This window comes from Chenopodium quinoa, unplaced genomic scaffold, assembly GCF_001683475.1.
Source record: "Chenopodium quinoa cultivar QQ74 unplaced genomic scaffold, ASM168347v1, whole genome shotgun sequence".
NCBI lineage: Eukaryota > Viridiplantae > Streptophyta > Magnoliopsida > Caryophyllales > Amaranthaceae > Chenopodium > Chenopodium quinoa.
The window spans coordinates 3984073-4056161 of NW_018745523.1; the positions used below are offsets into that span (position 1 = coordinate 3984073).

At 36.2% G+C, this 72089-nt stretch overlaps 1 protein-coding gene and 1 long non-coding RNA gene across 2 annotated transcripts; one reads left to right on the forward strand and one right to left on the reverse strand.

Annotated features, from left to right (window-relative positions):
- Positions 1–4700: 4700 nt before the first annotated feature.
- On the reverse strand, positions 4701–21459 carry LOC110715562. Its single transcript, XM_021894148.1, has 6 exons — positions 21200–21459; positions 21012–21098; positions 19556–19729; positions 7110–7163; positions 5444–5590; positions 4701–5246 (listed from the first exon to the last, which is right to left on the reverse strand). Exons 1-6 carry the CDS (start codon positions 21365–21367, stop codon positions 4860–4862), a joined length of 1017 nt encoding a protein of 338 aa, XP_021749840.1. The 5' UTR covers positions 21368–21459; the 3' UTR covers positions 4701–4859.
- Positions 21460–27344: 5885 nt separating this feature from the next.
- Positions 27345–31348, forward strand: LOC110715528. Its single transcript, XR_002510315.1, has 3 exons — positions 27345–27796; positions 29088–29185; positions 30899–31348. It is a non-coding gene; the product is annotated as an uncharacterized LOC110715528 (long non-coding RNA).
- The last annotated feature ends 40741 nt before the right edge of the window (positions 31349–72089 follow it).

Genomic DNA, 72089 nt, shown 5'->3' on the forward strand with positions numbered 1-72089 from the left:
ATTTGAGAAAGGTTTAGTACGCAACTGTGTTTATATAACCTCATGAAAGGTTCAAGGCCAAGTCCACCCTATATGACTGTATAACAGAATTGTAAGTACTGGGTATCAATTCAAGTCCACAAGACATTGATACTTGCAAAACCGAGTATCCTTTGCCTAAATTTCTTTACTTTGCTCTTTTGAATCATGTGGGGGGAATGTTTGATTTATTCACTTATTCCCATAGTACAACTCCAAGTCTAGGTTCATTGATTTTGCTTCAAAAGATCAAAATTCAAATTTGCTTGATTGATACCATGATTATGGCAATTAGTTGACTTTGAACGTCATATATTTCCTCCTCTCTAGCCGTTTAATACATAGATGGAAGACTAATTAGTATACATGCATAATTAGAGGTTTTTGATTGATTTCTTATGCATGGTTGCTGTGAAATATTAATTCCCTTCTTTTGACTTGAGCTTAGTGAAACTTCTATATAAATGAAGCTCCTCCACTTCTTTTTGGACACAAAAGATTACATACTACTCCACAATAAATTGAAGCATCCTCCACTTCACAAGGGATATACACAATTAAAAAGATATACTTCTCTTCTTTACTCCAAAAATGTTACACAAAATAATTCCTTGTTTTGGGCATTGATCATTGTGTTCTCAATCTAGCTCTTTGAAGTACACCGGAGAGTTAGAGTCGTGTAACCCTAGAGGTCGATTGCTATGAGTCCATGTGTATGAGTATGGGGCAAATTCGACTTTAGGGCAGTGATGCTATGTCACGCCACGACATTAAATTAGATAAGTTTTATCTATTATTAATTGCTATTAGTCATATTTCCTACCAAATAGTAATTGGATAGCTCACCAAAAGTACTGAATAAATGACCCTACGTTTTCAATATATTTATAAAAATGCCATCAGATTAACAAAAATTCGTTAATCTGGCAGATTAACTTGTATCTTCCCATATTCAACTCACCGTATAACTGGTTGTACCTTAAAATGAATTTTTTTTTTTTAATCTCCACCACTTATGTACTAACAAGGTATAATAACATAAATAAAGGGATATCTTTGGTTGTGCCACGCCACTAATAAGTTATTTGCCACAAAATACGAGTAATTAACAAATTGAATTAGTACAAATCTACTCTAATTACCTGTATCTTGTGATCCTTGAGGAGAGGATGATCAAGAGCTGGCTGTTTCCGTATATCAACACAATCTACCACATCCCCATCTTCGCCTTGTTTAACACAACAAAAACATCCAATACAAGTTATATATACAAATCATATATATGTGACGAGCAACAATTAACTTATACATTTAGCGTATCATACAATATAAGGTTGATTGGATGTAAGGATGCATGATGTGCTATTCTCTTAAAATAAAGTTTTCGTTCCGATAAGTTAAAATGAATACCAAGTCTAACAAAATATTATTACATGTGCTATTCTCTTAAGGGCCGTTGGTTGAGGGTATTCATCAAAGAAAATGAGAATCAACTGCCCTGATTCCCTTTAATATGTTGTTGTTTGTTGGGCCTTTTTTCCTATTCCCTTTACCCTCTTCATTCCCCCAAATCCTTCAAAGTTGATTCCCCACCCCCTAGGTATTTCCATTCCCATTCCTTAGTCACCACTACACCACCATATCACCACCCTCCTACCTACCCAAATCAACGGAAAGCCGCACCACTGCACCATGCCCAGCCACGTCACCACTCACCGCCTCTCCCCCACCCCTCGTTGGCCATCCTCACTCTCGAAACCCACCATCGGAAAACCTAAAAAAAAACCCTTCCCCATAGTGTAAAAAGGTCGATCGGCCCTACCCCTCAATCGAAACCATCGAGGTGGGGGAGGGTCGACGGATTTTACAGGGACTGAGACTAGATTCTAGGGGTTTTCTAGGCCAGGCCAAGAGAGGTTTTTTCGGGGGACGGATGAGCCGCGCTGGACAATGAGGGGCGGGTGAGGGCTGGCGAAGGGCAGTGAATGGTGGGTGAATAAAGTGCGGTGAATGGTTTAGTAGCTAGTTATAGTTTGAGTTTAAATTAAATTAGTAAATTACTGTATATATTAATTTTTTTTTGGTGTTCAGAGAGCCACGAGGGTGGGTGATGATAATCGAACCCAAAATCTCTTGGAATCGAGAGAGGAGCTCTAACAACTTGATCTATCTCTCACTCTCTATATGTATTATTACTTATATTTATAGTAATTACTAGATGAAACCCATGCGATGTGCACACACACACACACACACACATATATATACATATATATATTAAATTTGTTATATATTAAGATGAAATTTCTGATATCAAAAGATAATATTTTATATTTAATTAATTTGAACCGAGAGATCTCATTCGCCAATATTTCTTACGTGTCATTTAAATTATTTAATACTAAAATAAATTAATAATTTGTTATTTAATTGCCTACTACTAAAATTTATAATCCTACATGGCGCATTAAGAAAATTAGATCCTATGTGGCTCTCTAAAAGCTCAGGAAAAAAAATCTCCTTTATATATTAATTCTATAAGAAAATAATAATCTATTATTTAATTGGCTACAACTAAAATTTATAATCCTACACGGCGCGCTGAAAAAATTAAATCTTATGTAGCTTTTTAAAAACTCGAAAATATATATATATATATAAATATATATATATATATATATATATATATATATATATATATATATATATATATATATATATATATATATATATATATATATATATATATATATATATATATATATATATATATATATATATATATACACTATACATATACATATATATAAAGCTAAACTTTTAGCCAGGTCACGACGTTGCGACACTTGGCGTTCCAACTTTTCGCCAACTGTCGCGCCACATTGGAGCGATTTAAATAGACTTCATAAGATATATATAAAAAAAAAAGAATTTTAGGATAAAATTTTAAGTTTAGAATTTTATTTTCAATAATAGACCAATATTTCAGAGATACAAATTGAATTATAATTTTATTCAAAAATATTATTAGATTATAATTCTAAATAATTATCATATAAATTTAATTTTTTATGTCATAATATTTTTTTTTTGGAGTGAAGGAATTAGTTTAAAGTGTAAAACATCTATTAATATATACTAATCGGTTAAAATAATATACTTCATAACTAATAGAATTTTATTACTACATAGACTTGTCAATTAGGGTTGAGTCATGAGTCATCCCGGATCGGGTCATCACTTTAGGTTACGAGTCAAGAAATGTTCAACCCTTGCCCAAAGTTTTGGGTTCGGGTCAACCCAACGAGCTTTGAACAATTATTTTATTTAATTTATTATTTGTTTATTTATTTTAATGTATTAAATCGAACATTTCCACCAATATTAGTATTAGTCATTACATAGAACATGAATAATTGTTAAGTGCTAATTTTGTATCAAAAGCTAATTTATCTTTAAATTTAATAAACTAATTTTGTATCAATGGTATATTTTAAAATTTGACATGTAGATTAAAAATTCATGTTTAAATTCAATAAACAACCCGGGCATCGCACGGGCACAAAACTAGTATATATATATAAGTTTACTGAAATTATATCTTCAAAAGTTCAATGGGATGGAATTATGGGACTGATGCAATATTTTGCAGGAAATTTTGTTTTTTACCACCTCATAAAAACACGAAAATCTGTTTTACCACCTCCCAAAAAAAAAAGTATTACTTTACCACCTCATAAAAAACACGAATATAGGTTTTACCACTACTTAACGGTTTCCATCCAAAAATTTCGTTAAGTGTGGCCCACAGTAACACGTGTCGGCATTTTATTTGTTAAAAAAAAAGAGAAATTAAAAAACAAAAAAACCTAAAACTACTCCAGCCACCACCACAGCGCCACCCCCGCGCCACCGCCGCCGCCTTCCCCCCCAACTCACCACATCACTCCCCGAAATCACCACCCGCGTCGCACCACCATTCCCAACCCACCTGAACCCTCCCCGTCCCTTTCTCGCAATCGAAACACCCCCAAAAACCACCAAACCCAAAACCCTGCTTTCCTAATACGGTCACGATTTCGGCCACAAATGGCCGAAATCGGCTGGTTTTGGGGCTGAGTGGCCTTAACCGGCCGATTTCGGCCATTTGTGGCCGGAATGGTGGCTGTTTTGGGGGGATTCGTGGTCATTGAAGGTTGTGGGTCGGTGGTTTTTAGGTCGATTTCGGTTGCGGGAGAGGGAAGGGGGCGTTCAGGTGGGTTGGGAGAGGGAGGGGGTGGAGCCGCGCCGCCGGTGGTAGGTTCGAGGGGGTAGTCGTGGGTTGGGTGGTGGCGCTGTGGTGGTGGTGGGTAGTTTTAGGTTTTTTTTTTATTTTTAAAATTTTTTTTCTTTTTTCTTTTTATTTTTTATTTTTTTTCTTTTTTTGGCCAATAATAACACGACATGTGGCTTTATGGGCCCATTTAACGGATTCCTAAACGGAATTAGTTAAGTGGTGGTAAAACCTATTTTCGTGTTCTTTATGAGGTGGTAAAGTAATACTTTTTTTTTGGGAGGTGGTAAAAGAGATTTTCGTGTTTTTGTGAGGTGGTAAAAAACAAAATTGCCTATTTTGCATGACATACAAGTTACTAGGTACAATACTGATGGACCTAGCTAGCAAAATACCAAACCTATCAATATTGAAGTTAAACAGCTTCTTTATTCACTGACATTTTGATTGTATACACTTTTCAACAAACCAAAAATTTTACTACAAACTAACCAAATTCATGATAAATGATGAGTAAATTACACAATCAAGCTTCAAAAAAAGAGAAGGTAAGATCAAACATTCAAACTTAAGGACATTTGGGATTTTTACCAGGGCCACCAAACAGAAAACACAATCCTTGGTCAGGGTCTAACTCTGGTAAAAGTTGCGCATTGTAACAAAAAGGGTTAGTTCCTCCTCCAAATAAATTCGATCTTTCTGGAATTTGAAGTGTGAATGATTCATCCACATATTGAAGTGAACACACGTAGCTCGCTTTGTTAACCCTTAGATCGGGAAATAATCCGTTCCCCATATTCGTGTCAGTGTGCGGACCAATTCCGATTGAATCGTAGACAGATCCACCCCATTCTAAACTCGTAGCGCCTTCTGGTAAGCCGGGGAAGAGGGATGCTGGCCAGTATCCTATTGAAGTGTCCATGACACTTAGCCACCAATTTCCCGTCTTTCGATCCTGTAATAATTGATTTAAAAGCATATTAGCATAAAAGTGAAAAAAGAAATAAAATGAGCGAACTATAAGCAGTCCTAAGACTGCATAAAATACGTTAAAAGTAGAAAGAATAAGCTTTAAATTAAAAATAAACCAAATTTAACTGTACTGTACATTAAAAAAAATGCACTACGTAATAAACAACATGATTATTATACCTGAAAAATGGCTATTTTTAACTCATACAAGTCACCACCTATGGTCGAAACTTGTGTTATGTAGGCTCCAAGTGAAAATTTGTTGTTGACTTGCACAAATCCGTTACAATCCAAGTCCCAGCAACGTGTAGTCAAGGAATCATCTGTCTGTTTGATTTTTAAAAATTGTGAAGTTTCGTACTTGTACAAAAGAGCTACTAATAAAAACCATAGGCTAATAACTTCATCTTAACAAAATTATAGTGAATGATAGATACTATATTTATGATAATATTTGTCGCAGATTATGATAGAGTTAATGTACTTTCTCCGTGTTTTTAAGTGTTACACTTTTTATTTCCGGACGTGTTTTTTTAAGTGTTACACTTCCTTTTTTTTGGCAAAAAGCTACATTAAAATATTAAATCTCTCTCCTCTCATGATCCCCACCCAAACCCACTACTACTTTTTTATTATATATTTCCTCTCACATTCATTACTTTTCAATAAACTATTAACCTCACTATGTTTCTTTACAATTTTTTAATACTCCAACTAACCCACTTACCTCTTATTATATATTAAATTGTCTAAAACTATGTGCCGGTCAAAGTGTAACACTTAAAAAAACACGGAGGGAGTATATTTTTTATCCTTATCGTACTAGGTTTCCTAACGGGATTAGGTCTAGTATTATAACACTTTATATTCTGATCAATGGTACACACTCTAAATTGAGGAGTTTTCCCAATATCTAACATGGTATTAGAGCTTTGCATATTTATGATAAGATTTGTCGTAGATTATGATAGATTTAATGTATATTTTGTATCCTTATCATACTAGGTTTCCTAACGTGATTAGGTCTAGTATTGTAACACTATATATTCTGATCAATGGTACACACTCCAACTTGAGGAGTTTTCCCAGTATCTATTAATGAAAAATAAACTATCTAATTAATAAACTCCAAATTTTGTGAGAAGTGACCTAATAAAAAAAAATATTGTAAGAAAATACTCCCTCCGTTTTTATATAATTGCTACACTTTCCTTTTCCTGCTTTTTTCAAATACTTGCTCCATTTCCTTTTTTAAAAAGTCTTTACAATATTTAATTCATTCCTCACACTTAGTGGATCCAACATAATACCCTATCTCCTCCTATTCTTCCACTACTTTTGCTTTTTTCAATTTTTTTATTTTCTTAACTACCCCACTACCTTCATATTTTATTAATTTCTCCTAAAACTCCGCACATGGAGAAATGGAGTAAATATTTAAAAATGGAGGGAGTAATTAATAACAGGTAAATGTAGAAAAAACACTATTTCTGCCCGGATTTGTATTGTTGATCTAATATTCTGGCGTTGACTGATTTCAAAACAATTCGGTAGGGAGCAGGGTTGAAGCTGGTATTTTTTTTATTTATTATTGTTTACTTTTTTTTAGACTAATAACGATTTTACAGGTATCATGTAACCTGATTTAACAGGTTGTTAACCTCTATTGACTGATTAGAGAATTCTAGAACCTAGAAAACACACCCTTAAGTTGATATTATTGCAAAATAATAAAAAAAATTAGGATTATATAAACTAAATTGATCAAAGTTGATTGGGACTATTAAAACCAATGTTGTTACTATATTTAATACAAGAAAGTATAATGGTAAATAAATTTTCGTACCGTAAAGTAAATGAAAAACCTTGTTCTATGGTCACCATAGTGCTTTGGAAAGACCTGCAAAAGAATTCATAATGGATATCATAAAATCATATGCTAATTAATTAAATGAATAACACTGTTTCAACTCTTCCAAGCTTGCCAATATCATAAAATTATGGACTATCTCCAACTTACAGTCCAACCAGCCTGTAGGAAAACTCCTGGACTCAATAGAACAACCAATCTAGAATCACTTGAATCAGTTTGCCTGGCTACATAAGGATCCCATACGCTTATTGTCGCGCTACCTCCATAAAACCGTGTTCCGGTGGCAGGGATTGCTTGTACAACAGCAAACTATACATAATTTCACATTTGGAATTGTAGTAAATAATACGAAGTGTATATATATATATATATATATATATATATATATATATATATATTGTTTCGGGTGAAAACAATGGGACCTTGCCGAAGGTCCGCTGAAATGGAGAAGACTGGATTCGGTCCAAGTTATGTTGGGCCGAAGGTTTCCTGCACAGTAAACACACGTAAACTAGCCTCGGGGGTGTTGCCGAGGAAGGCCCCTCCGATGCTAAAGTCAGTACAATGTGTAAGAAGAAGATACTATGCAAGAGAGCTTGTAGCTTGAGGCTTTTGTGGAATATCTCAGAATGTATGAATCTATCAATGAATCAGAATATGAATATCTGAATCCCTCTGTGAATGTATCAATATGATGGCTTTTATACCTCATCTTACATGGAGAGGTTGGGCCTTAGCCCAATTGGCTTGCTTTGTGGGCTGACCTTTGACTTTAGCACAATTTGGAGAGTTGAACCTTGACTTTGGGCTTTTAATTGGATCATTTAGTTGTTTCGGCCCAATTGGACTAAATTGGACCCAAACAACTTGCCCCCCAGACCCGATTTGGAAGGATGACGGGTCGGGTTTGATTTAATTCAGAAAAGGAGGGAAGTAAATGATTTAATTAATCCGAAAATTTGAATTTAAACCGTAATTAATGAGATAACAACGGTTAATGATTGTGGAAGTTGGACGGATAATGGGCAGTTTAATCACAAGATCATGTGTTTAATGGTTACTTAGTGGAGTATTTAAGAGAAATTAAAACGCAAACTCCTCGTATCCCGTACCTGGAGATATAAACAGAGGCGCGTCATTTCTCCTCACTTATTCATCAACACAAACCCAGAATTCTCGAGAGAGAAACCAAGAACCCGCATCAAAACTTCGCAAATTCCCCGAGCATTAAGCTTAGAAACTGAGACTTGCCACTACGAACTCGTAAATCGGCAACTTTCGCTTCAGATTAAGGTAAATTCCTCTGATTTCAGTTTATTTTTCTTCGAATTCGAACTCCTTCCCCTTTTCTTTCGACTTTTCTCTTCGAAATAATCAATGGCAAGAGGAGTTAGAGGTAGAGCCCGTGCTCCAAGAAGAGCAAGGCCGATTCCCGATCCTAGGAACAGGATTGGAACCTGGAATGGTCAAAGGCCGGAGTCTGACCCTGCTGAAGGGATTAGGGCGACTCCCCTTTCCTCGGCTCCTCCTCAGAGAACGGAGGAGCCGAGCGCTTCTGGACGGGATGATGAAGTTCCCGCTGTCCTTTGGGATATCCTCCCCGGGTTTTCAGAATGGGAGAATGCCGAAGTTGCTTCGGCCATGATAAAGAACCGCCCCTACTCATGGTGGGTGGAGAATGCCGATCAATATCGATTTGCCGAGCAAATTGAGTTGCATTACGGCATTTTTGAAGCTGATGGGTATTGGTGCCGAATGCCCTCGGCATCCGATAGAATCCATCGTCCACCCCCGGGGTATGTGGGGGTGTACACAAGACAGCTTCAGTACGGGCTGAGGTTCCCCTTGGACGTATTCGTCCGAGACTTGCTGATCCATTACAACATCTCTCTATGTCAGTTAACCCCCACCAGCATCCGAAGGGTGATGACATACTTATGGGTCTGCAAGTTCTTCAAGTACGTGCCGAACCTGCACTGCTTCAAAAAGCTCCATCGGCTAGTGCCAAATATTCAAAGTGGGCACGGAAGCCATGGTTCTGGGTGGTACCGGATTGAGTCTCGGCCCCAATACCTAACCATGTGGCCAAACGACTCTTCAGACAAGGACTGGAGAGGTCAATGGATTTGGGTTAGGGCACCCACAGATCCGGGCCACCCTTGCGTCTTCAGCGCTCCCCGGTACCTTGCTGAGCCTGATCCCGAAATGGGAAGTCTAGGTCCCCCCGTAGATAACGGGGCGGATCCGAACCTGGATCAGCAACATATCTTCGGCAAGCTGCCGAACCGGGGGGGCAGTGGCCGAATGCAGCATATCCCGGAGACTTGGCTCCCCGATACGCATTACGTTTTCCAAGAGAACATGCTAGCAGCTGTTGGCCTCAGCCGAAAGTTTAAGGATGGTAAGCATCTTCGGCTGGGGCCGAGGCTTTTTAATTATCTCTTTTTCTTCTCTCGCTTCGCTTTTTTATGCTGTGCCAATCTATCTGAGCTAACCTTTCCCCTTTCCTTTTTTCAGAGCGGGACGAGACCAACGTTGGCATTAACTACGCTCGTCTTGGTGTCAACCGAGAACGAGTTGTAACTGAACGGGCCCCGTCTATCACTGAGCCGAGGCATAGGGAAGTTCATCTAGACTCTTCCCACTTCCAAATTGAGGTTGTCGCTCTGTATCAGAGGCAGAAGCCTTGGTGGAAGAAGAGAGACCCTTGGTTTCAGCTGCTGGACGAAGAAGCTGAAGCTGCCCGCACAGCCGAAGAGGTTGCACGGGTACTCGAAGCTTGCGAAGGAGGAGAAGGGTCCTCCAGAGCTGCTGAAGCCGAAGCTGCAGCTAAAGCAGCTGAAGAAGACGAGGCTTTGCTGAAGACCTCGGTGAGCTTTCAGACTTAACTTTTTCTTTTTTTCTTTTCTTCTTTTTTTTTTTTTACTCACATTCTTCCTCCCCCCTGTCTGTTACAGTCTGAAGAGAGTAACAGACACAGAGAAGGCAAAGCTCCTGTTCGTCCCGAAGACCAAATACAAGAGTCTTCAGACTCAGATATGGACGAGCAGCCCCTTCTGAAAAGGCGCCGAAGGATGGCCATCATCGGCCCTCATGACTTTCAGCGGAGGCCGATGACCATCGGCGTCGCAATAAGGGAACCCGAGGAAGGCAACGGATCGCCGAGGGTTCCCCAGCCACCACCCCAATCACCTCAAAAGACCCCTCCGCCACCTCCTGAGATGGAGGTGGATCAGAGAACTCCCGAACCTAAGGGAGGGGTCCAAGAAGAAATCAAGAAGAGTGCTGCTGAGCACGAAAATAAGGATGTCGTGATGTCCAGTGCTGAGGGCTTCACGGCAGACATCGCCAGAGAGGTTGAGGCTTTCGTCCTCACCCCTGAAGAAGAGGAGGTCATAGTAATTGACTCCTCTAAGAAGGATGATGCTGAGACAACCAAAGCTAATCAAGCTCCATCGTCATCCTTCCCTTCTTTCCAGACTCTGCATTCTGGAGAAATGGGTTTCTCGGCCCCCCGAATTCCAATCCCAGACCACATCTGGGACCTCATATGGGGTCAGAACCGAGAAGGAGCTGCAGCCTACTTCGGCGATTTTGCTGGCATGTCCGAAGTAGACAGAGCAAGGATCTGGTCGCTGAAGGCTACTGCTGGGATGGGCGAATCCAGCAGATCAGTTCCTGACCCAGCCAGGTCTAACCAACTCCTGATGATGCAGGTAATTTTCCTTGTCTTCATTTCCTCTGAAATTCAGCTCTTTATATTTTTTTTTTATTTATTTATTTATTTTTTGTCTTCCTGTTTTCAGTTCGTGCACAATCAGACTCTCACTGTAGAGCTGATAGATACCCTACAAGATAGGGTAGACGCTGCTGTGCACGACAAGAAGGTGGCTGAAGAGGAATTAAAGCTTGCTAAGCTGAAGCAAGCAGCAGCTGAAGAGAAGCAGCAGAAGGGTGAGGAGTATGAGAAAAGAGCTGCTGAAGCCCTCAAAACCTTCTGCGACGCTATGGAGAAGGAATTTTTTCCCCCACTGATGGAAGGGGAAAAATTCCTCCAGGAGCATATGGGAGTGGACGTCTCCAAATTCAAGGCTGCTGTTGAGAGCCGAATTCAGGAAGGAGCTGCTGCACAAGCTGAAGTGCAGCAACGTCTAGAGGCTCTTGAAGCCAGCCGAATGGCTGCTGAAGAGCTGCTCCTGGCCAAAGATGTCCAACTCTCAGAGGCTGCTGCTGCTGCTGAAGCCCAAAGAGCTAAATTCCAAGAGGCTGAGGATCAACTGATGATCCAGAAAGTTGAGGTGACCCAAGCTCAGACAAAGGCTTTCCAAATTCAGCAAGAGCTGAATGAGCTGAAAGGTTCCTCCTCCAAGCTCGCTGATGAGCTTAAGAAATCCAAGGAAGACTTGGAGGAGACCCAGAAGAAGCTGGCTGATGCTGAGGCTTTACTCAAAGTCCGTGTCTATACCCAAGAGGAATATGAGATGGGTTTCAGAAACGGGTTCCGAGTATGCCGAAGAGTCTGCCTTCATGCTGAGCCGAAGCTGGACTGGTCTAAATGTGCTGAGTGGGTCCAGAATCCCGAAGACCCTCATATGAAGTATGCAACTCCAGCTGAAGCTGAAATCCTTAAGGCTGAGGAAGCCGAAGAGGAAGCTGAGAGAATGGAGTTGGAAGCTGAACAGAGGGAAAGGGAGGCTCGGCAGAGTGCAAAGCCCGCTTCTTCTGCTGCTGGGGCTGAGGCCACCATGGGGCTCAACGCTGATCAGTCTGATCCTCAGGCTGAAGCATAGGAACTCGGGCAGTCGTCTTCAGAATCTTGCGGTTCATCATGTGCTTAACTTTAGACTTGCCGCTTTCTGAATTTTTTGCCTTGTTTTTTGCTTCAGCTTGCCTTGTCGTACAGCAGTTTTATTTTTTTTGCTTATGTACGTATTTCGGCAGCTGTTATTTTCCGCTTGTGGGCGGCTGCCGATACTGAATTATTGAACTTGTAGCTCAATTTTTGAGCATGAAATATTAATCTGATGCTCTTTTCTTCAGTTGTTTTATTTTTGAATGCTTTACTGTTTCTGTTTCTTCAATTCTGCCGAACATACTTGCACTGATAGTGCTTCTTGCCCCCCCAGAAATTGAAGTATGACTTCAGCTGAATAAGCAATTTCTTCACTTCTTCAAAATGGGTATCCGAAACACAGGGCCAACTGAAGGCAATGCTTCTGGGATACAAGTCTTACTGAAGATTGACTTCATCTGAAAGTTGGATATCCGAAACACAGGGCCAACTGAAGGCAATGCTTTGGATATTAGCTTTCTGGGATACAAGGCTCAGTTAAGGCAATATCCCAGAATTGTCCATGGACTAATGTCTTTGGAGAACCAGCGTTCTTTAAAAAGACGAGTTTTGTCAGCAATCAAAAACCCAGTTACCCGAAGGCGAAGGTTTCAGACGAGGCTGATTTAAAAATTTTCAACTGTTGCAGTTATCCTTGATTTTCTGTCTATCTTTGAAAAATGGATACCCGAAACACAGGGCCAACTTAAGGCAATGTTTCGGATAATGGCTCTCTGGGATACAAGGCTCAGTTAAGGCAATATCCCAGAATTGTCCATGGACTCATGTCTTTGGAGAACAAGTCTTACTGAAGTTTGACTTCAGCTGAAAGACCAGTGTTCTTTAAAAAGACGAGTTTTGTCAGCAATCTGAAACCCAGTTACCCGAAGGCGAAGGTTTCAGACGAGGCTGAATAAAAAACCCTTAAAGAGTAGATATGACAAAGAAAATTTTGAAAGGATAAAAAGTTGTAAATATTTATATAAATGGCGGCTCCAAGGCCTTTCATTAGTTCAAAATGTACTTACAAAGATTGTTCTGCCCCGAAGGGTTTACACATGGTATTTTTTCAGTACATCAGCGTTCCAGTGATTTTTCAACTCAGTTACATCCAACTGCCGAAGTCGGTATGTCCCTGGCTGAAGCTCATCATAAGATTCATAAGGTCCTTCCCATGTAGCTGAGAGTTTCCCATGGATTCGGCCTTTCTGAACTGCAGCAGCATTCCGAAGGACAAGGTCTCCAATTTTGAGAGGCCTTGCATGGACCCTTCGGTTATAAAATTTGTTGATTCTCTGCTTATAGGCGGCCATTCTATCTCGGGCTGAGTCTCTTACTTCGTCGAGGAAATCAAGAGATTCCCTCATCAGTCGCTCATTCTCAGCCGAGAAGTGGTGCACTCGAAGGCTCTCAGAGCCAATTTCCACTGGAAGGACGGCTTCGGCACCATACACCAGTTCAAAAGGTGAGTGGCCCGTTGCCTCTTTTTCAGTTGTCCGAAGGGACCAAAGGGTTCCAGGGAGCTCCTCTAGCCATTTGGACTTTTGATCTTCCACCCTCTTCTTGAGGGCATTTAAGATCTATTTATTTGCAGCCTCGGCTTGTCCGTTACTTTGCGGGTGGCATACCGCTGAATATGCCAGTCTGATGCCGAACTGATCTGTATACCGCTTCAGCGGTAAGTTATCAAATTGCCTCCCATGATCGAAGACAAATACTCTCGGGATGCCAAAGCGAGTGATGATATTCTGCCAGATAAATTTTCTGACAGTTTGCTCTGTAATGTTCGAGGCTGCTTCGGCCTCGATCCATTTACTGAAATAGTCGACACCAACTATCAGCCATTTTTTCTGGTACACAGCCTCTGGAAATGGTCCCAGTATATCCCGTCCCTATTGGGAAAACGGGAGTGGATTAAGGATCGGCTGAAGATCCCTTGCTGGCTGATGGATAACTGGAGCGTATTTTTGACATTTTTCGCATTTCCGAACCAGCTCCTTAGCATCTGCGATCATGGTGGGCCAATAATATCCAGCCCTCAATGCCTTGTGGGCTAAGGTTCTTCCCCCAATGTGGTTCCCACAGATGCCGAGGTGAATCTCCCGTAGGATATAATCTGCATCTGTTGGTCCCACGCATTTCAGCAATGGTGCTGAGAAGGACTTTTTCAGAAGTTCCCCCCTGAAGACAATGAACCTAGAACTGGTTCTCTTCATCTTGGAGGCCAAAGCTTTATCCTCAGGAGTTTCTCCCTGAAGCTTGAAAGCTAGGATGGGGTCCATCCAACTAGGCTCCGAGTCAGCGCAGCACACTTCAGGTGCTTCGTCGACACTTCTTTCTCGACGCACTTCTACATATACAGATCTGTTCAGCTCGGTAAAAGATGAACTAGCAAGTTTGGAGAGTGCATCGGCTTGAGTATTCTGACCCCTTGGGATCAGCTGAACCTCAAAAGTTTTCAGCTCTGCAATAACTGATTTGATCTTGGCAAGATAAGCTATCATGGAGGGCTCTTTGGCCTCGTAGCTGCCACTGATCTGATATGCAACTAGCTGAGAGTCTGTTTTTAAGCAGACATGATCGGCTTCCAAGGAGATGCACAATTGTAGGCCGGCGATTGCTGCCTCATACTCGGCTTCATTGTTCGAGGCCTTAAAAGAAAACTTTAGTGCATACTCAAAGGATTTGCCTTCGGGAGAAGTTATCACTACTCCTGCCCCCGAACCGTTTTCGGTGGAAGACCCATCCGTAAACACGGTCCAGACTTTCTTTTCACTGTCTAGCGCTTCTTGGTATGAGCATTCGGCCAAGAAATCCGCTAGAGCCTGAGCCTTAATGGCAGCCCTCGGACGTTAGCTGATGCTGAATTCGGTGAGCTCAAAAGCCCACTTGGCTAGCCTACCAGATTTTTCAACCTTGCCGAGAACTTTTTCCAACGGCTGATCAGTTAAGACCACTATCTGATGGCAATCAAAATAGGGCCTCAGCTTCCGAGCAGCTACTACTACCGCGAAAGCGACTTTCTCGAGTAGAGGATAGCGGGTCTCGGCATCCGTCAGTGTATGACTGACAAAATAGATCGGTTGCTGACTCTTACTCTCTTCCCTCAGCAATACTGCGCTGATGGTGGCCGGGCTAACGGCCACATATAGGTATAAAGTTTCTCCTTCAGCTGGGCTAGCCAGCGTTGGGAGTCGAGCCAGATGCTCCCGAAGCTGTTTAAAGGCGTCTTTTTGCTCTTCCTCCCAAACGAGCTCTTTTGTTTTCGGGAGTTTTAGGGCTTTGAAGAAAGGTAACCCCTTATCCGAAGCTCTGGAAATGAACCTCAAGAGGGCTGCCATTCTTCCGGTGAGCCGCTGAACATCCCGCTTCGTTTTCGGCTCAGGAAGGTCGAGCGCCGCTTTGACCTTAGAGGGATTGGCATCAATCCCCCTTTTGCTGACCATGAACCCCAGGAATTTCCCTGACTTCACGCCGAAGACACACTTCTTCGGATTCAGCTTCATCTGATTCTTTCTCAAGGTGGCGAAAGTTTCAGCCAGGTCCTTTACATGGTCCTCTAGTTTTTTGCTTTTGACGATCGAATCGTCAACATAGACTTCCATGTTTCGGCCCTTTTGATCGGCGAAAACTTGATCCACCAGCCTTTGATAAGTTTCCCCCGCATTTTTCAATCCGAAGGGCATCATTTTGTAATTGTACACCCCAGCGTTCGTGACGAATGCTGTCTTGGCTCGATCGTCGGGGTGCATAAAGATCTGATGATACCCCGAGAATGCGTCCATGAAGCTAAGCAAGGCGTGGCCACTTGTCGAATCGACTAGGTGATCGATTCTCGGCAAGGGATAGAAATCCTTTGGACAAGCCTTATTTAGGTCCGTGAAGTCAACGCACATCCTCCAGGTACCATTGGGCTTCTGAACCATCACCACATTTGCCAGCCATTCTGGATATTGGCAAGGTTCAATGAACCCTGCCTCCAACAATTTTTTGACCTCGGCTGCGATGTCTCGGTTCTTATTGGCGGAGTAATTCCGCTTCTTTTGCTTAACTGGTCGACACGTCGAGTCAACATTAAGCTTATGGGAGATGAGGTCTGAACTTATCCCGGGCATATCAGCTGCCGAGAAAGCAAACACATCTCTGTTGTCCCGAAGGAGCTGAATAAGTTCACAACGGGTGTTCGGATCAAGGTCCATCCCGATTGTTACACATTTCTCACCGTCTCCTTCGGCCAACTCAACTGTTTCAGTCTGTTGGTCCATGTCCATTGCCGATGGACTGGACTCTTCAGAATCTGGCCTGCTGCCAATGTCAGCAGGTGTCCCAGTCTTTTTGTTCTTCGGCTGGCTCTCTGAGTCTTGCGGCTCAGCTGAAGAGCTAGCCTTTTCCCTTTCGGGCCCTTTTTCTCTGGGCACAGATCCTTGGACCGAAGCACTTAGGCCTTTTGGCTTTTTTGTGCTTGGCTCTCTTTCTTTTTCTTTCTCCTCCTCATCCCTGTCGTCATCTGGGCGACTACTGGATGGCTTGAGGTAATTGCACCTTCGGGCGTCCTTTTGGTTGCCCTGTATCCTTTCGGGGAAGCCGGCGTCTGAGACGTAAATCATCAGCTGATGATAAGTTGAGACGACCCCTTGGATCTCGTGAATTATGGGTCTCCCCAAAATCACGTTGTACACTGAAGGAGCGTCGATGACCAAAAATTCAATCATGACGTTCCGGGCTGCCTCATCGCAACCGATGGTGACAGGAAGTGTCACCTTCCCATCTGGATAAGTTGAAGCCCCATTGAACCCGGATACCGGGTAGGGTACCGGCGTAAGGTGCTTGGGCTTCAGCTTAATTTGATTGTAGGCCTTTCGGAACAGAATGTTTGCTCCACTGCCACCGTCAACAAGGACCTTACTGACGTCGTGGTTGGCCACCGTGGCGATGATCACCAACGGATCCTCGTGAGGGAACGTAATCCCCCGGCAGTCGGCGGCTGTGAACGTCATGTTCGGCACCGGCGGCTGGGGAGATTGAATGTCAGCGTTGTTCACCTGGTGAGTCAAAGCTCTAAGGTGGCGCTTGTGCTCCCTCCGAGAGTATATTCCTCCCTAGATAACATTGATCGGAGGGAATTTCCCCTCCGGCTTTTTACTGTTTTTCCGGGGGAAATCAAGGTCCTGCCGAGGGTCCTTTGCTGACCTCTCGGATTCTTTTTTCTCGCGGTGATCCGCGATGTATTTTTTCAAGTATCCCTTCCGGACCATGTCCTCTATCTGGTCCTTCAGCTGGATACACTCCTCAGTGTTGTGGCCCGAAGACTCGTGGAACTCACACCACTGATTTTTATTTTTTCGCTGATACCACTCTGGGAGTGGTCTCGGCTTTCGGTAACTCTGCTTCTCCTTCGTCACACTGTAAATTTTGGCGCGTGGAAGAGAGAGCGGAGTGTAGGACTCGTATCTGCCTGTGTATGAGGCAAATCTTTCCTTCTTTGGGTCGTTGGCCAAAGATTGCTCCGGGGCCTTTGACTTTCCCTTTGCCTTATGGCCTTGGCCTTCAGACAAGGGTATTTGCCTCTGTTTCCCTCCCCCGGATTGAGGTTGGGTTTTCGCTTTGTTCCATTCTTCGGCTCGGATGAACTTATCCGAAGCACTAAGAGCTTCCTCCAAAGTCTGCGGGGTATGCATGACCATGAAGTCTAGGAACTTTCCTGGCTGAAGGCCATTCTGCATTGCGAAAACGGCTAGCCCCTGGTCCAGCTGGGAGACGCTTGATGACTCGTTACTGAAACGGGTCAGGTAGTCTCGGAGGCTTTCGGTTTCCCCCTGTTGCAGACTCATGAGCTCTACGGTAGTCTTCTCTCGGCGGTTTGCCGTGGAAAACTTGCTCCTGAACTTGGAGGACAGATCATCCCACCCTGTTATGGAGCCTTGCCTTACTCCCTTGGAGATCCACGCTTGCGCGACCCCCTTGAGAGTGGTTGGGAAATATTTGCACCAAGTCGCCTCGGATCTGGGGCAAAGATGCATATGAGTCTCATACGAGGCCACGTGGTCCTTCGGATCCGTGGTCCCGTCATATGTGATGTGCGAAGGGATTTTAACCGTGGGTACGCGCTCTTCCAGTATCCATTGCTCGAATGGTGAACTAGCGGGTAGCATAACGGCCTTGCCCTTGTTCCTAGCCGAAGGGACCGCGCTCCGCCCTCTTAGAGAGGTAGGAGTGGTTTTCGTCCCTGGCTGGGAAGTCTGGGCCTCGGCTGCAGGGAACGAGAGGCGACTACGCACGCTCGGTTCCTGCCGCCGAGTCGGTCAAGGACGCTTCTGCGAACAGTCTCAGGTTCTCGGTGAGTAGATTCTGGCCGAGAAGCTGAGCTGCTGCTCTTATGCGCTTCTGGTCTTGAGGATGAGGATCCTTTTAAAAATTGAGGGTTCTTTTTCCTCTGTTTTTCATTTTTCCAAGAATCCTCCTCCCACTCTTCCAGTTCCCGGAAGGAAGGAAGCTTCCCACCATCATGGTCTAACTTCCTCCGCTGATGCCGGGTATGCGGAGGAGTTCGATCACGAGGTGGTGGCATATTTTGTGCCCTCATCGCCTCCATGAGTACTGCCAGCGCTCTTGCCACCTCTTCCGAGCTGGGCCCCGTCAAAGGGGTCCTCGGCCGAGTGTGGGAATGAGGGCGCGCAGCCGATGGTTGGCTTTGGGACACTGAATATGTCCTATGATCGGACTGACCCCTGCTAGACCGAGAGTGGCCCGGCTTATATTGAGAGTCTTGAATTACGGGAGATAGGGAATCCTCCTTGTATGATCCTCCCTCCGAGCCGGCACCCTTGGGAGAGTTCTGATCCGGCGAGGGCGATGGTGTAGGGGTTTTAGGCTTTTCGCCCGCTCCTTGACGGAGGCTTTTGCTCTTGCGGTTCTTAGCCATTGCTGCTAAGATAATTGCAAGATGATCTTGGTTAGGAATTTGGCTTAAAGATTTTTGAAAGTCGTCCCCACAGACGGCGCCAAATTGTTTCGGGTGAAAACAATGGGACCTTGCCGAAGGTCCGCTGAAATGGAGAAGACTGGATTCGGTCCAAGTTATGTTGGGCCGAAGGTTTCCTGCACAGTAAACACACGTAAACTAGCCTCGGGGGTGTTGCCGAGGAAGGCCCCTCCGATGCTAAAGTCAGTACAATGTGTAAGAAGAAGATACTATGCAAGAGAGCTTGTAGCTTGAGGCTTTTGTGGAATATCTCAGAATGTATGAATCTATCAATGAATCAGAATATGAATATCTGAATCCCTCTGTGAATGTATCAATATGATGGCTTTTATACCTCATCTTACATGGAGAGGTTGGGCCTTAGCCCAATTGGCTTGCTTTGTGGGCTGACCTTTGACTTTAGCACAATTTGGAGAGTTGAACCTTGACTTTGGGCTTTTAATTGGATCATTTAGTTGTTTAGGCCCAATTGGACTAAATTGGACCCAAACATATATATATATATATATATATATATATATATATATATAGACAATATAGTTAGCAATAATGTTCTTAAACCACATAATATGTAATTGTCCATTAAATCTTTCCTAGTAAACTTGCCTCATTGTGTGGTCCTTTGATTGTATCGTTTGTAGGAGGCTGGTCTTGAAGCTGCCTTCTTCGAATGGGAACGGTGTCTTCTGAGCAGAAACCGTTCTTGTGCCAAAGTTGATGGATGAAGGCCGTTGTAGGGTTGCTTTGGTTCATCATTTTGAGAGATGAGCTAGGGTCCATCTTGATTATTTCACAAGTTACAAATGTGATTTTCAATTAATTAATAACCGAAATCAAATTTGAAGACTTAATTATGCTCAAATGACTTTAACAAATTGGTCCAATTCAATTGACTTATAGACTCATAAAACTGATACAAGATCTCTAATTCTCTATGCACTAAAAAATAAACCGGCCTGTGATAGCTTAGCACTAAAGAAGCATGTCCAACATGTTGCTGAGGGAATCGTGCTACGAGCTAAGCTAAGCCGGCTTGAGCTAAAATTCTTTTGGAATAGCATAACAAGGCTACGACATGACTTGTGACATGATATATACTACCTCCGTTATATATTGTTTGCAATGATTGGACATTTTTCCTCTCCACTTCATGTCAAATCGTTGCAAATAATATATAACGGAGGTAGTATATATCATGTTAAAACTTAGTATGCAGACAAGCACGACACAACACATACAGTGGCATGTGGGCTTGAGTTGTGCCTAGGGTGCCTCTTTTAAATCTTCTTCATGGGAATCATGGCACCTAACCAGTGCAATTTGGTCAAGCTTACAAGCCTAGGGCGGGTTCAACCCATGGTACATTTGGATGATCTAGAACCATCTATATGTTTTTTTTTTTTTAAATCATTATATGTGCTTTGTTAACAATTTGTCAATTCTCCAAACTAATTATAACCGGGATGTACCTTAAAATGGAACAGAGATTTTTTTTTTTTTTCTCCACAACTCATGTACTAACAAGGTACGTCACATAAATAAAGAGATACCTTTGGTTGTGCCACGCCACTAATAAGTTATTTGTCACAAAGGCCCCGTTTGGTTTAATGTAAAACATTTTTAATGGAAAATTAGTTTTCATGAAAAAATATTTTCAAAGAAAAACACAATTGCATATTGGTTTTCCTTTGTTTGGTTGCATACAAGAAAAGTCCAAGAAAATAAAAAATAAAAGTGGAAATGTAAGGATGAATGAGAGGAGAGTAAAAAAAGGAGGTAAGGAGAAGAGAGGAAAATGTGGCTTCCCTTGTTTTGGGAAGGAAAATGTTTTCCATCATTAAGAATGAAATTTCCACCTTTGGAAAATTGTTTTCCACCCCTTAACAAACCAAACAAAGGAAAATGGGAAAAATGGAAAATTCATTTTCCATGAAAACCTTTTACATCAAACCAAACAGGACCAAAATACGAGTAATTAACAAATTGAATTAGTACAACTCTACTCTAATTAATTATTTAAGCACTTTTAATTGATATAGTTTGGTAAGATTTTTCACAAAACCTGTATCTTATGATCCTTGAGGAGAGGATGATTAAGAGCTGGCTGTTTCCGTATATCAACACAATCTACCACATCCCCATCTTCGCCCTGTTTAACACAACAAAAACATCCAATACAAGTTATATATACAAATCATATATATGTGACGAACAATAATTAACTTATATATTTAGCGTATCATACAATACCTTAATGGTTTTGACAGTTCCCTTGGGAGGAGCTGACTCGTAGTTACTCGTGTCCTGTTCGAGGATTCTTCCTCTAACGACATGGGATAGATTTAGAACTAGTACACTCACTAGCAGAAGTAGCACAAACCGGTATAGTCCATGGAAACCGAGGTGCTCGGAAGTCATAAGAGGAACGTTACCAAATGTACGTATATATATTTGGTTAACACAAAAAAAATGATGTAGATTATATTGAGCAACCTTGTCAAAATATGCTGTTTTTATAGCAGGGAGATCTTGCTCATAATGTGTTAAGACTAAAAAAAAATGGCATGAATTATTCAAGGTAAGAGTTGACTTTTTTGTTTGACATTTGATTGAAGCTTAAAGAGATGGACATGATCATTAAAAAAATGACCATGATAAAGACCAAATTATACTTTATTACTCCGTATTAGTTGATTGGAAAATATAATGATGATTAATGATAGGAAAAAGAATTTAATTGGCCGGTTAAGTAGATAATGCTAAAGAAGGTTCAAACACTTCAAAGTCTTTGACATCTACGTTAAACAAAAACAAATATTGAAATATTACAAGTATTATTTTGACGGGAAGATCCAACAAATATATTGAATAATGTAAAGATTTGATCTTTATATTCTGTTCTTAAGAACCTCTCACAAATGATGAGTCAAATTCTCTGTATTGATTTTTGTGTATTGCGGCTTCAACCTTTACAACCTAGTCTGCCAGTATATATATCAGGGTACACCCCAAAACCCTATACACCTAACCAAAACAAAAAAACAACAGCTAAGGAAAAAAACAAAAAGAAATTTACAGCTATACAGAAAGGACAAACAGCTATACAGGACAATTATACACATAAGATTACAGAGGAAATACATCAGATAATTAGCATGTGTTAATACGCTAATTTCCACACCCCCCCCCCTCAAGTTAGACTTGGGGAGGTTCCAACGAGCCCTAACTTGAAGGATAGGAAACTGTGCTGACTTTGTCCTATAGGTTTTGTCATGAGATCGGCTAACTGTGATCCTGATTTCACATAGGCAGTGAATATGAATCCATCATCAATGTGCTCCCTGACGTAATGGCAATCCAGCCTCAGATGCTTAGTCAAATCGTGAAAAACTGGATTGTTTGCGATGTAGTGTGCTGCCTTATTATCACACATTAAAGGTATTGGTTTGGGAATAGCTACTCTCATGTCCTGAAGTATTCCATCCAACCAAACCAGTTCACTAGTTGTGTGTGACATGCTCTTGTATTCTGATTCTGCAGAAGACTTTGAGACTGTCTTCTGTTTCTTGGTTTTCCAAGATATGAAACTATTCCCCAAGAGTATACAATATCCCGTTAGAGATCGACCACTGTAACCGCAAGTGCCCCAGTCTGCATTGCAGAACCCTATAAGCTTCAAATCATTGTCTGAGGGATAAAACAGCCCCCAATCACTTGTTCCCTGTAAATATGAAATCACATGAAGTGCTGCAAGCAGGTGAGGCTTCCTGGGAGTTTGCATAAATTGGCTAAGCTGCTGCACTGAATATGAGATGTCTGGTCTAGATAATCTCAAGTACAACAGTCTTCCAATGAGTCTCCTATACTGCTCTGGATCTGGGAGTATTTCCCCCATGTCAACTGACAACTTCAGCCCCTTTTGCATAGGGAACTTGTTGTATTTGCTTCCCTTCTGTCCTGAATCTTCCACCAGATCGTGGATATATTTTCTCTGGTTGAGGATTATTCCTTCCTCATTCCTTGATACTTCTAACCCAAAAAAGTATCTCATTTCCCCTAGGTCCTTGATAGTGAAAGCTTTATCAAGGTTTCTCTTCAATTCTTCAATATACTCTTCTTCATCTCCAGTCACTAATAAATCATCAACATACACTAGTACCATTGTCGTCTTCCCATCTTTCACTCTGGTGAATAATGAGTGATCTCTCTTTGGCTGTTCCAAACCAAATTCCTTAAGAAATCTTGTCAATTCTTGATTCCATTGTCTCGATTCCTGTTTTAACCCATATAAACTCCTTCTCAACTTGCATACTTTCCCTTCTTCTGCTCTCCCATACCCTTGTGGTACCTCCATGTATATCTCTTCCTCAAGAAACCCATGTAGGAACGCATTATTAATGTCAAGTTGATGCAATTTCCATCGCTTTGCAGATGCCAATGCAATTAAGCTTCTCACAGTAGTAAACTTTGCCACATGGGAAAAAGTGTCCATATAATCCTTCCCTTTAATTTGTTTGTCTCCTCTTTCTACAACTCTAGCCTTCAATCCCTCAATAGTTCCATCCTTTTTGAATTTTGTTTTATATACCCACTTGCAATCTAAAGCTTTCTTTCCTTCCGGTAACTCTGTCAACTCCCATGTTCCATTCTTCTCCAATGCTTCTAATTCTTCATTCATGGCGTTTACCCATCCAGCTTCTTTGCTCGCTTCATAGTAATTATGCGGTTCTTTCACCTTAAATACATTGTTCAAGGATCCTATGTACTCCTTAGAATAAGAGCTCAGATAACTAAGATCCTTTGCCACAAAACTTTCTGTCTCACTCATGTTGATGCTGCTGTGCTTTCCTGGTAAGCTGTACACATAGTCCTTGAATTTTCTGGGAACTACAAATTCCCTGGTACTTCTCTTATTCTGTTCTTCTACATTATTTCTTTGTATCTCTTCAACTCTTCCAACTTCCCCTTCCTCTATTTCATGAGGAATTATCGATGCATCTTCATTTTGATAATTCTCTAATCCTGTAACATTCTCTTCATTTTCAATTCTCTCTTCCTCTTCTATCTAACCTGGGTCAGCTCTTGTCTCTTGAACCAAGTCCTCTTCTGCCTCTTCATTTGTCATCACTTCTTTCTCACTTGAAAATTCTCCTAGAATCTTTTTCCTTCCTTCTTTATTGTGTTCTGAGATAAGGAAAGGAAATATATCCTCCTTGAACACCACATCCCTACTCACAAACACCTTCCATTTTTCTAGATCAAATACTTTGTACCCCTTTTGATCACTTGCATATCCAACCAATACACACCTTATTCCCTTGTTTCCAAACTTATCCAATTTCCTATCAGGATTCGAGGCATAATATAGGCATCCTATGATCCTTAGATGATCATATTCTGGTTTCTTCTTTAACAGTCTCTCATAAGGTGTTTTCCACCCAACTACTGCACTTGGCAGTAGATTAATGATGTGTGTAGCTGCCAATACACACTCTCCCCATAAGTACCTTGGTAATCCTGCATAGATTCTCATCGTTCTAGCTGTCTTGATCAAGTGCCTGTGCTTTCTCTCAACTCAGCCATTTTGTTGAGGCACCCCTACAATACTTCTTTGATGTTTTATCCCTTTCTCATGAAATATCTTCCTGCATTCACTTTGAAACACCTCTGTTCCATTATCGCTTCTCACAATCTTCACCTTTACATTGAAGTGATTTTCAATGTAATTGAAGAAAGTACTCAAGATGTCTTTCACCTGTTCTTTGCAAGATAATAAATGTGTCCAACTCCCTCTACTATAGTCATCCACTATAGTGAGAAAGTATCTTTCCCCTGTCACAGCAGGAACCCTATACGGCCCCCAAAGATCTACATGTGTAAGATCAAAAACTCCATTTGCAATTGAATTACTTAATTTAAAGGGAAGTTTATGATGTTTTCCTATGCAACACGCATCACAAAAGAAATTTTTAAAGGAATTACAATTGCAAAACTCGATATGTTTCATTTTAGAAAGAGAACTATGCCCTAGTCTAGCATGGAGAACATTCAACTTTGTTCCTTCATTACAAAAGGTTACATTATTGCTCATCTTCTTCTCTACTCCTCTCGTAGCTTCATTTCCTTCATCACACTTCACTTCCAGCCTGTAAAGACCATTCTCCTTCACTCCACTTGCAACATTCTCCTTACAGTAAGGGTCCTGTAAGGTACAACTTTCTGTATCAAACATCACATTGAGTTTGCTGGTTTCAATCAGCTTACTCACTGATACTAAGTTATGTTTAAATTCTTTAATGTACAGAACGTCATGAAGAATCAGTTTGTTCGACAACTTAACTTCTCCTATCTTCTCAACTAATTTGATAGTTCCATCTGGAAACCCTACTTTAACTGGTTTCTTTAGCAGTTTAAAATTACTAAAGACTTTCTCATTACCACACATATGATCAGAGGCACCGGAGTCCACAATCCAAGTATTCTTATCATATTTTCTAATGCAAGTTATAGCATTCGAGACTAAGATTATACCTGCAAAATTGGCCATTTTGCTACTGCCTGCTCCAGATGCTTGTTGAGTGTTGAATGCCTTCATTACTTCTTGTACTACTGCAGACACAAGCTTGCTGTCTATTTTCCCTTCTGTATTGCCACCCTTGCTTCCATAATCAAGTGGTTCTTCCTCCAGGTATTCATTCTCCTCTTTCTCAGCATTAGCAGCATATTTCATTCCTCCTCTTCCTTTTGGGTTATTCTTGAACCAGTCCGGGTACCCATGAATCTTGAAACAATCATCAATAGTGTGTCCCTTCATGTTGCAGTGATCACACCATTTCTTCATCTTTATTTCTTTCGTCTCCCTTCTTTGGAAACTTCCATTTCCTCTTCCTTGATTAATCTTGTTCACTGCAAAAGCACTTGCTTCTGTTGTGTTCTGTTCTTCCAGTATCTGCCTCTGTTTTTCAGCATGCTGAATTAAATGGAATGCCGTGTTCAAACTTGGAAGTGGCTCCATCGCCATTATATTCCCAGCAATGTTCTCATTTTTCTTGCTTAAACCCATTACAAAATCAATCACCTTGTTTCTTTCCTGTATCTCCAAGAATTTCTTGAGCAGCTCGCAAGTGCACTTCTTCATAGCACCACAGGTGCATTCAGGCAACCCTTCTACGTCTTGTATTTCATCCCAAATCTGTTTTATCTTGAAGTAATACTCAGAAACTGGCATACTTTCTTGTTCAAGGTTCTTAACCTGTTTCTTCAGAGAGTAAAGAAGAGGTGCATTCGTCTCTCCATATCTCTCCTTAAGTTCTTCCCACAACTTCTCAACAGAATATATGTATGTGAGACTATTCGCAATCTTCTCATCCATAGACCTGCACAACCATCCTCTGAGCATGTAGTCATTTCTCATCCAAAGAGCATACTTTGGATCATCAGGTTTAGGCTTAGTGACCTTCCCTTCAAGGAATCCAAGCTTGTTCTTAGACCCCAGTGAAAGCTTGATGCTTTTGCTCCAGTTCAGAAAGTTTTCTCCGTTGAATGTAATGTTTCCAAGAGGAACATTAGCATTATCAGAGTTCGCAAAGAACAATGGATCTACATATCCATTTTCATTCCTCATTTCCTTATCTTGTCCTGCCATTTTATCAAGGATCAAGAATTCTTCTGATTTCAAGTTGATTAGATGCAGTAAGGTAAAAAAAAGATTCAAGATTTCAACCTTGCTGCTCTGATACCATGTAAAGATTTGATCTTTATTTTTAGTTCTTAAGAACCTCTCACAAATGATGAGTCAAATTCTCTGTATTGATTTCTGTGTACTGCGGCTCTCAGCCTTTACAACCTAGTCTGCCAGTATATATATCAGGGTACACCCCAAAACCCTATACACCTAACCAAAACAAAAAAAACAACAGCTAAGGAAAAAAACAAAAAGAAATTTACAGCTATGCAGAAAGGACAAACAGCTATACAGGACAATTATACACATAAGATTACAGAGGAAATACATCAGATAATTAGCATGTGTTAATACGCTAATTTCCACAAATAAGCTAGGATAATTCGAGGACAAAATCCGGCTAACTTAGTAGAATATAGTACAAAGTATGTATCCTTCAAAAAAAAAAGTACAAAGTATATATACATATACTTAATATAAGAATTCTAGGGTGAAATAATTTCCTGAAAAAAAAAAATTCTAGGGTGAAATAATCCTGCTAACTTATTAGAATATAATACAAAGTATATATCTTTCAAAAAAAAAAATAGTACATAGTATAATAATCCCAACTTCGGGTGTTTTACTAAAAATAATTCCAACACTACTACAAAAATGACCTAAGGTAACACCACGTGGTATCAATTTGAAGGTTGGAAGCTTAACTAGTTCATAAGTAACACTTTTGAAACATTTTGACATTATGTAACATGTGATTGTAACACTTTGATATTAAGTATCACTTTATTCAGATTTTTTGTAACACTTTGATATCAACCCTTGAAAAACTCGAATTACATCTTTTCCCTTTCTTATGACTCTTGTTTTCTATCTTATTCACTCACATCCATAACCACATTCCTCGTCTTACCTCTTTCGCTCTCAGTAGTCTAATTTCAATTTTAATGGTAACCATAACTGCGATTTCATCTCCTTATCTTACCTCTCCTTCTTTCTTCTCAGAGGCGAAATACCTAGGTATTTTTAAAGGTACATCAATAGTGTGCTTATTAATGGGTGAAGGAGAGACTCTTCGCATTTTTGCTAGAAATTACCAGCTTATACGAGTATAATAGTTTTTACGGCTTCTAGGCGTTCTTTCCTTCATTGAAACGACATCTGAGGTAAGATTTTTTTCTTTCTTCTCATTAATTTAATCATCGAATATCAATTTCACAATCTATGGTTTTTTTAATTTACTTGTTTGTATAATCAATTTGGGGTTCCTCCATTGAGCGATTTTATTTTTTGTTGAAATACTCTCTTAAAATTGATTGATTATTGACCCACCCTTTAATTTATCAATAATATACTTCCAATTTTCTTGTCAAAATTCCAAGATTTCATTATGTGGGTGTATCGTCAATGCCCCACTCATTAATTTGATGACCCAATTTCTTGATCTGATCCAATTTCGAGTTAATTAAGAGGGGTTTGTTTATTTTTGAGGTACCCAATTTTATTTTTGTGTTGAGCTTTGGTTTGATATCACGTTTATCTGGGTATTAGATATTTGGATCAGGGTGTGATGATTTGTTCATAAACTTCCATGCTTAGAGTTTTGAATGTGTGAGAAGCTAATTTATTGACTGAATTGAGGAGAAAGGAGTTGATTGTGTGTATAAAGGTTTGCAATTTATCAGCTGTATTGTTGGTTTGAGCACTAAACGTTACTTATAAATGAACATTAAGTTTAAACTTGATCATCATGTGACTCTAAACTAGGTGTAAAAAGACATTTCAACTACATATATTGTTGAATTAATTATCTCATGGGTTTGCTTCAATAATATGTCATCTAAGTATCTATATTGTTTTTTTTTTTTTTTTTTTTTTTTTTTTTTGACAGAAAGTATAAACGAAGTATATTGTTGCTTCTTTCAGTACCTTGGTCTTTGTTCTAGTTGAATTCTTTGTTTTACTTAGTAATATGGTTATATATGGAGTAGTATATAATTTTATTTTACTTTGTTTATTCCATAATCCAGGCCAAATCATTGTGTATCGATTTCACAATCTAGGGTAATTTATTTGTCAGTTTACTCAAGGTTCTTCACAGGTGGATTATTGATTTGCAGTCATAATTACTAAAGTTCTTCTTAATCTAGGATTTCTAAGAGGAATGTATGAGTTTAATTTTGCATATTTTGGAATTTGTATGCATATGTCTGCAATTTTTTTGGTTTTGTTTGGATAGTTTATTTTTATAATTTTTTATTGCCAATTATGTAAAATTATGACTAATAATTTTGTTTGAAGCTACTGCTAGTTGTAGAATTAGCCAAAATTTTATAGAATAATCAAATTATGACTTTATTTTATCACTTTTAATATGACTGTGATCTTATTATATGCTTTTAATTTTTTCTGACATGGTTTTATGTCCTTTGTTTTGTTTGATAAACATATAATGAGATAAGGGAATTATAAAAGAGATTCAAACTTAATCTGGAGAGAAGATGAGAATTATACTAGCTGTGTGGAGTCAAGATGTAAAATTGGTTGCTATGCTTGTGAGTTTGCTTCTCTTCTCGCTCCCTCATTGATTTACAATTTAATTTATCGTTATAAGCACTTACTTTCTTGTGTTTTCCACCCCTGAAGCATTCTGGTCTCTTAACTTTAAGAGAGTTGTGTTATAGTGCTCAACTCCGGTTTTAATATATTCTAGGAAGTCGAATTTGAATGCTATTAAAGGGGCATTACTTGTTTTGATTGCTTTTATTGGGAATTTGTTGGTAGTTTCTAGTTTCTATTAGCTATATTCAAATGTGTCCCAACTGTTTATTCTTAAATTAATGTGTAAGTCATCTTCAATCATTTTTTAACAAATAATCTTGTCAATCCTGCAATTTCGAAACAGTGATAACTAACATTTGTGAATTCATTAGTTTAGTCCTCAGGATATGTTAGAGTAAATGTACATGTCTCTTTGTTCTCCTTTGCAAAATAATATATAGTAATGCTGTTAAAATGAAAAATGTAGCAAACCCCAAGTATCAATCAGTTCATAGAAATTATTCACAGTTAAGAAGTTGACAGTGAGATATAAATAATCAAGAGTTTTTTGCCTTTGATTTTTTCTGTCATATATTGTGATGCTATGATAAATGATGCTCCCTCTAGATTATGAAACGTATGATCTTGTACATCCTCATCTGTTCTGCTTCTGACATATTATGTCTTGATTCTCAATTATTTTCTATAGTTGGAAGTGTAATAAAATTGGTCATCTTGTTAAAGATTGTTTAGTATCTAAACCTTGCTTCTAACCTTCAAATTTGACTCGAATCTGCAGTCAGGTGCTCTTTCTTTGTTCTTGTCTCGATCTCTCTCTCTCTCTCTCTCTTTTTTTCCTTCCTTTTTTTGGCTTTTGTTCCACCTTTGTTTGATAGCTTGTATCTTAGGATGATTATGCATGTTACATCATGTTAGCATTTATGTCCTAAAACCCCTGCTCATACAACATGTGTTTAGGGGTGTTTAGGGTGATTACAATAATTATAATGTTATGTACTGCAAGTCCTCCTTTTGTCTAGAATTATAGTCAGATGTAGCTATAGGGTCCGAAAATAAGGTGTAAGACTTTTTACATAGCTAAAACAGTGAATGGTTGGGATAGGTTTCAGTTGTTATAAATTTATGAATTTATAAAGACATTAAGTATATTTTTCCGTATAATTTTCTGAAAATGATATAGATCGATTTTGGACTATTTGGTTGTGGCAATTTTCCTGTACATGTAAAATAGTGCAAAGAAAATTCATTGTCTCATTTTAGTTCTATTAATTTGATATAGGCATTCTGGCAGTGGTGAGTGGTGTCAAAGGTTTTTAAAGCTTAGCCTTTAAGCCGTCTTGTACAAATATGATAAGTTAATTATGAGCTAGAATTTTAAGAATAACCTTAATCATGTTACTCAGAGTATTTTTTTTTGCCAGAATTTCGAAGATTTCATAATTTAAATTCAAAGTTGCTTTCCGAGCAACTTAGCAGCAAAGGAAATTTACTGCTTGTTTAATTTGTAGCTTGTTATCCATTATGGTTGTAATGTTTTAAGCTGCAAATGATGGTCAAGTCTCCCAGTTTCTCCTAGAGGGCGGGGGATTTTTTTACTGATGCCCTCGTTTAGATATTAATCTCCTTTGCTAGTTTGAAGTGTTCTACTCACAGACTATTAATGTTGTTTTGTTGCTACTAACTGTCGTTTTTTGCTGCTCCTGTAGTCTGTTGCTGACTGCTGCTACTAGTATTTGCTGCCACTGCTCTGTTTTTTGCTGCCGCTACTATCTGCTATTGTTGTTTGCTGCCGCTACTATCTGCAACTGTTGTTTGCTGCCACAGCTCTGCTGTTTGCTACCACTTCTATCTGCTATTATTGTTTGCTGCTACATACGGCTGTCTGCTGATATTGAGGTCTGATCTGTAGCTGTTGTTACTGTTGCGGCCGTTCTGCTAGCTAGTTGTTGCATGCTATCACACTGCTACCGCGTTGACTATTTTTGAATTTGGAGCTTTTTATTAATTTCCTTACTTTTTCTAATCTAGAGTCCGAAACTAACTTTCTTTTTGTTTTGATTATTATATTGTTTTGCCAAACATAAAAATTGGTGTTTATGGATGTTTTTTTTTTGTAAGAATTATGAAATTATATAAATTCAAATTATTGTCTATCATATTTGTTAATTTCTCATTTATGGTTATGTTGTTGTTCGTATAATAATAATAATAATAATAATAATAATAATAATAATAATAATAATAATAATAATAATAATAATAATAATAATAATAATAAATTATAATAAATTATTATTATTATTATTATTATTATTATTATTAATTTTACCTATTAATTAATAAAATGTTACATTAATTTACAAAAGTGATACATAAGGTTGAATAAAGTACTACCATATGTCAAAAGATAAATGAAAAATGTTACCTAATAATCAACAAGGTGTTACATTAGTTCGGAAAAGTGATACGTAATGTCGGATAAAGTGTTACTACATGATTGAAAAATGTTACTAAAGATAAGTAAGTGTTACCTATGAAATAAATAGTAACACTTTAAAAACGATACCAATAATATAAAAAGTGTTACATAAGAGAGTTTAGAGTAACACTTTTGATAGTGTTACCATATGTTACCCAAAGTGTTACATAAGACCTTAGGTAACATGGGCGGAAGTATCACCCAATAAAGTGTTACTTATTGTCTACAATAACACTTTTACCACTTTATGTAACAGTTTTTGGGTGTTACTTAAGGTTAGTTTTGTACTAGTGCAATTTGGATTATTCTAAGTTAATCCCAACTTTAAAGTGCATTTTCCTTTTAACATTCCCACATCGATCAACAAAAGTCGAACAACCTAATATAATAGGTAACTTGACATGCGTTAAGCTGTGATTGGTAAAAAATATTTAATAAAAATATATTTTAAAAAATCAGAAAAAACCCATCCTCACCCATTCCCCTACCAGACCACCCTAGCCCTAGCCTCATCAGAAAATATATTCCACATTCCCTCCCCAAAATAATCGACCACCTTAGCTTTCCCCTATGCTAGAAACTACCTCCTTTTTCTTCCCTTCCCTTCCTCACCCCAAAAAAACAACCCTCCTCCCTTCCTCAACCCTCGAAAATCACTTTCTCCCACCCCAAAACCTTAGGGGGGAGGGGAGGGGTGGTTTTATGGGTTTGGGAAGAGAGGGTTGTTTTATACAGGTTAGAGAAAGGCAAATGGGGTGGTTTGGGGGAATGACATAGGGGAAGGATGGGGGAGGTGTCAAGGGTTGGGTTGGATGGCCATTCGTCTACAGGGGTCAGATGGGGGTGGCTAACCGATATCGAGGCTTGGGGTGGCCAGCCGTTGATAGCTTGTAATTTTGTACATACGATTTTAGAGTGATTTTGAGCCTTAGAATTGTGAGAAATAAATGCCTAATTACTCTATTTTATGCATTGTTTGTGTATCTTATGCTTCACTGGGTTACTAGTGTTTTGGTACATATTTAGGTATAAAGATGACACTTTGAAACTTTTGGACAAAGAAGAAAAGAAATTAGAGACAAGATGAGGAAGTAAGGGAACTATGGAAGAATCAAAGAAGCAAGGAAAAGTGTCCAAGAGTAAAATAAGAGAATTTTGAAGGGTTTTGGAAGGATTTTTTCACTAAAGTCAATTTCAAATGACCGGAACTATTTTTTCTACTTAATGTTTAGAAGTGATTTAAATTGGAGATTAAATTTTATCTCAAGAGCTTTCCAACGGCAGATCAAATGCCTTATTCTGATGAGTAATGAAGAAGTTATGACTTTCTCAAATGAAGTTGCTTCACTAGAAAAGGTTGCTTGTCCGTGTCAAAAAGGAGCATGTTCGTGCAAAGACCTGCACGTCCGTGCCAAGGTCATGCAGTAGTTATTGCTCTTATTTTAAAATGTCTTTGCATGCCCGTGCCGACCTCTAGACGGGCCATTTTCTCGTTTTCTCCGTCCTTTTACTTCCAGGCTATATAGCTTCATTAGTATGGGGGATCTTCTTCTCCCTTAGTCTTCGTAGGCCCTTTCTCTTAGTTAACAATGTAAATCTTTAATAAATTAGTTATTTTAGCTTAGAATCTCTCAAACTCAAGTATTATAGAAGACAATTTTAAACTTTATTATCTCAATTTCAACATTTCTTTTCAACTTTGAAGCTTTAAGTAGTAATGTAATTTCTTCCTCTCTTCTTTTCTTAATTTTTTGTTTTTATATGGTTGTATGGATCTTAATTTTCTCTTAATCCTTGTTAACGTTCTTACATGTTCAATGTTAGAATGTTACTCTTATCCATGATTTGTGAGTAATTACTTAGCTAGGGATTGGGTGAAACACCCAACTAAGTCATGGGTTGATTAATTTGGATTTATTCATGTTATTCTACTTTGGGTTGATAGTGTTTTGTGCTTGAATTGATTGTTGCATGTGTATTTTTGGTGGCCACTTTATGCTCATGTGTTCATTCCCTTACTCACATTGAAAGATAGAGTTTGGTAGTGAGTCCCTTCTTGTGCAATTGAATTATGCCTCTTTCATGACTATGGATGCTTTGTTTCATTGAATAATAGGATGCTTTAGTGTGATAATTTAGGTGATAATTCCCAATTATTTGTGCTTCATGCTATCTTGCATTGATCGAAAGACAAACTCTCTTAGGTAGGGGTTGGGTGAAAACCTAATTACTTTTATAGAGCAGAATTTATGATTACTAATTCTCTTTTATTTTTTAATAAATTAAAATATATATTATAAACAAATAATGGTGTGCTTTTTAAAATGAATTTTATGATAGTAAACAGAACAACGTTATAGGATACTTTATAAAGTTATACTTAATGTTTTATGAATGAAATATTATAAATATAACGATAATAAAACTCTAAGTAACTGTTTTTATCTTAAAAAAAATATATCCAAATATTGTCCTTACTTATTATCATATGTGTCATAATAATACTTATTATTTGTCGCTTACATGGCGTGACACCAAAAAATTTGAGAGGTAAGTGATATCGTTATCTTGTTATGTGGCTGCGAGGCTCGGCTTTATTTATTATTTATATGATTTCATCTCATAGTCTCTATTCTCAAGTCTCAAACCCCCCCCCCCACCCCCGTTTTTTTATATATATAATGTACTTTCTCTATTTCCTTATAGTTGCAACACACACTTTATCACATACAATATTCAAGAAAAGTATAATAATACACTTAAAATGGGGTTAAGAGGCTGTTATAAGTATAATCAAGTGGGCCATGATGAGCTTTAAATAAAGGCAATAGTACAATTTTCACCATAAAAACCTTCCTTTAGGATGTTGCACTTCCTTTAGGATGTTGCAAGCATTGTGACATTTTCATTTTCGAGAAGTGTTGCAACTATAAAAAAACGGTCGAAGTATCTTTTAACACATCTTCTGTACATAGAATATTAAACTACGGAGTACAATTTTGTTAATAAATAATTTCCCAACAAACCCCACATACCTAGTATTCTAACAAACTCAATTCAACCACCTAAAACTCTGTGCTGGTCAAAGATCAAAGTTTTTTTTTGTTTTTTTTAAATGAGTACTTTGATCCTCCAACACATATACTTGCAACAGATTGCCTGTGACACGTTAGTGAGAGAACTTATCAATCTAGATAGCACAACCATATTCATGTTTATGTGATTTTTGTTCAAAACTGATTTCTATTCATAGTGAACCTAAGTTCTAGCCTTTTCATTATTTGATTTTATTCGTATTAATTAGTTTCTAGTAGCTGTTAGTATTTCCAGGCCCGTAGATAAGGGTGTGTAAAGTGTGCTACTGCTAAGGGCCCCAAAAAATTAGAGGGCCCAACAATGTTGTATTCAATTTCCGTTTTTTATGGCTTGGAAATTAGTTTTCTGTACTCTCTCTCTTCCATCATATCACGCTTATTTTATTTTTTTTAAAGAAAAAGTCACGCTTATTCAAATTATCAAATCTGAATTACAATTATTACTGTATTTAATTTCTATATTCCATCTTCTTCCTTTAGCATCCATTAAATTTTATTTCTTTTCCAAAAAAATCAATTAATTTCAATACGACCCCTCTTTTCCATACAAGAATGTCCAAATTAGATTTAGAAATTCCTAACAGGTATATTTTTTTTTTTAAAAAAAAATCATTATTCAATATTGAGAATTTGTGGTAAACTACAACAATACTACTTTTATAATTGGTTTCATCTCTACTACTATGCAAAATTGCAATTTGAAGTGAAATACGAGTAGTGAAGTGCCTGAAGAGCGTATATTTTTTGACAAAGGTTTTTTTTTTTTTTTTTTTTTTTTTTTTTTTTTCTCTACAAGCCAACAACCTAGTATTGCATCTTCTAACATTTACTTATCTTGCTGTAACAGCATTTGTTTACTAAAATCTTCAATTGTAATCAATTTTTTTTTAATTTAGCATAGATTTTTAAATATATAGGGCCCCAAATTCTATTTTAGAACAGGGCCCCATAATCTCCGAGACGCCCTGAGTATTTCATCTCAAACAAAAGCCCTTTTACATAATCTAAATAATATATTAACCAACCATAATAGAATAATAATCTAAATCATATTAACCAACCATAATAGAATAGCTTTCTTCGCGTATATCGATTTGACCCTACTTCCTAACTATTTAATTGACTGAACTGAGCTAATCTAAATTGAACTGAATTTAACTAAACTAAACTTATTGGAATTGAACTGAATTGAACAAAAATAAACTAAATATTTTATGAGAGAAGGAAATTAAGAACTGAATTGAACTGAACTGAATTGAACTTATTTGAACTGTACTGAATCTGAAGAGAACAGACCCTAAGTTATATTTGATTATTAGGTGATAGAAATTAATAATCTAGTAGAGGAGTTTGGAAAGTGGGTTTTTTTGCTTGGCTCATCCTTGTAGGAAAACTGGATGGGAATACTTGGAGTTGCAAAAATGTTCCATGGAAATAATATACCCAATATTAAACTTTGTGTTAAAAAAAACAAATAAAATTCGTAAGTAATATTAACCCCGGCTCGGAAAAAAAAAAAAAAAAAAAAAAAACACGTTGGTAAAACCAGCGACCATCTTTAAAATATGTTGTTGAGTTCATTAAAATAAATTAGAAATTCATCTCCAATCTCATTTAGCAACTATATATGGTTTTACCAATGGTATAATACGAGATCCAAAACTAGAAAAATAATCCCGCAAATGTTCCTTAAATATCTCAATTTTTGTATGAAAATCCCTTTTTTAAAATACAAACGGATAGGCAAAAATAGTAGAAGATTAATTGGGATTGTGTTAGATCTTCGGATTGAGTTAGATTTTTGAAAGAAGGGAGAGAGACAAGAAAATGAGGTGAAGGATGTGAGAGAAAAAAGGTGGTAGAAGTGGGGATTGGTTGGATAGTGTGAAGATCAATGTTAAAATTTATTAGATAAATTAAACGAGAAGGTAAATCATTATTGTTAAATTCTTAACAAAAAGTGTTAAAAATATCAAGTTTTTTAACGTGTACAAGTTTGGAGTTACCATTGATAATTGATACGGAGTAATTTTTGTAAAAAGGCTACCGTTGATAAAAAGTAAGTGGCTATTCATGAGATTATGAGAATTTTCCTAAAACCTTGTAGTTACATCGTGCTATTGACAATGAAAGAAGCTTTTATTAAAAAAAAATTAAAAAAAAAATAAAAAAAATAAAAAAAATAAATAAATAAATTATGAAACTGACAATCGGTCCCTCTTTTTCAAGCTAAAGGCTGGGAAAAGCGAATGCTCGAGTCTTGGTGTAATCTTGAATGATATTTTTTACCTTGCTAGCATTTGCTATTCTTTTGTAAGGAGAAAGGACAATAGTGTTGCTCATAAATTTGCTAATGTCAGAAGATCTTTTAATGGTTTAAGGGTGTGGATTGAAGAGATCCCCCCTTGGTTGTAACTAAGGTGGCTTTTGTTTACCCTTAAGCTTTATTAATAAAAGTTTGGCTCTCTTTTCTCGTCCAAAAAAAAAATAATTAAAAAACAAAAACCATCACAAATATGAACACATTTATACGCACATTATTACTTATTGCATTAAAACATGTTCTATAAGCTGAAATATGGATTTTTCCCCCTAAATACTAGTTATTTGAACAACAAATAATAAATTCGATACATAAAACCAATAATTCATCTTTCGTTCTTTAAACCAACTACGATAACTCATAACGACAATAAGGGCAGATAGGATTGTTAAGCAGCCATCTTACGATACAAGGCTCATGAAACACATGTTTGCAATGCAATTTCACAAGCGACTTTGTTGCAAGACCAACAAAATCATCAACAATAGGTGTAGCAGTTGTATCGATCTTTGCATTTTCTTCCTCTTCTGCGTCCACAAATTTCAATTTTTGTAGACATATACCACACAAATTCTCCATCTCCAAATACTTACCTGCATCATTATCACTAACAACATTTTTCAGTCCCTTAATCAACGGTATCTTCATCTCAATAATAACCTCGTTTCCAGTCGAAACCCATCCCCTAAACTCTTCTCCACTACAAATTCGTTCGGGATTAACACGAACAACACTCGTATGATTAAAAACGTCAAGATTCTTCTCTTCAATACAACCTTGTCTTCTTTCGATGGCTTCAACTTTTTCCCATACCTCGTTGCGTAGTAATTTCAATTTTTCTGTAGCTCGCTCAAATGAATCAGCATTTTTAGAGCTTATAAGGTACCCATCAATTATTGATCTACAAAAAGAGCAAAAGGGGTTAATAGAGTTTTTTATTATAGGTAATTTTTGTTTACTCACCAATAATTTTCGACCATTGTTTGGATAGTAAACTAAGGTTTCATGAACATCAAATACGAGTCGGACTTGGAGTTTCTTGAGGGAACAATACAAGTCATTCTCAGTAGGGTTGTTATGAGGGCAAGGAATTACGATTCCATGAGCATGGAGCGATTCATACTTATCTATTTCCATACTCAAATTTATATAATCACTCAAAAAATTATTTATGAAATCGAATTGAGTTTATTTGAGAAAGGGAGGCTAGAGTTTATATAGAACTAAAATTTTGGGCATTATATGAGGGAGATTTAATTATTATTATTAGAGTTTAATAGGTTTGATTTATTACCATATTTGCCAAAACGATATTAGTATTTCATTAATAATCAATAACTTCAGGTCAAAGGGTAAGTCTCCCTAAATCACGTCTGTACTTTCTCTTACAATATTCAACTTGATGACCAAGCTGTAATTAACATTGCGTTGGGTATGTAAACCACATAAGATTTGGAACTTTTATTTGGGAGTGTCGACACTAACAAGCCGAGTCACTCGTGAAACCTTTGCTCATTTGTGTAAGAAAATAGATCGAAGACTCACGGTTAAGAAAACAAAATACTTGTCCCTTGTAGGCTGCATCACTCTTGCCATATCCAAAATCACCACTATATCAAACTACTCTATGCAAACCACAAATCCTCCTAGATCAATTTGTGATGAAATTGATAAAAAATCTAGAAGGTTTGTGTGAAGTTTGAATGAAAAGCGTAAAATTCATCTGCCTTCGGAGGTTGTCTTGCAACTCCCATGAGATAAAGATGGATTGGGGATTCGTTAGGTAAGACAAACCAATTCTGCTTTTCTTACTAAGCTCGGGTGACGTGTTCTCACCGAACATCATGCTCTTTATTTGGTCATGTGTTCTCCGCTCTAAGTATTGCAAGGGTCGTTCGTTATGAAATTGACATGCTCCTTCATACCACTAACATGTCAAACGTGTGGTGTGGTATCACTAAAAATGCATCTTAGCTGAAGAAGGGATCAAAAGAATCTATTGGCAATGGGCGGAATACTTTATTTTGGGAGCACTATTGGGCTACAATAAAGACATACCCCTTCGTCAATTCACAGTGGCAGCAATAATCCCAAGCTTAGTTGAAGGAGCTATTGTTGAAGAGATGTGGGATCAGGACAACGGATGGAGGTGGAATCTTTTTTCCCATCTTCTCTCCGACCAGCACCTAAAGTAGATTGCAGCCCATTCCCTCGTGGCTCGATATATGTGACATTTGCTACTTGAAAGGGGCTAGCAATGGCAAATTCTCAGTGAAACATGCTATGAAATTGATGTGTGAGGATGAAATAATTCTTAGGGATCCTGAATAGGAACTTATATGGAAAGCCTTGGTTCAATAAAGAGTTCTCACATTTATGTGGCCTGTACTTCATGATCATCTCCTATGCAATGATAACTGACTTAGGCCCTGTTCTTTTGAGCTTCTGGGCAGAGTAGAGCAGATTTCAGCAAAGCAAAGCAGAGCAGAGCAGAGCAGATTTCAGTAGAGCAGAGCAGATTTCAGCCGAGCCGAGCAGAGCAAAGCAGAGCATTTTATTATTATTATTATTATTATTATTATTATTATTATTATTATTATTATTATTATTATTATTATTATTATTATTATTATCATTATCATTATCATTATCATTATCATTATTATTACTATTATTATTACTACTACTACTACTACTATTATTATTATTATTAAATATTAATTATTATTATTATTAAATATTAATTATTATTATTATTATTATTATTATTATTATTATTATTATTATTATTATTATTATTATTATTATTATTATTATTACTACTACTACTACTAATATTATCGCATTATTATTATAATCATTAAATTTTTAAAGTTAAATATTAATTATTATTATATTAATTATAATTATTATTAAATATTATTTAATTATTATTATTAAAAATTAATAATTACTATTATCTTTAAATATTAGTCATTATCTTAATATTAATTGCTATTATAAAAATCAATTATTGTTATTATAATTAATATTATTAGTTACAAATATTATTATTACTGTTAGTATAATTACTATTATTATTACTATTATTATTATTATTATTATTATTATTAAATATTAATTATTATTATTATTATTATTATTTTTATTAATAATTATTAATAATTAATCATTATTATTATTAATTATTAATAATTTATTATTATTATTTTTTATTTTTTATTAAATATCAATAATTAATTATTGTTATTATTATTATTAAGTATTAATTATTATTATAATTAAATATTAATTATTTATTATTATTAAATATTATTTATTTATGATTATTATTATTATAAAATATTAATTATTATTATTATTATTATTAAATATTAAATTTTAATTATTTATTATTATTAAATATTAAATTATTATTATAATAATTTAATATTAATTATTAATTTTAAGTAGAGCGGAGCAGGGCAGAGCAGAGCAGATTGAAGCAGAGAAGAGCAGATTTCAACAAAACAGAGCAAAGCAAAACAGATTTGAGCAGCGCAGAGCAGAGCAAAGCAGCTCTAAAGAACGGGGCCTTAAGAGGCACTTAACTGATGATCCACGCTGCCAACAATGTTATCTTTGAAAGGATGAAACTCTAATCCATGTATTGCGGGATTGTCCATTTACACATGCACAAATTATATGGTCAAGTGTAGGTCGAACCGTCCTCTACCCTTCCTTCTATAATGGAGATCAAATCTATCGCATGTATGTGTGGATAAAAGAGCATTTCTATTAGGTTTAAGTTTAAAAAATACCTAAGAAGGACAGGTCGTAACAAGGTAGCCGAAGGGAAACTTTTGGCAGGATCGAATCAATCTTTAAAGTGGTGTGAGCCCATGTGTCGTGACTTTCACTATTGGCGTTGGCGGTTTGAGTATTCTTAATGCTATTGTTGGGCATACTATGTTGTGAGAATCCTCCCATGATTATGGGACTAGCCGAGGGTTACATTAGAGGAGACGTAAACCAGAGAAAAGCACGTCGAAAGGCAAAGCTGTCGCATTGGTTGCCCTAATAATAATGGCCTTTTTGCTTTCATTCGTAATCCGAAGAGTGGTTTTAGTTGTGGTTAGTATTGCACGTATGGGTTGAGCAAAAGCTCAAGAAAGAGTCGCTTGTGGCTCCAGGCCACTCCAGAAATAGTATACCTTCGTTAGTCTTTCCTTTTGTTGAAGATATCAATGAACCAGGTAACCAAAAGTCACGATCGATAGGTCAAAACCTAGATCATGATTCTGGAGCACGCTGGTTCAAATCCAGCTCGTGACAAGACCATGCCCATATAGATGGGAGGACATCCCTTTTAGGAGAGTGATTATTTATCCAACTTATCGTGGTTAAGCTGCTAAGAGAAGTGTCGGGTTTATGCATGAAAGTATAGGAAGGACAACCCAAGTAGTTCAGAAGCCCTTGGTCCTTGGTGCCGATGCAGAATAAGTTGTCTTCGGGAAAGCCGCATGCGCCACGAGGTGCACAAAGAGGGTCCTTATCCTTAGGCCGAGAATAGCAATAGAGAAGGATACGGATTCCGTTCTGCTATAGAGTCAATTGGTCACTTGACTGCGATATTGACTGTTTTGAAAGACTAGGTCATCGCCCATACTTCTCTTATTGGTTTTAACACTACTCTGCTCACTATTAAAAATAACAGCCCATTTTCGATGGAAAAATTCCGTCGAAAACACCTTAAAATCCGTTAGAAAACCCTTTTACGACGAAATTTTCATCAGAACGGGTTGTTGGAAAAGTTTTGGTAGGAAAAGGTCTCTTCAGACGGAAAATTCCATTGAAAACACTATTCCGACAGAATTCATTCGTCGGAAGAGATTTTCCGACACCGGCATAATCCGTCGTAAATCTCCGACGTACCTAATTTCATTGGAAATTTGCGAGGGAAATTTCGTCGGAAAATTATTTTAAAAAAAGCCTCCCATCACCCCCCACAACAAGCCCAGACCACCAGCTACCATCCCCCACCACTAGCTCACACCACCGGCTACCAGCCCACACCACCACTACCCCTAACCCACGCCACTAGCCCACACCACCTGTATCACCACCCACAACCACCAGAATCCCTACCCACCTAAACCCCTACCCACCTAAACGAGTCTAGATCTACCACCCCACCTAAGCAAACCACCCCACCACCCACCTAAAACCATCACCGCCGCTAAAACAAAGCATAACTTAAAAATTAACCACAAAAAAGAATACAAATTAAAATCACTACCACTTTAATCGAACCACATCACCACCCAAACTAAACTCAACTAAACCCAAATCTACCAACCCCTATCAACCACCACCACCACCATAAATATCCAAAAAAATTAGAAAAAACAAATTAAAAAAAAGAGATGCATATCTTGATTTAACCGCACAAAACCTCAAAATTAGGTTTACAAGACCAAATTCGACCATAAAAACTCTAGATCTAGAGTTTTCATGGTTGAATTTGTCCTGAAAACTTTCGTTTAGACCATAGAATCCTTCGTTTTTGCCAAATTATGTGAATGTTGTGACGAAAACCACCAATTTAACCTTGAAAATCACCAATATTGCGCGTGGTGTTGGTAGAGGATGCAAAACCGCGAAAAACAAATAAAGAAGAAAGGGAAAGAGAAGAGGAGATAGAAAAGACGAAGGAGAAGGGGGGGAAAGAGAAAGACGAAGGATGAGAAAGAGGGAACAAACAGAGGAGAAGGAGAAAAAAGAAAGACGAAGGAGAAGGAGGATAGAGGGAGTCACAGAGGAGAAGGAGGAAAGAGGGAGAACAAGAATAACAGAGGAGGAGGAAAGAAAAAGAATGAAGGAAAGAAAGGAGGAAAGCGGCGCCCAACATACTCATCTAGGGTTAGGGGTGTTTTTTATTTTTTTAAAAAATATTATTTTAATGGTTACGACGGTAAAATCAGTAGGAAAGATTAATTTTCCTACGGATTTCAATTCCGTCGAAATTTAATTAAAATCCGTCGGAAATTTCCTATGGAATTTAAAATTCGTCGTAAATTACCTATTTTTCGACGGATTTAATGAATTTGTCGAAATTATCCAACGGAATGTAAATCCGTCGGAATATTTAGTTTTTCCAATGGATTTACATGTCCGTTGGAAGCAATCCGTCGGAAATCAGCTAATTTCTAGTAGTGGGTATTAGAATAGGGTGATAAGTATTAAACCAAAACCTTAACTGCTAACAGCTTCTTCTCTTGTTAGAGGAAGCCTTAGAAAAAAGTCTCATTTATGTTACACGTAGCAACTCTTCTTGCTCAATCCTAACATCCACTCTCACAAACGATGAGAGAGTGACTAAGCCAAAGTGCAGGACTTCACTTTATTCCATGCTAATAGAAAGTCTCCGGTACAACTCTTCTTTCCTCCGAAGACCCCTCTCGCCTCTTTATTCTAAAATCCATGTGTTGAAAGATCTGATCGGGATAAAAAGGAGTTTTTCCCTAATATAAATTATATCTATCTCTTATTGTTTCTTCCATTCGTTGATAAAATACTTAGGCTACTCAGCTTTATTAGTCTTCTACTGATTAATAAGATTTTTTATCGACGCCTTTCTTACTAAGGTAAATCTCTATTTAGATACTTGGTGAGTCTATTTTATGCATATTTTTATTCCCTGTCTCACGGTCATATTTGTGCTTATTTGAGCTCTGTGGAGCTATTTTTATTACTAATATACGTTTTCTAGTGTTTTTGTAGAGTTGGTATTATTTTATAGTGATTTGCAGATTATGACAATTCTCAAGCTTATTGAGCCACTACAAAGATATTAGAGTTCGATTGTATTTCATAACCGTATATTTAAAATCCAAGGTTGAGCTAATTAAATTTGATTCGGTGATTAAGGATTTGTTAAGTGAAGAGGTCCAAAGTTTCAATGTCAAATTATTATCATTGACAAACTAGTGTTGCGGACCAAATATGAAAGAATGAAGATTTGAGCCCTAAGCAATAAAAAGTCAACAAGGTCCAACTCTGAAACTCGATTTTCACAAGAAAATCCCAGTTCGGGCGAGCTTGTTTTCATCCACGGCCTTTGTTACGTCGGTCTTCGTATTTTTGTGGGCTATAAAACCCGTAATTTGGGGAACAAAGGAGCAGCTTTTTACTGAATTAGTTTTCTTTGATAATTTAGAGTGGACTTTAGTTTTCTTTTTCAGTTTTCTTTCTAGTAGTAGTTTCTTACATGGGTTTTGAGGTTTAGTTAGTATCTTTCTTATATTAATTTTCTCAGATTAATTTTACAACTTTTGTCAGATTTGTTACATCATTTTCTTGGTTTGGTTGCTTTCTTAGCTGTTGTTTATTTCCGATTTCCAACCTTTTACTTTTCATTATGTTTTATATATCTTATGTTAACTTTAGTCTAGTTTCATTGTTTCCATATTAATTTCAATTATTCTTGTTTTTTTTAATCATGCTTACTTTAATTTTAATTATCTTTGAGTAGTTTATTTCTAGGGTTTTTGGAGATCCATGAATAATATGAAGGGATGATTTATTATAGTTGATTGTCAATGTTTTGGGTTAATTTCCTATTGATTTATTTAATGCTATACAATTAGATTAGCGCCAGTTTAATTGTATGAGTTATGCAATATTGATTCGAGATTCGAGAGCTGAGAATTGATGTTTAGGCTTAGTTTCAATAGGCATTTAAGTTATAAATGGTTAAGTCAAGATTCGGGATATGCGATTTACTACCGATAGATTAATACTGTGATTATAATACGTAGCGAAAACCCTTTACAATTTGGTTAATTTATGCATTGATAATTGATTGTTATGTTTTATCCCAAAATATTAATTATTGGTGAACTTATATCCTAAGCTTTTATTTATTGATTTCTCCCTACTTTAATTCTCCTTAGTTTAATTTGTTATATCTATAATTTAGTTACTTGATATTTTAGATTATATAATAATTTATTAGAATTAAAAGAATATTGTTTCCCTGTAAATTCGACCCTACTTCACTATCAATTTTAGTTAGTCGTTTGAAGAATTACTTTTGATTAGGTAATATGACTTTAGCCTGTCAATACTCCTTTTGTTTACAACGTTATCAAAGACTTGAGAAGTCCTGAGACCCATATCAAGCTAGAAAACTTCTGATATCCTCCAAAAAAAGAAAACTCTTTTAGCGCTTTACCTTTGGAGATTTCCATGTATTCCTTAACTTAGATTGCTGAGTTAACACCTTAGCCACTTCAAGTATAGGTAGAAGTGCTACTCCCTCTAAAAGATTCTTAATGTTAGAAGAACGCCTCCAATACCGGATCTTCTAAACTAAAGAAAGTAACATCTAATCTAATAAGGAATATAGGAATGCCAGCTGTTAGAGATGGAGAAAAGGATTTGAGGGATTCCTTCTTCACTACTCTTCTATTCTATTTCTAACTGCATTTGGTGATATCAAAGCCAAAATGCCCAAAAAATTGGGGTGGTTTTATTATTAATTAATTAATTTTCTTTTTTTTTTTTTTAAAAATCGAATTTAAAATGGTGTGATTTGGTTTAGACCGGATGATAATATGGAGCATTGCTGACTTCCATTGTGATATATGCCAAAATAAGGTTCATTCGATTTTGGTTCATTCCAATGAACCTTAGTATAATGTTGCTAAACCAAATCAACACCATTATAATTTGTTAAAAAAATAACAATTGATTACATGAGATTATTTATAATAGCTAATATTAAATTATTTATATATTAAAAATAGATTACGTTAGATTATTTATAATTAACAAATTACGTGAGATAATTTTTAATTGATAAATTACGTGAAATTATGATTAGCAAATATTTACATATTATTTTTCTATATTAAATAATACAATCTAAAATTAATCATTATTTTTTCTAAATTGTACTTCTATAAGGTACAGTACTCTATCTTTTCTTAACTTTTATTTCCACTTCAAGCTATTATTTCAATCAAATTAGTATCTCAATATCGATGTGATCTTTTTATATTGTTTGTATTGTGTTGGTGATTATGATTTTTTGCATGATTTTATGCTATAATTTGGTTCATTCAGCTTAAGTTATAAGGATCTTGCTAACGAGCACCTTGAGGGGTAAGATAAGGAATAATTATATTGGTTGAAATGGTATTAAGTTAGGAAATCAAAGTACTTGGCTCACAAATTTCTGGGCACCCAAATTAAAATGATTCAAGATTCAATTTCATTGAGTTAAGTATAATGTTGAGTACTGACCTTTTTATTTTTTCACCTTTTGGATACTCTCACTTTTTTTCACCTTTTGGGACTTCGAGTTAGGTTTTTGGCCAATTAACCAACATAAACTCACCTGAGCAAATAAGTAAGTACCTTCGTTAATCTAAGCATACATATCCAAACACATATAAATATTTTCCAAATATTTTTAACAGAAAAAAATTCCCAAAAATTAAAGCTGCTACAAATATTCAACTAGTTGTTTAAATTAAAAAAAAATCATAAAAGAAACAGAAGCAACAGTAGTAAGCCATCAGCAAACCTTCAGGCCTTCAAATATGTTCTCCAATCTCTGCAAGGAAATAACAATGGCTAGTGTCACGAATTTTTGCAGATGTTACAGACAGGTTGCTCTTAGAATTTCAAGAACAACCATAAATCCTTTTAGGAGATTTCATACATGCCAAAATTGCATGAAGCCTAATGGATGTGATTTTTGGGAGTGGATTGATGATGGTTATGAATGGGAGGTGAAAAATGAAATGATCAAACTGATGCAAAGCAATGACAAGCTGCTTGAAATGAAAGAAATCGGGACAAATCATGTTTTATTTTATAGGATTGTAATCAGGAAGAAATGGACGGAAGAAATCAGGAAGAATCATGTTTCATTTTATAGGATTGTAATCAAGAAGAAATGGAAGAAATTAGGAAGAATCATGTTTCATTTTATAACATCTAAAAGCAACACAAATTTGCATAATTCAAGCAACCACAAAAAAAAAAAAAAAAAAAAAAAAAAAAAAAAAAAAAAAAAAAAAAAACCTAAACCCTATTTCAACCTAGATCATTAAACATAGATTTTCGAACAAATAAACATGCACGGTAGTAGTGTATGATGTTTACCTCAGTATGCTTGCGAAATGCTTGGAGAATTACTAGATTTGGGAGCCACCAAAGACGAAGAATATTCATCAGAAGAAGAAGAGGGAATTTGCAGAGCAGAGGACTAAATGAGAAAAAATGGTGCCTAAATTAACTAAATACCCAGTAAAATACGCTTGTTTTTTTAAAATAAAGAAATACGAAGGGTTTTTAATTTGGACCACTTATTTACAAACCTTGCAGCAGAATTTTACGCTTCCCCGTGCACATATGTACGTCCATAACAAGCCCTATCCAATCATTGTCAGCTGCATTAATAAATAAGGACTAACTTTTTTGAGGGAATTTTAAGGGACTAACTTCTTTAACCTTAGGTACTCACTTATTTAATCCAAGGTACTCACTTTTTGGCCGGATTGTACTCTTGAGTACCCAAATGGTGAAAAAAAGTGGGAGTACCAAAAAGTGAAAAAATGTAAATGTTAGTACCCAAATTTGTACTTCCTCTGTTTTATATTTTCCCGAAAAAAAATTACTACTTCCTCTGTTTTTTTATACTTGCAACACTTTTTTTTTCATGCTTGTCGATGCATGTTTTGAATCGATAATATATTTGATTACCAATATGTAAAAATTATAAATTTTAGAATTAAAATTGTACAAATCAAGACGAATATAATAAGATCCTACATGACTATATTTTTATTTATGTATAAATTGTCAAAGTCAGTCAAAGTACAACGCATGAATAGTGTTTTCAAAAAAAAAAAAACACATGAATAGTGTAAAAGTCAAATTGTTGCAACTATTTAAAAAAAACGAAGGAAGTATATATTATTATTGCATATAACTAATTTAAGCTATTTGTTTCAAATTTGGTTAGTAGATATTGTTACATGATATTTATAGTTACCAATTAATTTGAAAGAAGGTACCAATAATTATAGGCTAAAATTATCGATATCATAGTTTTAAAAAAAATAAAAAAAAATTAGGCCGAAATTATCGTATCTTAGGGAAAAAAATTAGGCCAAAATATAGAATAATTAAACTTAATTATTTTTTAAAAAAAAATTTGAAGAAAATTATTTAACAAACTGTTATGAAAATATTGTGTGGATATCCATTATCCTCTTTGTATGTTTCCAGAATATTCTAGATCTAGGGTTTATTCTTATCTAATCAAACCCTACTTATAATATTCTATATATATATATACCCCTATCATATAGAATAATATGAACTGATTAATTCTCTCTCAATCTCTCATCTTCCCCCCTTATTTCACAACACGTTATCAGCACCAAAGCTCAATATGTAAATTCTATTGTTGATTTCTTAGGTTAATGATTAATTCATTGTATACTGAATGTGCTAAATTATACTCATTATTATCTTGTTGTGTCGCATCTTGGGAAGAAATTAGAAGGAGATTAATCTTGATCATGGGTTTTGATCTTTTTAATAATGAAATCACACGTTTCAAGAATGTCATATCATTCCCAATCCTCATTAATTAATTTGGGTCTAGTAGAAGGAGTCTCATAGTATTAATAATATGGAATGTTAATGGTAGTGCCGCTTTATATAATTACAAAGAACTGCTCGTATTATTTTTCGGTTGCATTGGTTTGTTTATCTTGAATCATCTTTCTCATATATCCATAATATAATAGATTAGCCTTAATCAAGGGCTATACTTTATTTTCTTTTCATTGACGTTTTCATGAGTTACAGGCTAGCAAACGTTGACAACATGAAGTTTACGATAAGGCTGTTTTTATGGGGGAAAGGTTTTGATATCAGGAAAGTTCATTCTCAACTATCCTGTTATTGTTAATTTTAAACCTTTACATAATATGTTTATATTGTTTCCCAAATTTTCGTATTTTTATTATTCCTAGAGTTCAATGAGCAATTTGGGAATAGTTGGATTTGATGCAGAAAATAACTAATTAGTAGTTTTGTTTTGACTATGAGTTTTGTTTAGTTTGAATCTAAAAGGGTATTTAGAATTATTATTGGTGTTAATTTTATGAACATATGGTTTTCATGAACTTGTATTACATATATTTGCTAGATTTTGGTATTACTTTTCCTATCCGTAGTAAATGAGTTTAGTTATTTTTCTATGCTTCATAGCAAATATGAATGGTTTGATTTAGCAATTATTTACCCATATAATTTGTTTGTGAAATCCTATGTCTAATGCCTTGAATGTTTGTACGAAGTAAGCCTAAGGCACATGTGAAACTATTTATAATTTATGTATTGAATTATGTTTTTATATTTCAAGTATGATATGAAACATGTGGTTTTCCACTAACGTGGACGTGTTAGTTTTGGTTGCTTATGTGCTTGTTTCTATTTTCTAATTAAGCTTTATCAGGCAATATATTGATATAATTGATCCGACAGTATAGTTGATTCAATCGATTCAGGTATGTTTTTATTAAAGCGTGAAGTAGTAGGTTTTCATATTTTTACCTCCTCATTCAATTATAGTATTATGTACCTACTTGAAGTTAGATTATTGGAATGAATGTAAATTGAATATGATGTGCGGACCTAAAGTTCCTTATATTTATAAAGAGCATTCGCACACATAGACTTAAAGTTCCTAGCTTGAACATAAAAGAAATGTGCATGATCTACAAAGCTAAAGCATGTTGCTTAGATATCCACTACATACTAACGTGATTCTATAAACATAATGTCATGTTTACTTATGTTTACTTATGTTTCCAAAGATTAATTTTAATTTGGCTAGTATAGTTGAGTGGATCGAATAAGGTATGTTTTGATTAAAGCTCGAACTAATTATGTCATGTCTTATTTTCACCTTCTCTTTCTGAAAAATGTAGATGGATTGGTATATATTCTCGTACATATAGACTTGAAGTTCTTTAATTAATTAAATATATAGCAAAAAGTGTGTTATGAGTTCAAGTAATTAAACATGACATTGTGAGAAACTATACATAATCAACATTTTATTATGCCCATAAATATAAGAGGTTTTTTTTTTTTTTTTTAAGATGAATGTAATTGAGCATGAGAAACATGATAAGTGTTCTATCAGTATAATTTTATATAAGCATGTTTTTGCTAAAAGGAACACTTTACTTGATACATGACATTGCCAAAAGAATTTATGGCTTAAAAGTTGCAAGGATTTTAAAGGTTGTTGGATTGATTCATTCCATACCCCCATTTGCAAGGATTAGGGGGAGATTGTATGTAACCCTTGCATTTAAATAACAAAATATATTGATGGTCAGTTTGATACATACAATAACTTAAATATCAACGATTTATTTAATAGAAGTGACCACATGTTCATTAAATATTTTGAAATGATACCATCCTGAAGATGGATATAAACAAATGACATTTATCATATACTAGTTGTAAATTCTCTAATTTAAAATTGATGTTCTAAAAGTACAACATCAATTGTTGATGAACCTATAGCATGCCTGAAGCGTGATAAATCAATAGGTTCTAAAGATAATTAAGTATCTTTGAAAAGGAAAGGAGTCACTATTGACAATGACAAATTTGAGGAAGTGGTAAATATCATTACATTTCTAGAAGAAATCACTTTTAGTAAAGTTCATATGTTTCATGATTATATAAAAGACTCCAGAAGAGTATGAAATATCCAACAAGATTAACATGTATCAAGTTTATAGTTTAAACTCCAGTAGAGTATAAGTAATTATTGGACAAAATATTAATTGATTGTCTTGCCAATTGTATAAAGAAACACATGTTGGTGTTCTAAAATCACATGACATTCATGGCCATGCATATAGTAAGTTTAATAAAGTGATCACTAGTGTTGAAAACTGACCAGAGTTCAAATTTAGAGAAGTGATTGCATGTGATAATTAAATTAGGCCATCCGGGTTTAATAATAGTTACCCGTAATGGAAACCTGAAGTTTCATTTGATAATGTGCTGACGTTTTCTCAATGTTAGATATATATAATGAATTGAATGTCAAGACGTAACATGGAGATTGGGTTATATTTGGATTGTGAGTTATAATAATTTGTATTGATGAAAATTTTAAGATTTAATATGTTTTGATTTTTTTATATAAAGGAATAATGGCTGACCAGAAGTTCACCAAAAAAACTTATATATTATTGTCAACTATAAAGTGATTAGAAGCTCATTATATACTATTTAAGTCTTTAAAGATCCAAAAGATCATCACCAACTAGAATTACGAGCAAGTGATTTATGCTTGTATAACAATTCTTTTGATTGGGGTTATTATATATCAGCACATATGAAATAGGAGAAGAAAGAAAAACGTACAACTGCACAACTTATGTCTCCCCATTGACATTGATCTCCAGAAGAGAAAATATTATTGAAAATTTAATAATAAATACACATGAAATATAAAGTTAATGAATAAATAATTCTTCATTGAAATTGTTCTCTAGAAGAGATAAATTTTGATTGTGATCCTCCTAATGAAGTGAATTTTATTAATGCAAATTTTTCTACTAAGTTGGTATATAATAAGATGCCCCTATAAATGAGATATTTTACCAACTTAGGGGGAGAAGAACGAATTAGCAAAAGTTGGAAAAATTAATTAAAATAAATAAATAATAAATATGATCCCTATAATGGTAGTTTGAAAAGTTATATATATGCCAACTTTTGTATATACATTTATCAAGATATGTTGTACATGTATGATTTCATTTGTATTCAGTTATGACTCATGTTTCATAGCGTTGAAGATACATTTTAGTCATATTAATTATGTGTATACGTTGAGATAAAATCTTGCTAATTGTACTTGAATCACTACACCTGAAGTGTAGGTTGTATATGATCGGTTCCAAAATAAAGATATGTTTAATAGATATGATATTTGGCAAGATAGTGCAGTTGACACTAATAGTGTAATAGTATATAAATATCATAGTGTATGAAATACCCTAAAAGTGGTATAGATATCTGAATTATTATAATAGATGGCCTATGATGTAAGAAAAAATTATGATCGTACCAATGAGAAATGTATTCCGATATCATAGTAAAATAGCATGCAGAATGTAAGTTAAAGGAATTTTATAATACCGGTACATAATGGAACCGATGAATAATATGCATATGCATAATGGAATATATTGTACATTTTGATGTCGACATAATGATAATGATCATAAGTTTATCATGGACCTAAAGTCCAAAGAAATATGGATTTTTAAAATCCACAATGTACAGTGTCTTGCATTATTTCGAGTCCTATGTATGTTCATATGCATGTGTGAGTCATAGGTTACTAGATTATTCATTGCATATGTTCGAAGTTGTTATATGCATTACTCATTGTATAATTTGTTTAATATGTTATCATGTTTTATATATCTCATATTGCATGGATTAATTTCTTACAATGGTTGTGGTGTATGTGAATGTTCATTCAAAGTATAGTAAGACATATTTAAAACTTTGATGAAAAATTAAAAAGAGATATTTATATTCCAATGAGCTTATAATTGTAATGAAATTATTGATGACACTAATTTAATTGCACGTTATGAATCATGTAAAAAGAGTTCCTGAAGGACTTATATACGACGTATTTAAATATCCATCCCTACAAAGTTTATCTCCCGAATAATGCAATTACTATCAAACTCTTGAAAAGTCTATGTGAGTAAATCATTGACATCTCAACCTGAAGTTTGAGCATATAAGTGTTAGTAATGAGAATTACTATTTGTATATGAAAGAGAACTATCGTGTTAATTATAAATATTCTAAAGAATCAACAAGATACTTATGCGTGAGACTGTTTTATCATGGTCCAGAAGAACCATGATCAATGTATATAATTACATGTGTTATATTATTATTTCATACAAGATTGAAAAATCAACATTAATAATATCATATTGGGTTGCCATATTATTATTAAGGAATGTTTAATCAAATTATAATGATCATCAATTTCGATTATTCATGACCTTCAGAAGAAGGCATAAGTATAATAGTTAAAACAACTTTGAACAGAGATTTTGAATGAAATGTGGACAACCACATGTATTATTGTTATAGGTTTGGTGATATGAAGATTCACTTGTTTGAGTAAAAATTTGAAGATTTGGAAGACTCGAAATTAAAATCAATGAATGATATTATTCTGCGTCATGTGTGAAAACACTCAACTATATTGGATTCGTTGTATTAGAAGACATCAAGCTATACATTCATCAGGGGGAGAAATTACGCGCTGCGCTCTTTTTCCCTTAACCATGGTTTTGATCCCATATTGGGTTTTCCTGGTAAGGTTTTTAACGAGGCAGCATTTCGAGCGTATTACGAAGAATGTTGTACTTTTTTTCCTTCATTAGGTTTTTATCCCACAGGGTTTTTCCTAATAAAGTTTTAACGAGGCACAATCTTCGATAATGGACATCCAAGGGGGAGTGTTATGAAAATATTGTATAGATATCCATTATCCTCTTTGTATGTTTCCAGAATATTCTAGATCTAGGGTTTATTCTTATCTAAGCAAACCCTACTTATAATATTCTATGTATATATATACCCCTATTATATGGAATAATATGAACAAATTAATTTTCTCTCAATCTCTCATCTCCCCCCCTTATTTCACAACACAAACTTGAATATTGAATTTATAGGATTCCTTTTTTTTTCTTCTAAGAATGAACATGTTATATTTTTGTAATGGAATAGCTAGGGAGTGGATGAATATGCTATACTTTATACACTTATATTGTTAGATAAGCTGTCACAAACTATGACATAGAATATCACAAGGCCAAAATAAAATAAAAATATAAAAATTTAATGTGAATGAACATATGATTAAGTAGCATGTCTTGTGTGAGCTCTGACTAGCACCATAATAAGAATTTGTGATAAATATAAAATACAATTAGTTCTTTATCAGAGCAACGGTCGGATATGGTGTATAGATTTGGTATACATTTAGGGCCTCTTCACATTTACTTAATTTCAGTTTAGTTTAGTTCAGCTCTAATCAGTTCAACTCATTTCAATTCAGTTCAGCTTCAGTCAGTTCAGTTCAGTTCAGCTCCAATCAGTTCAATCTGTTCAGTTCAATTCAACTCAGTTCAATAAATATGAACAAACCCTTAGTTATTTAGATATATATTACTTTATCAAATTATTATAGATGAGACACGTTAATATAGGATATCTCCATATATTTTTGTAGTTTACTATCAATTCATGAATATAAAATTGAGTTGGAATCCCTTTTTTTAAGTAGGAAATGAACGATTCAATTTTATAAATTAACGAATGCAAATTAAGGGAATATAATATATTTTCTAATCTTAATATATAAATAAAGTTAATTAGTTTGATAATTTTCTATTTGGAACAATAAATTCAATGGAACTGATTTGGAAATTTGAAGGGTAAAAAATCACTAATATATTATGATTTCACGTTGTTCATTGTTTTTAATCTTTTTAAATCAATAATCTCACTTTTTTTTTTATTAATTTATAAAGCAAAGAAAAATAAATTATATTCTAAGTAGTTGTGATTGTTATATTTTTTTTGGGTTGTTTAGGTTGTAGATTTTTTGGCGAAATTTTTTTTAATCTGGACGTGACACTTACACTTTTGGGATAACTGTGGTGATTACTTTAGTATATAGTACTAGTTTATCCCCGTGAAAATGCACGGATTTATAATAATAAGACTTAAAAATAATAAAGTCAATTAAAATGGACTTAGTTTAAAGGAAAGACTTATATATAACATTTTTTTTTATTTTTGAATTTGAATTATATCCTTAAAATTCTCTTGTTAGATACATTATTTTAAATATTTTATAAATTATTGTAAGTTTTTATTCATTAAAATTTTTTATCATGTTATTTTATAAGGAAAAAAAAAGAAATTAAAAAAAAAAGCTAAAAAATATTTGTTTGGGAAAATTTTTGTTGTGAATGTGACTTGTGCACTTAAGGGATAAATCTGGTGATTATTTTAGCACATAGTATAGATGTCTTACAAAAAATATAACATGTGACTTTTTTATTTTATTTTAAAGGCAAGCAAAAGTACGTTGTGAATCATTGGCAATATTATTAATTATAAGATGAAAATTTGAGTTCCCTTTAGGTTTTCTCCTTGGCAAGGTGTTTTGGTTCCCTCTCAGGTTTCTCCCTTGGGAGATTTTCTAGCCTCCATTGCTAGATTTTTTTTTGCTTTTTTTTTTTTTTTTTGAAGGTTTTCCTTTTTTCTCTTTCTCTTTCTCTTTCATCTCTTTTCTTCTGGAGTTTTAGTCTTAATTATAAATTTTTATAGGTACATGCATAATTATTTTATACAAGCTAACCCACTTTTAGAATTGATATTTGATTTAATCTCAAACTTCGATGGTACATGCATAATTTTTTTTATCGAAATGCTAAGAGATACACACTCAATATAAAGAAATCTATCATGCTCGGTTACCTTTTTTTTTTTTCGAAATGTTATCCTCCTTATTTTTTTTATAGGAAATCCTTATTCTCATATAATAAAAAATAAATATAAGTGGGTTTAAAAATTATTGATAAAAAAAATAATACTTATTAAAAAAAATATATACTTCCTCCTTTCTAATGGTTACAACACTTTTCAAAAATGGAAATGACATAATACTTACAAGTTGCAACATATTATAATCGGAAAATTATCTTGGAAAAAAGTTGTACTTCGTACTATTTTACTTATTTAAAGCACATGACTCACTAAATTATACTCCTAACAACCTTTCACCACATTATAAAGTATAATAAATCATGTAAACCTCACATTTTTTATATACTGTGAAAAAGTGTGTTACAACTTGTAACTATTAAAAACAGAGGAAGTATGTTGATGAAGTCAAGCTAAACAACTTCTTTTTAAAAAAGGTAAAACAAAAAAGTATGGCAGATTTTTTTCGTTTATCATTTATATATTAGTATACTCAAAATAGTTATAACTTCCGTTCAACAAAAAAAAAAAAAAAAGAATTTAGAACTAAAGAATGAGAAATAGCTCAAGTGGTTAGAGCCTTTCTCCCGATTCTAGGGACGGGATTGATTTTAGTATTGTGGCAAGTGTGCAATCCGACAACTAAAGGTCTATTCCACATCACTGTGCGTTAAGGAAGACGGAAAAAACCTAATTTTGTATATCGAATCGAAAGCTGGTGTGTCATCCCAAAAATTAGTAGGAAAACTATTGTATACACCTGGTTTACACTCATATTAGTGTACATCGAGTAGTATAAGGGTAACTTTTAACTAGAGCTGTCAAAAACCGATCGGAACTGGTGACTTCGAACTGTTCCAAAAAGGAACCGAACCATTAACAACCCGTTATGTTATAACCGTAAACTGACCCGACCCGATTTTTTAAAACCTGAAACTGAACGGATCAAAATGTTTGAAAACTGTTAAGAAACCGTACCTGTTTTCAAGCGAACCGATGCAACCCGAAACCGAGAACAACCCGAACCAAGTACTGCCGAACCCGATAGTAACCCGACCTAGTGTAAACCGAAACTGTTAAAATCCGACAAAACCCCGATTAACCCGAACCGTTTATAACCCGTAACCGGTTATGACCTAACCATTTACATCCCGTAACCGGTTACGACCGAATCGTTTACAACCTGTAACCGGTTATGACCGAACGTTTACAACATGTGACCGATTATGACCGATCAATTTATAACCCATGACCTATTATGACCAAATCGTTAACCCTATATAGATTCCTTTTATGAGTAGGTGATGAACCATGAAATTAAAGTTGAAATTGAAGGAGAGTTGAAGAGGGATATCCTTGATTATAGGGTTTGAATGAAAAAAATTGAAGCAGAGTTGAAGTTTGCCGATTTTGATTAGGTTTCATTATTGGTGATTTTGGGAAGGTTTTCTTTTGTTTTTTTTTTTTTTTGACAGGTATTTTGGGAAGATGAATAAGGCCATTGAATTAAAGATGGGTTTAATCAGCGGTTGTGAGGGTGTTTTGATGAGGGGAATGGATTCTAATCCGTGTTTTTATCGAGTGGCCAATGAGAATTATAACTCAATAGTTAATACTATTAAAGAGATTATAACTAACTAACTAACTATTACTAGCTTACTGTTATTGTAACTTACTAACTTGCTAGTTAAAACAAAACACAAATTCAAGTCTACAACTAATAAAATTAAAGTATAAATTATAATTATTACTATAAGTATATAACGTGTTTAAAACCTGACCATTGCAAGTTTACAACTCAATTCGTTCTAATTCATTACTCGATCAATGTAATTTGTTTAAAGTCGTTAAACCTTAATTTATTCAATTTTGACATGTTTAATACATTTTAATATTTTATGACCCGATAAGCACTAGTAGAAAAAACATTATGGGAAGCGTTTCAAACCCCCAAATGGGAAGCGGTTTTGAACCGCATGGGTTTAGGGGGCTTCCCAATTGCCATGTAAATGGCAAGCGGTTCATAACCGCTTCCCATTTGGGGGGAATGGCAAGCGGTTTGGCGCCAAAACCGCTTGTCATTTGCACTTCACATAACATTATGTCCACTGAAAATGGCAAGCGGTTTTGGCGCCAAACCGCTTCCCGTTTGTAATTTTTTTTATATATAATAATTAATAATAATAATAATATTACTAGTGACCTGTTTAGATATGCACATTAATCTGTAATTTTAAAAATTATTATTATTATTAATATTATTATTAATTAATATTAATAATTAATTAAAAATATTACAAATTTTGGAATAATAATAATTCAATAACAATAAAATGCATAATAATAATAACATATATAAAACTCATAAATAATGTATAGTACTAATTACAAATAAGTAATATAATGTACATATGGATTTAATAAAAATAAAAAAGATATAGTAACTAAATATTATTATTCATAAATAAAAAAAATAAACTCAATCTCATTCATTATCTAACTAACATATATATATTATATATTCTATCTAGATGCCATCAAATTTCACAAAAAAAGCCCACATGTCGCGAATTTCATCAACTTCTTCCTTTGTCAAAGGGCCTTCCCTTTGAATCTTACAAACCTTTGAAAAGAAAAAAATACCAAACATTAAACATAATCATTCATATATTACATAAAATTCAACCTAATAATTAAAAAATAATAATGTATATATGTTAAATATTTCAAACATCATTCTAACATGTCAATTACAACTAGTCTTAGGTGTCTAATGTTTGAAATCATAGCAAATTAGCATTCTACTAAGTTTTAGGACGGCTTTTATCCGAAATTGCCTATTTCACTACTACTTTGCCCGTTTTCTACATTTCTTATCTAATGAGCTATTTATCTATCATAACATGTTAGTTACAACTAGTCTTAGGTGTGTAATGTTTGAAATCATAGCAAATTAGCATTTTACTAAGTTTTAGGACGACTTTTACCAAAAATCGCCTATTTCACTACTACTTTGCCCATTTTCTACATTTCTTATCTAATGAGCTATTTATATATCATAACATGTCAATTACAACTAGTCTTAGGTGTATAATGTTTGAAATCATAGCAAATTAGCATTCTACTAAGTTTTAGGACGGCTTTTTATCCGAAATCGCCTATTTCACTAATACTTTGCCCGTTTTCTACATTTCTTATCTAATGAGCTATTTATCTATCATAAAATGTCAATTACAACTAGTCTTAGGTGTCTAATGTTTGAAATCATAGCAAATTATCATTCTACTAAGTTTTAGGACGGCTTTTACCCGAAATCGCCTATTTCACTACTATTTTGCCCGTTTTCTACATTTCTTATCTAATGAGCTATTTATTTATCATAACATGTCAATTACAACTAGTCTTAGGTGTGTAATGTTTGAAATCATAGCAAATTAGCATTCTACTAAGTTTTAGGACGGCTTTTACCAAAAATTGCCTATTTCACTACTACTTTGCCCATTTTCTACATTTCTTATCTAATGAGCTATTTATCTATCATAACATGTCAATTACAACTAGTCTTAGGTGTCTAATGTTTGAAATCATAGAAACTTAGCATTCTACTAAGCTTTAGGACGGCTTTTACCAAAAATCGCCTATTCCATTTCTACTTGCCCATTTTTTACAATTTTTTCCGTTTGGAATTTTTTTCAACAAACATTGCCCATAATACACTAACAATGCAAGTACGCAAAAATTACACAAAATTGCATGAACGGCTCGGTTTCTTGAATGGCTGCTGCAGCTGCCTTTGGTGCTGCTTGGGCTGCTGCAGCAGCTGCCTGGTGGCTGCTGCAGGAGCTGCCTGGTGGCTGCTGCAGCTGCCGATGCAGCTATCTGGTGGCTGTTGTAGCTGCCGGTGCAGCTCCCTGGTGGCTGCTGCAGCTGCCTGTGCATCTCTTAGGCTTATACCTAAAATCGCCTTTTTGACTTCTACTTTGCCCGATTTCTACATTTCTTATCTAATGAGCTATTTCTTTATCATAACATGTCAATTATAACTAATCATATGTTTCTAATGTTTGAAATCATAGCAAATTAGCATTCAACTAAGTTTTACGACGGCTTTTACCCAAAATCGCCTATTTGACTTCTACTTTGCCCGATTTCTACATTTCTTATCTACTGAGCTATTTCTTTATCATAACATGTCAATTACAACTAGTCTTAGGTGTCTAATATTTGGAATCATAGCAAATTAGCATTACACTTAGTTTTAGGACGGCTTTTACCCGAAATCGAACCGAAAAAAAGTAAAAACAAGTACCTCCTCAATGTGTTGGGCTTTAGTGCACCTATTGACTATGTCATGCATAAACCTCATCACGTAGAGGGCACAGTCAACGCCGTTGTCTTGTTGCGCACACTAACATGCCACACAGTCAACTCTAGGCAATTTTATTAAATAAATCAATATATCAAGACTTTACCTTCGCTTATTTCCACGTGGTACCCGCAACCGAACGACAATTCAACTTCTTCATAACACTTCAAAAAAATAAAAAACAAATGATTTAGGAACATAGCCACTCAATCACTTAGGTGATGATACAAAACAATATATAGGAAGCGGTATGTACCTATTCAATAGGTTATTTACTAGCAACTTCCTTGGTGGCCATATACGAGCCGAGTCAAAGTAGTAGATTGTGTTATTGGAAACACAAATCACCATAAGGCTCCAATGTAGACTACATGTATATTAAATCAAATATCAATCCATTAATTGTTATGCGTCAACATCTATATATACTTAACAAAAAAATTAAGAGTGACATATTTAAACTTACTCCTCAAAACAAGGGGCTAATAAGAACTTGTTCCCGCACGCATTGATTCTCTAATACCCCGCTCAAGGTAATCTATCACATCACGAGGGTTATGCAAGCATTTGGTTATGGAGGTCTGCTCGGGGCATAACCACCCAACTGCTGCTTCACCATCGGGTTTACTAGCAAGGAGCTCCTGTAGTGACTTTCAAGAAAGTAATGTGTGCATGTAATTACTAGTTGCATTGTTTTGGTACGAAAATATCAAAAATACAATATGTTTAGAAATAGTCTCGTTAATTTACCTCATGAAAGTTTGAATGATGGAAATGTTAAGCATGGAACCGGTTAGAAATTCCGTCACATCCTCTCTAGAAATGTATGCGATCGCATCCTCATCATAGTGGAACAATGCCTTAGGCAAGTTCACTTGAATGTGTGTACCCGTAGGCAACTCACTAACACGGTTGTGAAGAAAAGTACATGATTTCGAAAGCGACCTAAGGACATTGGCTTGCACGAGTGGAGTACATGAAGATCTCGAACTCTTCTTCGACATTTGTCCTTGTTCCATCTTCGGAGGACCTTCTCCCTTGGATTTTGGCTTCTCCACCTTCTTCCTTTTAGCGGACTGAATTTCCATAGTAATCTAGTAGCATAAAAGAACATGGTCATTGCACAAAGCACATGGTAATCTAGTTACATACAAGTATTTACATACAAGTAGTGTTTACTTACCCCTCCTACCAACCTCAACCGATCACGTGGCCATTGCACAAAGCTCCCGGTCGCGTCACGCAGCTTAAAAAAATCATATTCCTCTCTAGGCACCGGTAGTGGTAAGTCCTCAAACCCAGCAACTATAGAATCGATCCCGACCGAGATGTAATGGGTGCTAGTATTAGACTTAAAATGGACCTTGTCAAAAGGTTGTGCACTACCATACTCCACCAACTGCAACTGTCCACCGGTGTTTTCCTCGGGGTGAAGAAGCTCACAAGGCGTCTCTTCCTACATATTTGGTTAGGAGTTAGGACATAAGTTAAGAAATAACAAACGAAAGCCTAACATAAGAAAAGCTAATTACGTAGTGAAGTTCACCTTAACATCTGGGAAAGGTTCGGGCATCGGATTTTCTCTCTTCAGTGACTCTTCATCCATAGGACTAGGATCCTGCAAAAGTAAAATAATTAAACATGCAAACAACCTCATTAGACAAACTTCATATGACGTAATTCATAGTTTTACTAAAATTACCTCTCTCTCAACTACTGGATCGTCCTCGGGGCCTCCTAGGTGACTACATGAGTCTACTGGGGTACTCGAGGGAAATGGCAAAGGCGGCAAGTTCATGTGCTTCAGAATGGCATTGAATTGACTTTGCAGCTGTTCTTGCAGCTCCGCGCGTATCTCCGCCTTAATTGATTCCTTTTCCTTCTCATCAATCCGATGTGGCGAATTAACACTTGATCTGCTTTTTGCTGATTTGGTGTATTCTGAACCCATCACCTTTTCCCACCCTAGTTGTTTCCCACCAAAACCAATTACTCGCCCAGGGTGGTATGGTTTTCCCAAAGCTAAGGTGAAAGGATCATGTTCGATGCTTGGAGTCAGCTTGCCTTCAATCACTTCCGAAGTATGCTCGAGCTTTAACAACACAAAAATTTATCAGATCTAAGTACAATGTACTTGACAAGGAAATATAATTAATAAGTAGAAAAATTTGCTTACAAGTGCATTTGCTACTACTTTCTTATCCAGTTGCATCACATACTTGCCGGTTTCCTTGTCCATCCCACGCATAGCACACCACCAGTCAATTGCACGATTAACCAAAGTTGTGACCGTGGAAGAAAGTGGTTTATCAGTTGATGACATTATGGATTTGGGGTATAGACCCGCTTTGACCCACTTTGGTCTTGACTCCGCAAAGGTCTTACAACCCATATGATGGCTATATAATTTCTTTCCGGCATTGATTCTAGCTTGTTCGCTTTTTTCCTACATATTCAGAAATATATGTTAGCATCAGTCATTGTAAGAAACTAAATGTGAGTAGCCGACTCTATTGATAAATAAAAACATACAAGTGTGGTCCTAGTGGAAGACTTTTCCACAAACTTCTCCCAATCATCCACCGTTATTTGTGGATATAAATCCCACGGTTTCTTATCAGGTTTCTCTTCTTCTCCATCTGCAGGCACATTTTTCTTTGGTCTTCTCTTTCTTCTCTTATGGATCCATCTCGTCCTCAAGTAACTCTTGAAGTTTTTGAATCTCTCTTGTACAAAAGCTTCAAAGACTTTTCTCTTGGTCGGCTCATCAGGAATATGGAACATACTCTGTAATTGGCGCAAACATCCACGTTAGGCAAGAGAAAAAAAATGAAAAAAAAGGGGAAAAAAAAAACCCGGGAATCGGGCAAGGCAGCAGCCGAGGCAGCTGTAGCAGCCCAGGCTACTGCCCAGGCAGCTGCAGCACCCAGGCAGCATCCCAGGCAGCTGCAGCACCCAGGAAACTGCAGCACCCAGGCAGCAGCCCCGGGCAGCTGCCGGATGCAGCCCTCGGGTTAGGCCCGGGGGAGGTTTTTGCAAATTATTTTTTTTTTTGGCAAGATATATATGAATTTATAAGAAAAGTGTGATTGAAATAAATACTTACCATAGTATCGTCCCAAAATGTTTGAAGCAACCCGTGAGGTATATCGGCAAACTCAAGTGTGATTGGTATTTTACGAGTTAGAATGCCAACTTGACTAGAAAATTTGTCGCGCCATTGGCCAGTAGGTTGACCTAACTCATCAAACTCAAGCACCATAGGAACTCCGGGTTTCTTGAAAGCTTTAGTAGCACCCCTACTCCTTCTGTTCACCGGTGGCTTTACCCCTCCTCCACGACCGGTTTTTTTCACTTGCCTTTGCATTTGAGTTTCACAATGTGAATCACCTACAACTTCGGTAACCAGATTATCATCAATAGGTGGGGCAGTTTCAGCTATACGCTCAAATTCATCAAGCTTATGTTGGAACTCGTCATAAGCTTGGTCTTCCGGTTCCCCCATATCCGTCTCCTTATTAACATCATACAACTCGTCACCATCATCATCATCCATATCCTCATCAGAATGAAGGTTCTCATCAGGATCCATGATATGTGCACACCTACAGTAAACAAGAAATGCATGTTGTTATTCATCAGTAATGACAATCAAATCTGAGGCACGAAGAAAGACAAACACTTACCCAACTTCTTTGGTTTCATAACAAATTCACATATAATCCTCTAAACAATTCATATATTTAGTTCATATTACATGCTTATACGTTGAAAATACAAAAAATAAAACACTTCCCGAAATAAACAAAGTTGTTGGAGCATAAAATATTTAGTAAATAAAACATGCATTAATAAAAGTACCTCATTCGTGTATTCCCTCATTGTGGTCAGATCGAATATAAGATCTATCATCATCTACATCAGTTTCTACATCAAGTGTAGGAGCAGTGAAAGGGGGAGAATCATCAAATGCATCATATTCTTCCTCGTCCTCAACCTCTCCAACCCCTAATATTCTCCTTTTGCCAGCCAGGACGATGGACCATCTTGGATCGGACGGGTCAGTTACATAGAACACTTGCTTAGCTTGAGATGCAAGGATGAATGGTTCAAGAGTATCCCGCAAGTGGCCAAGATCTACAAGAGTGAAGTCATCATTTCTCACGTTGCGCCTATTATTATCGACCCATTTACACTTAAATAGACCAACCTTGAAGTCACGGTAATCTAGTTCCCATATTTCCTAAATTCGTCCATAGTATGATAATAGTGCGTCAACTGGTGATGTATCCTTCGCACTTGCAAACTCTCTTGATGAAGCCACAAGAGTGACACCACTATTTTGAGTCGATGAGGATTTCTGATCCCGACTTTCAGTCCAAAATGTGTACCCATTTATATCATATCCCTCAAATGAATGAACATCTTCCTTTGGACCATAAGCTAGCCACTTTATTGTATCAGACACAGTCTCATCCAATTGACGCATCACACGATCATGGAACCACTTCACAAACATCTTATTATGCAACTGCATTAGTCCTCTTTCCCCTTTTGATAGATATTCAACACACAAACTATCCATGTGCTCTTCTAAATATGGGTGAACCTCCGCAATATGATGAAGCACAAATAGGTAAGCTTGCATGATTTGATCTCGAGCAGCCCAGATCCTTTTTGACCCGATTGTGCCATGACCATCAAGTCTCCCTTCATGTCGGGAAGTGGGAAGCCCAATAGGTTCGGCAACGGCAACATACTCTGCCACGAAAATCCCAATCTCCTCGGACATAATTCCTTGTATCATACTGCCTTCCGGATGGGCTAGATTTCTTACTTTATCTTGCAGTGTACCCATGTGTCATTCAAAAGGGTAGCACCACCTCATAAATACTGGACCACACAACTTAATCTAATGAACCAAATGCAGAATCAAATGCACCATTATGTCAAAAAGTGAAGGTGGGGAAAACATCTCAAATTTGCATAAAGTTACCACAACAGTCGCCTGGAGAGCATCAAGTGTAAAGGGATCAAGAACTTTGATGCAGATAGTATTGAAAAACCCATAGAGGCTTGTTATAACTTCTCTCACGTGCTTTGGTAAAATACCACGAAGTGCAATCGGTAGGAAAACTTGCATCATCATGTGACAATCATGGGATTTCATACTTGTCAACTTCAATTCTCCATTTTAGGAAACAAACCTTTTCATGTTTGATGAGAACCCAGATGGAAGCTTAATGTCATACAAACAAGCACAAAACCTCCATTTTTCTTCCTTTGATAATGTGTAGCATGCTGGAGGTAAATACACCTTTTGGTTCTTTCCTTTTCCATCACCTTTCTTCTTTGCGATACCCGTGGCCTTTTCCTTGCGCTTCCCCTTGCGATTTTGACCACCATCTTCGTTTCCCTTTTCCTTAACCTTCGCCATCCCTACCTTAGCTTGAACCCACAACTCCGGACGAACACCCCACTCTTGCAAATCTAACCGCGCATTCTTGCCATCCTTCGTTTTTCCAGGAATGTTCATAATTGTCCCCAGAATTGCATCACAAACATTCTTCTCTATATGCATCACATCGAGACAATGTCTAACATCATGTTCTTTCCAGTACTCAAGCTTCCAAAAGATTAATTCCTTTTTAAAGAGAGCGTGTGGGTCAATTGGTTTCGTTGTTTTACCAAAAACACATGGAATACCCTTCACTCTCTCATAAACCTCCTTTCCACTCAATGGCCTAGGCGCAACCCCCTCCTCAACTTTCCCATCGAAGGCCTTTTTCTGCTTACGATACGGGTGATCGCGCCTAAGAAATCTTCGGGTCCTCACGTACACATCTTTGCCGTAGTGGTAAAGGTACACGTTCGGTGTGTCATCAATACAAATGGGACATGCTTTATGCCCTTTGTTCTTGTACCCGGACAGATTGCCATATGCAGGAAAATCATTGATGGTCCACATAAGGGCAATACGCAAAAGAAACATCTCGTTCTTATGGGCATCATAAACGGTAACACCTTCGTCCCACATCTTTCTCAAATCATCAATAAGGGGCTCAAGGTAAACATCAATGTCGTTTCCAGGTTGCCTTGGCCCCGTTATCATAAGTGAAAGCATTATATATTTTCTCTTCATACACAACCACGGAGGCAAGTTGTAAATCACTAAAAGTACCGGCCATGTGCTGTGTTTAGTACTAAGAGTGTCAAATGGATTCATACCGTCCGTGCACAACCCAAGCCTTAAATTTCTGACTTCACCACCAAATGCCCTAAACTTCATATCGATGTTCTTCCATTGTGGAGAGTTAGCAGGATGCTTCAACAAACCATTTTTCTTTCTTCCCTCAGCATGCCATCTCAGGTTCTTAGCGTCTTTTGGTATTGAAAATAGACGCTTTAACCTTGGAATAATAGGAAGATACCACAACACCTTGGCGGGAGGTCCTTTATTACCAGCATTGCAGCTTGATCGCTTGTAACGCAACTTACCGCAACGTGGACACTCCTCCAACTCTTCATATTAATTTTGATACAGAACACATTCATTAGGACATGCATGTATCTTTTTATACTCCAAACCAAATGGACACATTAGTTTCTTTGCTTAATAATAGGAATTAGGAAGTTCATTCCCATCTGGCAACATATCACATAACGCAGTCAACAAAGAAGTGAAACTAGTGTCACTCCAGTTTTTCTTAGACTTAATGTTAAATAGTGTAAACACGGCTGAGAGTTTTGTGTATTTTTTGGACCCGGGATACAAAGGCTTTTTGGCAGCCTCTGATAATGACTCAAATACATTAGGTCGGTCACCAAATTCACCTTCAACATCACGCATCATCTCATCCAAGTGATCATCACCACCACCATCCTCGGTGTCATCCCCTTCACCACCATCATCACTCCCATTTTCTTCTTCAACATGAATCTCGACACTTTCAACATGCGTCTCATTGCCAACAACATTCTCCCTATATGATCCCTTCTTACCATGCCAAACCCAAACATGATATTGAGGCCTAAACCCATGACATTGTACATGAGCCATGATGGTATCCACACTATTGACCTTTATGACGTTATTACAATTAACACAAGGACAATAAAGGTAATTGACACCCGTTCTAAGCTGATACTGTGAAGCACTCTTGCAAAACTCTTGAACCCCATTAAAAAATTCCAATGTATCACGTCTACCATACATCCAACCGCGATCCATTGACGCTTTAAATTGGCTTTAAACATACCAACACATTTCAAACAATGATAAATGTAACATGTATTATGTAATTAAAGTACATAGCATATATATCATCCATATATCGTAAAAATGAATGCTCCCAAAAGGTCCTTATCACTCCAACCTAACCCATCCTTGAACGTTTAATCTCACTAGTGAATGTATGTCACTACTAGAAAACAGGTTGATTGCGACGGAAATTTTTCGTCGGAAACACCTTGTTTTCCGTCGCAAAACCCATTTGCGACGGAATTCCGTCGTAACTGGTTGTCGGAAAAGTTATTGTCGGAAAAGTTATTGTCGGAAAAAACACCCTTTTCCGACGGAATTTCTGTTGTAAATGGGTTTTCCGACGGAATTTCCGACGGATTTCAGTCCGCCGAGAACATTTTCAAGCACGGCAAAGTCCCTCGTAAAATTCCGACGGAATTGAATTCCGTCGTAAATGCCCGACGGAATTTCCGTCGGAAAATGCTTTAAAAAAAAACAAAAAAAAAGCCACCGCCACGCTGTACCAGCCAACGCCACCACAAGCCGTCACCCCTCACCACCTACCCCCACCTTACACAACCAGCAACTCACCAAGTCACGTAACCCACACCCAACCCCACCAACCGTATCACCACCCACACCAGAACCCTACCCACCAGCCACCTACACTAGATCCACCACCCCACTACCCACCTACAACCACTACCGCCACCTAACCATATTTACCACCCCACCACCCACCTAAAATCACTACAGCCACCACCAAAAATCACCACAGCCACCACCAAAAATCATCACAATCCAGAATTTAACAAAAAAAATTAAAAAAAATTAAAATCAAAATTGAAAAAAACGAAATAAAACAACAAAATAAAACCCACAAATACGGTCTCCATCCAACAGTCACCACCCACCACCACCATAAATTGTAAAAAAAAATTCCAATAAAACAACAAAATAAAATCAAAATTGAAAAAAACGAAATACATACCTTAATTAGACAACACATAACCTCGAAATTGGGTTTAAGAGGCCAAATTCGACCATAAAAACTCTAGATCTAGAGTTTTCATGGTCGAATTTGACCCAAAAACCTTTGTTTTAAGCATGAAGAGAGAGAGTAAGGGCGAAATAGATGAATATTATTGTTGATGTTGATGCCGGCGATGGTGTTGTTGATGTTGGTGTTGTTCGTTGTTGATGGCGGCTATGGTGGGAGATTTGAGGGGAAAGTAGAGTAGAGGAGAGATAGAGAAGGAGAACGAGTGAGATTCAGAGAACAAAAGAAGGAGAACGAATTGAAAGAGAATCAGAGAGAGGAGTGAGAACGAATTGAAAGAGAAGGGGAGTGAGATTCAGAGAAAGAGAAGGGGAGGAGAGAGAAGAGGAAAAATAAGGAGGAGAAGAGGCGGATAAAAGAGAGGAGTGTTACGTTATTCTAGGGTTGATTTTTTTTTTTAAAAAAAGAAATTCCGACGGAAAATTTCGTCGTAAATTTCCGACGGACTAAAAATCCGTCGGAAAAAGTAATTTCCTACGGAAATATCCGTCGGAAAGCCCATATATTACGAAAATGAGAAGCCTGGATATTCCTTAAAATCGAAAAAGAGACATACATTCACTACCTAAGTGAGATTAAACGTCCAAGAACAGTCCCAACTGGGGACTATTCAAGACTTTCTCCTATTGAGAAAGACTCGAACGGGTATCCAGGCAAATGATGATGCAAGCATTCAATTATTATTTGCATTTATTTGACATTCAACAATAAACAAGTTCATTCATTTAAATAGGGCCAATAATTAAATTAACATACATACAAAATCAAACTAAGTTTACTTATATATATATATATATATATATATATATATATATATGTATATATATATATATCAATCCATTATATTCATACATTGCAATTTACTAACCACATTTAACAAACTAAAATGTTAACTAATATATATTCTATTCATAAATTTCATTCAAAGCTACTCAAATTCAAACAATATATATATACATATGAAACTTGGATTAACTACTTGAAACCCTAACTTGAAATTTTGGAATACCAAACAATTAATACTAATTAATACATATGAAACTAAAATTTAGCAAGAACTCGCCCTAATTTGAAAGAGAGAAAGACAAAGATTGAAGATTGAAGAATGTGTGCTTGGGCTCGGTTGAACAACACCCTCGAACATGCACCACCACCAACCACCAGCAAACTCGACCAACCACCAGCAGCCTCGACCCACCACCACCAGCAGCCTTGACCCTCGACCCATGACCCCCAAACGCAGCTTCAACAGCCAAATTAAAAAAAAATGAATATGAATGGAGTGGTGGGGGTGGTGGCCGGAATCTGAAGAAGTGAGAAGAGAGGTGAGGACGAGGGAGACAGAGAGGAGGAGTGAAGGCGGGAGACAGATAGGAGGAGTGAAGTGAGAACGAAGAAGTGAATAATTGAAGTGGTGAAATTTCGCAGGGAGGAGAAAAGGGTATATCCCGCTTTTTTTTTTAAATGGTAAGCGGTTCGACCTTGAACCGCTTGCCAATTTAACTAATGGTAAGCGGTCCAAGGCCAAACCGCTGGCCATTAGTTAAAAGGCAAGCGGTTCGCGCCAAAACTGCTTGCCATTTCACTTCCCTTTTTTTTTTTATTAATCTAATGGGAAACGGATTTTGTAAACCACTTGCTTATAACCGCTTCCCATCACATTTATTCTACTAGTGAAGTCCATTATCTATATGACCCGACTTGATTATGACTTGAGTCAATTGACTCGTTTCAACTCATTATACGATTAACCCAACTTATTTATAACTCATATTAATTAACCGAGCATATTTATGACCGGAACCAAATTTCAACTTGTTCTAATTTTCGTTACCTATTTAACCTAACTTGTTTAACTCATAACTCGATTTTAATTTGATCTGATTTGAATTCGTGTATGAGTCGTAACCTAAGTCATTTGATTTGAATTCGTGTATGAGTATAAATGTATGAGTCATAACTTGTTATACGTACAATATGACCTAATAAACCCAATTCTTTATAACCTGCTCAATTATATCCTAATTCACTTGATTTGTTTAACTCACTATTCAATCAATCCAGCTTGTTTTGTGACCCTTATTAATAAATTGTGACTTTGTGAGTTAGGATTTTACCCAATTCTTCATAACTTGCTCAATTATATCCTAAATCACTTGATTTGTTTAACTCACTATTCAATCAACCCAACTTGTTTTATGACCCTTATTAATTAATTGTGACTTTGTGAGTTAGGATTTTACCCAATTTGTTTTGAACCAAAACTCGTTTTTAAATCGACTGAGTTTAACCGGAACCGATTATGACCTGAACCGATTATAATCTGACCCTATTAGGACCCGATCTGTTTTGACCCGAAAATCGTTCTAAATTGGAAAACCCCGTTTTCAAATTGACCAAGTTAAACCCGAATCGATTATGACCTGAACCGATTACAACCCGACTCGATTAGGATTCGATCTGTTTTGACCCGAAACCCGCTTAAAACCGAAAAAATCCATTTTCAAACTGTTGAGTTCAACCTGAACCAATTATGACCCGAACCGATTACGGACCGATCTGATTAGAACCGGACCTGAATAGAAACCGTAGTTAAAAAAACCCAAAACGAACTGACCCGATTTTATTTAAAACCGAACTGAACAGGCCCTTTAATTTTTTAAACCCGTTATAAACCGACCTGTTACAAACCGAAAACTTATAAACCGAACCGAAAACCAAACTGTTAACCCGATTGACACCTCTACTTTTAACTAATTTTAGGGTAACTTTTTGCCATTTTTTTAGATAACTTTAAACATAATACAATTTTTATATAAATAGACAACAAGAAAAGTTTTATAATGGTAATTTAATTACATTCAATCACTAATAATTGATTTTTAATCATTTAAAATGTGATTTTTTTACTAATAAAGCGTAGATAATTTTTATTTGTATTGAGTTACTTTTAAGCATATTGGGGTAAATTTTGATCACTTTAGACTATCTTTATAATGGATGTACAATAAATATTGTAGACCCGATTTTTTTAAAAGTTTGTAAAATTAGTATTTCAAAAAGATATTTTTCTAAAAAAAAAAGGTAAAGTTATCGACGCTCGAGAAAAAGATAAGATACATAACAAACATATAACAAATAATATACTCGTAACCATTTACCACAAATTTCGGAGACTAATTCATTAGGGTTTAAGCAAAAACTATATCTTAGCCATCTTCTGTCTCCTAAAAATGGCAATGTCAATGAAGTTTTCGAAACGAGATCGAATTTCGACATTACCAGAAGAATTAAAGCAACGTATACTATCTTTGTTACCTTGCAAAGAAGTTATTAAAACAACTGTTTGGTCGTCGAATTGGAGGTATGTTTGGCTCAACTTACCTACGCTATCATTCGATGAATCAATTGTTGTTAAGAAAATTGAATTTCAAAAAATTGTCGATTTAGTAAAGTTCAAAAGTTTTCTTAAGATAGAAGCTGAGAAGTTAAGAAGGTTTATATTGTTATTTTTGGACTTCCTTGAACGTACAAATATTCATAGAGAAGATAGAGAAAAATGTATGCGAAGCACAACTACACAAGTACTAGATCTTTACTTATGTACACAACCGGAATTCTACCCACGAATCTTATCGTTTTTTAAACAATTAAAGGTAAAGGAATTACATCTTGCCTTAAATTTCGGGTTT

Coding starts and splice junctions, on each gene's coding strand:
- LOC110715562 (XM_021894148.1), bottom strand. CDS start 21,367: ATGACTTCCGAGCACCTCGGTTTCCATGGACTATACCGGTTTGTGCTA. Junction 19,730..21,011: donor TCAAGGATCATAAGATACAG/GTTTTGTGAAAA, acceptor GAAATAATCAAG/ATGGACCCTAGCTCATCTCT. Junction 5,247..5,443: donor TAAAAATAGCCATTTTTCAG/GTATAATAATCA, acceptor CAATTATTACAG/GATCGAAAGACGGGAAATTG.